This window comes from Symphalangus syndactylus, chromosome 11 (assembly GCF_028878055.3).
Source record: "Symphalangus syndactylus isolate Jambi chromosome 11, NHGRI_mSymSyn1-v2.1_pri, whole genome shotgun sequence".
NCBI lineage: Eukaryota > Metazoa > Chordata > Mammalia > Primates > Hylobatidae > Symphalangus > Symphalangus syndactylus.
This window is the reverse complement of record NC_072433.2, coordinates 113,076,002-113,148,090: the sequence shown is the minus strand read 5'-3', so window position 1 is coordinate 113,148,090 and position 72,089 is coordinate 113,076,002. Positions and strand designations below refer to the sequence as shown.

The 72,089-nt window shown below is 36.9% G+C and overlaps 1 long non-coding RNA gene across 3 annotated transcripts; it reads left to right on the top strand.

Annotated features, from left to right (window-relative positions):
* The first annotated feature begins 34,971 nt into the window (after positions 1 to 34,971).
* LOC129493282 (uncharacterized) lies at positions 34,972 to 62,964 on the top strand. Of its 3 annotated transcripts, none has more exons than XR_010114392.1 (3): positions 34,972 to 35,042; positions 62,467 to 62,554; positions 62,785 to 62,964. It is a non-coding gene; the product is annotated as an uncharacterized lncRNA (long non-coding RNA). The 3 variants fall into 3 exon arrangements; XR_008661100.1 differs by lacking the exon at positions 34,972 to 35,042 and adding an exon at positions 50,723 to 50,796 and having other exon boundaries at positions 62,467 to 62,536; XR_010114393.1 differs by lacking the exon at positions 34,972 to 35,042 and adding an exon at positions 50,767 to 50,796.
* Positions 62,965 to 72,089: the final 9,125 nt, after the last annotated feature.

Sequence of the window (72,089 nt, the reverse complement as noted above, 5' to 3'; positions counted from 1 at the left end):
ACCCAGGTAACAATGCCAATACCAAGGTGATGGTGTGGAGGTTGCTGCAGGTGCTCTCTGAGGAGGACTTCATGAGCATCTCTCATTACCTTGGTGAATGGACCAAATTTCAGGGTCTGACCCTCAGCCTTTGGCTTCAGAGGCTGTTTTTGGAACACCACGAGTGGATTCAGCTTTGAGGATGCACTTTCATGAACTAACAATCAGTTGCAAAAATGAATATTACACAATAGTACATTATTGTACTCTGTATTGAGCCTGAGATTATCTGAAAATAGATGACATGAGCAGCCAAATCATTGTTAGAGTGTTTCCTGATGAGAATAGAACAAGAATCTGGGGAGTTTGGTGAACTGAATGTTTAATTGCATCCTTCTCACCATTGGGGTAGTCTGACCAATGGGTTGGGGATACTGGAAATTTGCTGGCTATAGCCACCAGCATCTGTTTTCACATTAAAGGTATGCTTGCCAATGGGAGCAGGGACTTGAAAGCTATTCATAATCTATTGCTTATCAAACTCTTATTATATACCAGGCATCTGTCCTAAAAGCTTTTCATGCTTTATCTTAGTTATTATTCATCACGTAGATCTCTGGAAGAAAATACAGAAAATATCCCAATTTTACAAATAAGCTTACTCAGGGCCACACAATCCAAGCAGCATTTGTTTTTATTTTTCACCAACCACTTGTGATTTGGCCCACACAAGGACCACTAATTTTAGATTCATTAAAAATCATTATTACAATGTCATAAATGGGACTAATTGTATTTTAAACATTAGCAATTGGTTTTTCCAATCCCTGATTTAGAAGGATAATATCTTCTAAACTTTTTATCAGAGTATGGCTATTGGGCGATACTAATGGTGGACTTAAGCTTTAGGTCACATTCCACATTTAGCTTAGTTTATTTTTAAATTTCTAAATCAGAAAACCTTAATTCATAGACCATTAAGATGATAGCAAGTGTGCGATGGTTATGGCAGATGGTTATGAATATTTGGATTAAACACGGACTCAGGAGTGTCGGGAATGTGTTCTTTCTGAAGCTACCTCTGGAGCTCTCTCAGATGGTCTCATAGGATCATAGGCAAGAGTTGGAAAGTTGAGTTTCTCTCTGTGGAGATCCACTGAGTGGACACCTACTCTCAGCTTTGGTTGCATTCAACTCCGTGATGTATTTCATTACTCTCTGTGTCATTATTTGAATGTGGGTTTAAAATATGGCCCCAAATTCATCATGAATTTCTCTCTCCAGTGAGTGAAAAAAATAATCAAGTGGGAAAATCAAACTCTTGGGGATAAAGCCATTTGCAGACATGTTTGGTCTTGATTTAAAAAAAATCCTGGCATCGTATCTTATTAAAACTTATGCCTTTATTAGCCCTTAAATGTAGGTTAAGCCAGTGCAAGATACTTACAGATTATTGCGATGTGCTACTTGTCTAAGCTGCTTGTCGTAATGGAAATGGTCTTTACTGACATTATCAGTTATATGATAAATGTTACCACATCCTTTATTTAAAACATTAATGTGAGAACCTTTCAGTTGTCAAGGAAAAGTTCACTCAACTTCATTGGGAAAAACAGTCTTATATACGTGGCCTATTTCTTTATATGTCTAAAATCATGTTTTTGATGACTATAGTGTGATTATAGTAATAGATTTTGCTATATCCTTCAACATTAAATCAAGAGGTAAATTGTTTATAAATTTTAATTAAAAATATATAGATAATAGATAAATACATCATCATTTCAAAAATATTAACATTAAAGACAAAAATACCACTTAACTACCGTATAGAATTCAATTATTCTCTCTAGCAGCAATCATTTTATCAGCTTTGTATAGCTTTCTCAACTTTTTACACGAATACCTAGAAATATGTTTTGTGTTGTATGTTTTTACCATAAATGTTGTAATACTATATGTGTATTTTGCAGTTTGCTTTTTCTACTGCAACAGTACAACTCCTATTGTTTAATGCTACCGAATATATGTTCAATAATATGCTTAGTAATTTTGCTATTTAAAAAGTCATTGAGGTTTGAGATTTTTGCTATTCCAAACATTTCTGTAATTAATATTCTTGTTTATATCCCCCTGTGCTTAAGAATCAGTGTTTCACTAGGGCTGATACCATGAAGCAGATTTGCAGGAAGTGCACTCATTTTTAACTTTAATAGACACTATTGATCTGGCCTTCAAAATGTGGAACATACTTATTTATATTATTGTGAGAATGATGTGAGGGGCTCCATGCCCACATCTTTGACATTTTAATTTTTGCAAAGTAGTGAATGAAAACAATATCTTGGTGCTATTTTATTTTATTTTTAAGAAGGTTAAGCATCTTTTATAATATGCTTTCTTAATCATTTGAATTTTTTCATTTCTCTGAAATGCCTTCTCACATATTTTTTCCTATTTTTCTATTGGGATCATTGTTTCTTATGTATTTTATATATTTTCAACATTTTTGATGAAAAATATTTTTGCCAACTGGTACTTCTCTTAACTTGAATGTTACATCAAACTGAAGTTTTAATTTTTTTTTTTTGAATGTTACATAAAACTTACATCAAGCTGAAGTTTTAATTTTTTTTTTTTTTTGAGACACAATCTTGCTGTGTTGCCCAGGTTGGAGTGTAGTGGGGCCATCTCAGCTCACTGCAATTTCAACCTCCCAGGTTCAAGGGATTCTCGTGCCTCAGCCTCCCAAGTAGCTGGGATTACAGGCGGGCGACACCATGCCTGGCTAATTTTTGTATTTTTCATAGAGATGGGGTTTCACCATATTGGCCAGGCTGATCTCAAACTCTTGATCTCAAATGATCTGCCTGCCTTGGCCTCCCAAAGTGCTGGGATTATAGGTCTGAGCCACCACACTGGGCCTGAAGTTTTAATTTTGTTATCAAATGTATCTGTCTTTCCCATTCATTTTTTCTATATGCTCTTTATTTAAGAAGAGCTGTAAAAATATATTTTCTTCTCCCATATAATTTTTAAAATGTATCATCTAGGTAGAATCTTTTTTGTAAGTGGTGTGAAATAGGGATCTAACATTTCTCCAAATTGTTAAATGATTGCCCCAATATCATGTATGTAACATTTATTCTTTTTCATTGACTTGAAGTGATACTCTTATTAAATCCAAACATTCCAATACCTAAGTATTTCAGAATCTGTATTCTGTTCCATTTATTTGCTTGATATTGATTGGCTGGATATTTTTGGTTAATATCATACCACTTTAATTTCCATAGCTTTACAATTATTTTTAGTATTTGGTAATGGTGAGTACCTTGCCACTATTTTATTTTCCAAGATCATTCTGGCTATTCTTGCACATTTCCTTGTGTGGTTGTAGAATCAACTTACTAATGTTAATGGAAAGAACTGTGGATACTTTATTGTGATTTATTTGAATTTAAAGATAAAATTTAATGAGTTTAAGTATTTTTAATACCATTTTTTTCCTCTTCCAAGAACATGGTATATCTCATTTATTCAGATTTTATTTTATGTCCTTCAGTACAATTTTGCGGTTTTTCTTTAAAAAACTATATATTTTTGTCGTATTTATTTCAAAACATTTTATTTTTTATTCTCTACATAATAAAAATTTTGTATATTTTATTTCTGCTTTTTGCTAATGTTAGTCCAAATTTAGCTCTTCATGGCGTGTCAACTTTAAAATATATCTTTGCATTTAAAGAATAATCACTTTGAGTTTTAGAGGGAGACCTGGATATAAGCTTATCTGATTAGATGCTCCCATCTAAGACTTCGACTCTTAAGGGATTCAAATACTCAAGGAAAATTGGGGAGTCATTAAAGGAAGCACAAAGTTCCAGCAACTGTGATGGCGTGTTAAGTGGTGGCTCTGCCAGAGGCATTGTTGTGATTATTCTGTTATGTTGTTTTGTTTGTGTTCTACCATCTTGCCCTCCATAGGCACTGTCCGCCATCTAAGCCTGTATTTTCCAGTTATCCCATTGATCCCATAGCCTACCCTTAGTCCTTATAACAAGTTCATTTTCTATTTAAATTTGCTGGAGTTTATTCTCCTTCATGCAATGAAGAACACTAGCTAAATAGATTTTGGCACAAAGGAATGGGCTTTAGGTGAAAGTCCTTCAGGAAAATGAGGATATGGAGAATCTGGAAATGATCATCTGCTCCTGATGTGGTAAAGGTCATGAAAATCCCATTAACATTCAGCGATGATACTCTGAAAGCTTACTGCTAGTAGTGGCCAAAAAAATTTAATTATTATCAACAATCATCTTGAGTGAAGTGCTTATTGAAGACAACGGTTAAAGGGACTGTGTTGCTGTTGGCATATAACACTGTAAAAGGCAAGCACAATTCAAGGAATGCAGAATAGCTCTGAATAATGTTGCACAACTTAAAAGAGGAAATAATTAAACTCCAATCCGTAAATACTGTCACCAAGGGGTACACAGAAAACAGATTTCCAGAACTCTGTCCACAGGAATTTTATATCGTATTTATGCAACTAAGGTTTCTAAACCAAATCAAACTAAAAATGTGATACAGCATGTTGCTGAAGTACATTGTTCTTTGAATCCACAGCCTCATCATGTCTCTTCTGTGAATGTCAAAGTATTGATTAGGTGAGAATAGTCCTCAACAATTTAGATGGGGATCAATTAGAGTAATTGAAGGACTCTTATCCCCCACTGAGCCTTTATTGATCACTTAAGCACACCTCTCCCCTTTTTTGCTGAGGGGTATTCTCTCTTGCTTGAAGGTATTACACCTGCCTAGTCTGTGGGAGTTATCTTGCAAAATGAGTCCAATTCCCCTTATTTCTATTTCCTTCCAAACAACCAGACACATAGGTAGAGTCAGATCTCAACAGGACCCACAGGGCCAATTGTAAAATCAAATCTGGGGAGAAGTTAAAGACTACCAAAGCAAAAGAACTGCACAACTTTGGTAATGTACATAAACACAAATCTAAGGAATATGTGAGAATGAATTCTGAAATCCAAGAAGAGAGACACATTTTAGATCAGATTGAATTTAACAGTGGATAGACACATAGCAGAATTCTGATTCAAAAGCTAGTTCAAGGGGCCATTTGCTTTGCTGGTTGACAAAACACTGGGTTTAATGGTGTCCCATATGGAAGGAAGTTATGAGAAATCAATTTTTGTAAAATATTAAAATTCTCAGATAATTTTATTCAGACATGGTTAAAATTCTAGTGAAAAGCTTTGAGCACACACTTCAAGAGTACTTAATAAAAAATAGTAAAAGTTACTGGCACAAGTGCTTTTGAGAATGTAAAGCCATTTCTCCAGGTAAGGGGGGCATTGAGAGATTATTTACAAACCAATCATTATAAAAGCTAAGTTTAATCTGCACTTATTAACTAGTCATGATGAGGCAAAATTTCTATACTTGTTTGCTATGAAAAACAAAATTACTTTTCTATAATATTTGTACACTTGTTTTAATAGTTATTTTCTAAGGACCTCTGACTTAATAATTTATAAATAATTTCTGTTTGTCATAGAAAACCACATTGGCTTAAAATGTCTGTTGTAAAGTAATATGTTTCTTCACTTCTCTCTCAGGGTACATTAAATTTGCTCACCAACTTTGTAAAAATCAACCCACTAAATATGACCTCCCTGACTTGTTATAATTAACTGAACTGCTATCCATACTAACAGTGCATTCTTCTATTTTTGAAAATAAAATTGATACATGACTTTAATAGTTTAGTTTTATAACATCATCTAGAATTTTGTTTTTCTTCTCTGGTATATTGCAGAAGAAAGAATTGCTGGTGTGGATTTATCACCTGCCCAATACTGACTGACCTTGCCACATTTTCTCCATCAAAGCCTTGATAAGTAACTGTATATAGGTGAGGAGATCACTGGCATCTTTGCAAAGCATGGTGGTGGCTGCTCTCTCTACTATGGGAATGCTGGTAGGAAGTACTGTGATTTAAATGGCCTCCATAATTTTGATGGAAAGAGAATACCCAGGGGATGGCAAAGGCCAAGAAGCAGTTTAGTTAGCAGTTAATTTAATAGTGCCAACTATTGAAAGCTAAGATGGCCAGTTACCATAATGACAGCAAAATCAATCTGGTAAACTGAATAATCCAAACCACGTGACTCTTTAGTAGTACTTAATTGATCATGGGAACCCTAGATAAAAACAAACAATAAAATGGCCACTGTGGTGTACTATTCAGACTGCCAAATTATATGAGACATGTTTTTGACATGAGTTTACCTCCAGTAGATCCAGTTAGACACCAAACTCATGATATTTCTTGTAGTATTTATCTAGTGTCTGAATATAGACTTGGAATTACTTCTGCAGTGGATGCTTTAGGTGCCTTATATCACATTCTCCAGGCCTACCTCCTATTTCTTAAAACACTATTTTTTCCTCCATCTGTCTTCTCCCTTCCTAAGAGAATGGATGTGACTAATGTTACTTGACAATGGATATATCTTATGGATAAATTAAAAAGTTGATGTTTTGCAGGAGCATTTACAGCCGAAAAAGAAGGTAGTGTTCAAATGCAGGGGTCAGACTGTGATGGAGGGGTCTGTGGAAGCTCACTTTTGATTGTTTCTCTTATCTTGGTATAATAGGAAGCAAGTTCATCAGCTGAAAGAGAGGACAAGGGAGGAGATTTTCAAAATTGAGCATAGGGGAGAATGAATGGAATCATCTAGGTGAATGGAAGAATGAATGGTCTGCGTATGTATAATAAAATTGTTACACAGCATTATGGGCCCATTTGATATAATCACAAGTTTAACATAAGTACATTCAGCATGGTTATACTGATGTGTGTGTGTGTGTGTGTGTGTATGTGTATGTTTTCTGTTTCTACTCTAATTCAATGACTTGGGTACAAGTGTGAAGTAGACAGAAATAAACTTAGTTACTAAGGTTTTGGTTTAGCCTAGTGATATGGTTAGGCTTTGTGTCCCCACCCAAATTTTCTCATCTTGAATTCTAATCCCTATAATCCCTGCATATCAAGAGAGAGACCAGGTGGAGGTAATTGAATCATGGGGGTGGTTTCCCGCATGCTGTTCTTGTGATAGTGAATGAGTTCTCGCGAGATCTGATGGTTTTATAAAGGGCTCTTCCCACTTCACTTGGCACTTCTCCTTCCTGACACCTTGTGAAGAAGATGTCTTGCTTCCCCTTCTCCTTCCACTATGATTGTAAGTTTCCTGAGGCCTTCCCAGCCTTGCTGAACTGTGAGTCAATTAAACTTCTCCTTTGTATGTTGCCCAGTTTAGGGTATTTCCTTATAGCAATGTGAGAACGGACTAATACACCAAGAGAATAAGATGAAGGGCAAGAGGAACTAGGCAAAAGGGGGGTTTTAATGACTGATTTGGAAATTTAAGTGACATGTGTGGAGAAATGGAGACATGAAGGAATGAGGGAAAAGGAGAAGGTGGTAGAAGCAATGAATTATAGGTAACAAGGGAGAAAGGATTGCTATGGCTAGGGTAACAATAGGTGTGACTTGAAAAGATAGGAATGGTCAGAGTGTGGGAAGATTGAAATTAAGATTTTGAGGGCAGGGAGTTTAGTGTTCGGTAATAGGGTAAAAATCTAGGGGGTGGTTCCCAGTGTACCTTGGCAATGAATAACCCAGGTAGGCTCAGGGCAGTATCACTGGATGAGAAGAAATGAGGGATTAGAGTGTGAGAGATGAGAAGGATCATTTATTTGTCTGTTTCAAAGATTAGTTATTATGACCAAGGTGAATACGTAACTTAACTGGAACTGGAATACTTTTGAGAGTGAAATGTAGACCTAGTCAAAATTACCACAGGACAACAAATGAAATTGGGACCATTTTTATGTTAGAAGTAGTAATGGAGAGAGTGCTAGTGAGTGGAAGATAAAATCTTCAGGTACTAAGAGAAGTGTTTTGAGGTTATCAGATGAATGAAAGACAGTGGCAAATCTGAATAGAATGGGTTATAATCTGGTGTTTTTTAGGGAGGAGAGGAAGAGAATGGTTCAAGATGAAAAACAGCAGCAAAAAGGATACCTACCTACTTCCAAGCTCAGTGACATAAATTTTGAAGAAGAGAAAACAGCCACAATTTGAAAGAGTGAAGGGTAGGCAGTGTTCACAGAGAAGAGTGGGGTTTTGTGAAAAGTTGTAGTGAATATTCAGGGAAGAAGTATAAGGTACAGTGGTAATTACTTGTATCAGACAGTTCTTTTCAGAAGGTTCAGTGGAAGGTTCCTGGTGGTGTGGAGAGATGGAACAAGGATAAGAGAAGCTCTACTGGGGTTTGGGTACTGGAGAAGGAGGAATGGCCTGGGCATTTGTTTGTTTCTTTGGTGACTGATGGGAATAGCAATAAAGCATTTGATGAACATAATGGTGAAGAAGGTTTGGTGTTGAGGTGTGAAAGAAGTTTGGTAGGAACCTGCTGAAATCTGAGGCTCCTACTTGCCTTTTGATCATGAAAGTGTGGAATCTGGGAAGATGTACTGTCCATACACTCTGTCTCCTTTTGCCCTGCTAAGGGTAGCCTGCATCCTCTAACTATTAACATCTTTTCTAGATTAGGTGCTTCAAAGTCTCACTGGAAATATATATCAAACATAAGGAGAAAGAAGCAGAAAGAGGAATGATCTAACATTTAGACCCTCTGGAAAACAAATGAGAATAATCTTTCTTGGGTCAAGGATTTGCCCTAAAGTTTTAACCTGCTATGGTTTAAGATGTTTTATTTCAGTTCAGATATATTTTTAAAAAGGTTTAAAAGTATTCATTTAATTGCCTGTGTGAATGTTTGAGGAAGAATTAGAGAAAATATTGGAAAATTGAATGAAAATGTGATTTGTCAATAGTTCTTCTTCAAGACTCAAATGAAGATATGAAAAGAAAGTCAAAATGGGCAAAAAAATATAGACAAGAGACATATCTCACCAAGTAAGTTTTGTATAACTTGTTGTAATCATCAGCTTTCAGGAATGGAAGATGGTGCCTAACTGGCTTCCTTTGTCTCTTCTGTTGTGAACTATGTCAAAGTACTGGGGTGGGTAAAACTTCCAGTTGCATTGTGGGAAATGCCTTGCTGCCTTGAACAATGGCGTGGCTGATGGTATTGTTTGACTCAGAAGGATACCTTGTTCTTTTGAGGAAGAAAAAAGAACTTAGTGCTGATAATGTACTAGAAATCTTGAAGAAAAACCTTTTTTGATATGTAAATAAGCAAAAATCATTTGCTCTTTGTCACTCTCTGTTTCCCCCCCGTCTTTCCTATCAACCCATGAGGTTCCAGACATAGCTACTAAGGTAACTTGAGCTATAATAAGTGTAATTGAAAAAAACCTCCATATCTGTGAAAAGCAGCCTCAAATAGAAGATAAATGTGTTTGTCTAAATTTAAAATCCATTTCAGGCTTTAAGAAGCCTCAAGTTTAGTTATTTTTTGCTCTATGACAGTGTCTTTATGTATTGTAGGAGTCAAATGAAGGAATTGTTCTCTTTGGCCCTTTTATTTTTAAAAGTAAAGCAGGTAAAAAAAGTGAGGTTTGAGGAATAAGGTGTAAGACCTTTTTTTCTTGGAGCTTATTTAACTACTTAGTAGGTCGCATAATGAACACACATTAAAAGTCATTTTGAAACATCACTTCTCCCTCCTTTGCCTGGCTAACCCTTAATTATCCTCCAAACCTCAGGTAGTTGTCATTTCTTCTAGCAGTCCTTTCCAAAGTCCCAGGAATAGATGCTTTTCCTGTCATAGTCCTTAATGTTTCCCTCTTTCAGAGCACTCATCATAATGTTATATTGAAATTAGGTCCTAATTCATTTTTATATACTCAATGCCATCCATTTTATGTGGTCTATAAGGAATTCTCAATAATTGTTGGTTTAATTAAAATGCAGGGAAAGATCTTTTTACTATTTCTCTTCCTGTCTGTCTGGACATATGTCCTCTTGATCTCATAGAAGCAATTATATTTTGGAAAGACATTTTTGAATCTGAAAATCCTGAGAAGCCTTCCAGAAGCATTCTGCTTACAATTAGAAGGTAACAAGTGTTAAAACAGTAAAAGCCCACAATATGGATGTGCTAACATCCAAATTTACCCCAGGTGAAACAAGGAGGCAGAAAGTTTTCAAAGCCCTCTTTCTTTGCAACATTAGAACACTTTCCAATGTTGCTTTCTTCTTTTTACTAAGGGCCTATTATATCCATGTTGCTCCCCCAGAATGACTTTCTATTTCTCCTCCATCAACTTGACTTTATTAACAGAATAGTTGGAAAGAATGAAATTAAAAAAAAACTGTCCAAAATGCTACTGATCATAGGTGTAAGATGTGGCCCACATGTTGTTTACACTAATGCTTTCAACAAAACCCCAACCTTAGATGAAGCAAACAAGTCTCTTTTTCTGTGTTTATACTTGAACAAGAAGGTGCAGTTTAGGATTCACTGCAATAAAGTAGTTTTCCACTCTAAATTTATCATCTGCAGCCCCAAATGTTTCTTCGAATTGCCTGGTGGCTTTCTAGAGTACAGAGACAAGGATTAATATGCTGCTCTTAGTGGAGACAAGCAAGTCCAAATGGTGAGGATGTGGAAAATGAGAGGCGAGGCAGGAACAAACATGAAATGATGTAATGCAATGAGTTATTCTGCTGCCTACCTGCTTCATGATGGGCTGTCAAGTGACAAGTAGGTCACTCAGCAAGCATGTTCATCGCTGGACACTAAAGACCTATATCTGAGTGTAGTTTGTGGAAAGAAGAACAGAAGAAGAAATTAACATCAAGTTCCTTCTTGTTTCTTATTTCCCATGGATTTTTGGAGTGTATTTTTTACCTTTTTGTGGATGTTCAGAAAGCTCTAGGGTGTGGCATTTCGCTTAAGGCCAGAAGAGGAAAAGTGGCTTAGCATGGATAGGCTCAGTGTGTGGGATGGGAGCCATGGAGGAACAGCACTACAAGTCAGACTGCACCCTGGGAAGCTTGCCAAAGGCAACACTGGTGGCTATGGAATGGTCTGAGAGGGAGCCATCCCTTTCTAAAAGTAGTGATTAAGGGTAATATGGTGTTGTACTAAGCTGAACTACATTTCCCAGAATTCTTCTTTCTGTAGGTTTCCTTTTAGGTGGGCCACGAAGGAAGTGAAGCATTTTTTTAAGTGAATATTTTATATGTTTTTATTTATTTATTTTTTATTTTTTAGCTGTTCCCAGTAGGATATTCCCCCCTATAAGTTATTGGGGCACAGGTGGTGTTTGATTACATGAGTAAGTCTTTTAGTGGTGATTTGTGAGATTTTGGTGCATCCATCACCCGAGCAGTATACACTTCACCATATTTGCAGTCTTTCATCCCTCTCCCCCTCCTATTATTTCCCCCAAGTCCTCTAAGTCCATTGTATCATTCTTATGCCTTTGTGTCCTCATAGCTTAGCTCCCACATATCAGTGAGAACATAAGAAGTTTGGTTTTCCATTCCTAAGTTACTTCACTTAGAATAATAGTCTCCAGTCTCATCCAGGTCACTGCAAATGCTATTAATTCATTTCTTTTTATGGCTTTGTAGTATTCCATCATATATATATTGTTGTTAGTACATAGGAATGTTAGTGATTTTTGCACATTGATTTTGTATCCTGAGACGTTGCTGAACTTGTTCATAGCTGAAGGAGCTTTTAGTCTGAGACTATGGGATTTCTAGATATAGGATCATGTTTTCTGCAAACAGGAATAGTTTAACTCCCGCTTCCTATTTGGATGCCCTTTATTTCTTTTTTTTGCCTTATTGCCCTGGCCAGAACTTCCTGTACTATATTGAATAGGAATAGTGAGAGAGGGTATCTTTGTCTTGCGCCGGTTTTCAAAGAGAATGCCTCCACCTTTTGCCTATTCTGTATGATGTTGGCTGTGGCTTTGTCGTAGAGGGCTCTTACTATTTTAAAATATGTTTTTTCAATATCTAGTTTACTGAGAGTTTTGAATACTTTCGATTTTATTGAAAACATTTTATGTATCTATTGATATAATTATGTGGTTTTTGTCTTTAGTTCTGTTTATGTGATGAATCACATTTATTGATTTGTGTATGTTGAAACGACCTCACATCCCAGGGATAAAGCCTACTTAATCATGGTGGATAAGCTTTTTGATGTGCTTCTGGACTCAGTTTGCAAGTATTTTTTTGAGGCTTTTTGCATTTATGTTCATCAAGGATATTGGACTGAAGTTTTCTTTTTTTGTTGTATCTCTGCCAAGTTTTCATGTCAGGATAGTGCTGGCCTCATTTAATCAGTTATGGAGGAGTCCTTCCTCCTCAACTTTTTGGAATAGTTTCAACAGGAATGTTGCCAGTTTTTCTTTGTACATCTGGTAGAATTCAGCTGTGAATCCGTCTGGTTCTGGGCTCTTTTTGGTTGGTAGACTATTTATTACTGCTTCAATTTCAGAGCTCGTTATTGGTCTGTTGAGGGAATTAATTTCTTCCTGGTTCAGTCTTGGGAGGCTAGGTATCCAGGAATTTATCCATTTCCCCTAAATTTTCTAATGTATGTGCCTAGAGGTATTCATAATATTATCTGATGGTTGTTTGTGTTTCTGTGGGGTCAATGTAATATCCCCATTGTTGTTTCTGATTGTGTTTGTTTGAATCTTGTCTCTTTTCTTTGTTATTAGTCTAACTAGTAGTCTTTTATTTATTTATTTTTTTCAAAAAACTAGCTCCTGGATTTGTTGGTCTTTTGAATTTTCTTGTGTGTCTCAATGTCCTTCAGTTCAGCTCTAATTTTGGTTATTTCTTGTCTTCTGCTAACTTTGGGATTGGTTTGCTCTTGGTTCTCTAATTCTTTTAGTTGTGATGTTAGGTTGTTAACTTGAGTTCTTTCTAACTTTTTGATGCGGGCATTCAGTGCTATAAATCTCTCTCTTAACACTGCCTTGGCTGTGTTCCAGAGATTCTGGTATGTTGTATCTTTTCTCACTACTTTCAAAGAACTTCTTGATTCCTGCCTTAATTTCATTATGTACCAAAAAGTCATTCAGAAGCAGATTATTCAATTTCCATGTAACTGTATCATTTTGAGTTAATTTCTTAGTCTTGATTTCTAATTTGATTGTTCTGTGGTCAGAGAGATTGCTATGATTTCAATTATTTTGCATTTAGTGAGGAGTGTTTTATTTTCAATTATGTGATTGATTTTAGAATATGTTCTTTTGGCAGTGAGAATAATGTATATTCTGTTGCTTTTGGGGTGGAGAGTTCTGTAGAATCTATTGGGCCCATTTCATCCAGTGCTGAGTTCAGGTCCTGAATATGTTTGTTAATTTTCTGTCTCAATAATCTGTCTAATAATGTCAGTGGGATGTTAAATTTTCCTGCTATTATTGTGTGAAAGTCTAACTCTCTTTGAAGGTCTCTAAGAACTTGCTTTATGAATCTGGGTGTTCCTGTATTGGGTATGTATATACTTAGGAAAGTTAGATCTTCTTGTTGAATTGAACCCTTTATCATTATTTAATGCCCTTCTTTGTCTTTTTATAATCTTTGTTGGTTTAAAGTCTGTTTTTTTCTGACACTAGGAATGCAACCCCTGCAGTTTTTATTTTCCATTTGCTACCAAGATTTTTCTCCATCCCTGTATTTTGAGCCAATGTAGGTCATTGCATGTCAGATGGGTCTCTTGAAGACAGCATACCGATGGATCTTGGTTCTTTATCTAGCTTTCCACTGTATGCCTTTTAATTGGGGAATTTAGCTCATTTACATTCAAGGTTAATACTGATATGTGTGTATTTGATCCTGTCATCATGATGTTAGCTGATTATTTTGCAGACTTGTTTATGTGGTTGCTTTATAGTGTCACTGGTCTGTGTACTTCAGTGTGTTTTTGTAGTGGCTGGTAATGGTCTTTCCTTTCCATATTTGGTGCTATCTGCTGGGGCTCTTGTAAGGTAGGTCTAGTGGTAGTGAATTCTCTCAGCATTTGCTTGTCTGAAAATAATCTTATTTCTCCTTTGCAAGCTTAGTTTGGCCAGATATGAAATTCTGGGTTGGAATTTCTTTTCTTTAAGAATGTTGAATCTTGGCCCCCAGTCTCTTCTGGCTGGTAGGGTTTCTGCTGAGAGGTCTATTCTTAGCCTGATGGGATTCCCTTTGTAGGTGACCTGAGCTTTCTCTCTACCTGCCTTTAACACTTTTTTCTTTCATTTTGACCTTGGAGAATCTGATGATTATGTGTCTTGGGGATAATCTCATGAAGTAGCTTACTGGGGTTCTCTCCATTTCCTGAATTTGAATGTTGGTCTCTCTAGCTAGGTTGGTGAAGTTCTCAAGGATGATAATACTGAAATATGTTTTCCAAGTTGGTTACATTCTCTCCATCTCCTTCAGGGACACCAGTGAGTTGTAGATTTGGTCTCTTTACATAATCCCATATTTCTCAGAGGTTTTGTTAGTTCTTTTTTCTTCCTTTTTCTCTATTCTTGTCCTACTATCTTATTTTGATCTTCAAGGTGGTCTTCAAGCTCTGAGATTCTTTTCTCCACTTGTACTATTCTGCTATTAATACTTGTGATTGCATTATGAAATTCTTCTAGTGTGTTTTTCAGCTCTATCTGGTCAGTTACAATCCTTTCTGTACTGACTATTTTGTCTGTCAGCTCCTGCATTGTTCTATCATGATTTTTAGCTTCCTTGAATTGGGTTTCAACATATTCCTGTAGCTCAGTGATTTTTGTTTCTATCCATATTCTGAATTCTATTCCTGTCATTTTAGCCATCTCAGCCCAGTTCAGAGCCTTTGCTGGAGAGGTGATGTGGTCATTTGGAGGAAAGAAGGTGCTCTGGCTTTTTGAATTGTGATGATTCTTGTGTTGATTCTTTCTCATCTTTGTGGGTTCAAGTTTTGAGGTTTTTGATCTTTGGATGTTTTTTCTTTTCTCCTATTTGATGGATTTGAGGGTTCAATTGTGGTATAAGGTGGATTCAACCAACTAGCTTCATTTTTTGAAGATTTTAGGGGGCCAGTGCTCAGCTCCCAACTTCTGAACTGTGTGCTCTAACTCAGAGAGACTTGTACTGGGCCCCAACTTCATTATCTCCCTCCTTGAGGTTAGCAATCCACTGTACTGGAGGGGCTGATGTCCCCCTGACCACTGTTCACTATACTTCAATGGGTAGTATCAACCAAAGCATTTCATAGTGTAGTGATAGCAGGATCTGTCCTTGTAGTGGCAGCTGTAGCAGAGTGCTACCAGGTGCTGGGGTGCCTGCCTCCCTGTGGGTGTTCACTACAGTGGCATAGGCAGTCAGCTCCTGATGGCAGGGGCCCCTCCTAGAGACTGTGTGTGGTCATGCTGGAGGTGGTGTTGGCTCAGAGGTAGGGTGCTGGTGGGCACGGGTCTGAGTGCCTTCTTTGTGTCCCACAAGCAGGAGTGGTTGCTCAGGGTGGGGGATGATATGTTGTTCTTTGTGCAGTGTTAGTGCAAGGGTGAGGTGCTGGTGGAGGTGGAGCTGGCTGGCTCGTTGTCTGCCAAGGCTCCATGTGCAATGGTGGTTAACCGGGGCGGGGAGGGGCAGAGTACCCTCCTGTGCACTAATGGGGCAAGGAAAGTAAACCCCACCTGTGCAGACGTGCATTAGCAAAGTAATGTTGGGGGTTGCCATGGCCCTGAAGGAAGCTGCAGTATGAAGAGCGAGGGTGTGGTCTGGTATGTGGCCATAGGGGCTGCCCCACTGGTGCTCTCCACTGATGAGGCAATCTGCCAGTGCAGAAGCTATGGTGCAGGCCCCTAGGGCACCTAAGACTACCCTGCAAGCGTGCGTGGCCAGACTGGGGCCCCAGGAGAGGCCAGCAGACCAAGGGGTGCTCAGGTCAGACCAGTCCTGTCTGATGGGCAAGACTACCCTACAGAGTTCAGATCCAACAGTTCCCCTAGGATCAAAGTCTCCTATGGGAGCAAATTGAGCCTAGGGCAATAGCTGTCCCTGGCCATGCTCTACTACTGACTCTCACACATCAAACCCTCTGGGCTCTGCATCAGCTGGCTTGCTGCCCCTATCACTTTTCTAACAGCTCTCCCTGCCACCTCTAGTGTCTGTGGTGGTTGAGAGGTCTCTTCCTGCCAGGGTTCCAGAGGCCTGTGTTGAGGGTGGTTTGCTTCTTGCCAGTTCAACTCACCCATTCCCCTGGAGCCATCTGGGGCCTGGAATGAGTTGTGATGTGCAAAACCCTGTGCAGGGTTCTCAGCTTTCTCCCCCTTCAGCCCAGTTTCCATGTCCTCCCTCCATCCACTCTCGGTCCCTTCCCTCTGAAAATCGGATAGGAGCATGCCAGTCATCTGAGTTCCTTGGTGGGAGCTGTTCCACCTGGCTACATTTAGCCAGCCATCTTGCCCCCACCACTGCCCCCCGCCCCACCCACATTTTGTTTTTGACACTCAGAAGGTTGGTGCAGGAACTTTTATAACTCACATGTATTCTTGTTTATCTGCCAGTTCAACTTATTGCATGAAAGAATTTTACTTTCCCATGGATTTTCCTTCTTGTTCATTCCTGGGTCAAGTGTGTGTTTAGTTCCATGATAAAAAGTGTCAGCTTCTCCCTGAGAACACCCACTTCATCAAATTGGGTTTTAATTTGTCCTAATGAGTTTCAGTTTTCCTGCCCTCCCCATTTTGCATACATCTTCTTTTCCTATTGACTGCTCTCAAATTCCAACATCAAATATAAAGGCAGAGCTTTATAGAGACTGTTTAACCAGGGTCCAGACTCACATATTTCTATTGATGAGACCGTGATTGATGCAGAGGCTTTTGTACACTATGGCCTGCCATTTGTGCTTCGAAGAGCTTCTCAATTTTCCCTATTATACCTATATCCTTTCTATTTCTTCTTGTTGTTGTTGTTGAGAGGATGTCTCGCTCTGTTGCTCAGGCTGGAGTGCAGTGGCATGATCTTGGCTCTCTGCAAGCTCTGCCTCCCAGGTTCAGGCCATTCTCCTGCCTCAGCCTCCTGAGTAGTTGGGACTACAGGTGCCTGCCACCACGCCCACCTAATTTTTTGTATTTTTAGTAGAGTCGGGGTTTCACCGTGTTAGCCAGGAAGGTCTTGATCTCTTGACCTCGTGATCCACCTGCCTGGGCCTCCCAAAGTGCTAGGATTACAGACATGACCCACTGGGCCAGGCCTGTCCTTTCTATTTTTTATGTGTAAAAATGGACATGCCCTTGCTCTAAATACAAACTACATCTTGAGTAGAATACAAAGGTCTCCTTTAAGGTAGTAGATGAAAGGTAGAATGAAGGGGGTTTATCTGCTTAGCTCCATACCATCTTTTATTTCCTATTGGCCAAAAAAAAAAAAAAAGAAATCTTCACTCCACAGGTGAGAACTATTCCAAACTTTTTGGCTCTGTCTCCTGGCTCCTTGGCTGATGCCCTGGAAGCCAGATCCTGCTACTGCAGGACATAATCTCATCCAAATCCAGAAGAGGAGATGGAAACAGCTCAACTGTTGTATGTGTAGAGTTGAACTAAGTGTTCACCTTAGACTATAGCTAGCTCAGAGTGCTTGGCATTGGTAATAGTGACAGTGAAATAGTGGTTTGGAGGCAGTGGCAAGTTCTGATGGAAGAAAGCAGTTGATGAAATCAAGTTTGTGTCTAATACTGGCAACACTAAGATGTTTCTCTGGTCAGCTCATTTTTTCATCCTCTGCAACCATTATTTCAAACTTTAATCAAATCAGCCTAAAAACCATTTTAGTTCCTCACACTTATCAGAAAACCTTGGCTCCTCTTTTACAGAGAAGATAAGAGTAATGAGAAAGATGCTTTGTTATGTTCTAGGCATTAAAGATGAAAGCTCACCTTTATTTGTATGCTTTATATGCTTGTTTCCTCTTATTTACAGAAGAAAAGCTGTCTTTTCTTTTATTAAGACCAGTTCTTCAGTTTGTATATTGTGTCCCATCCCTCTTATCATCTCAGGAACCTGAAACCTCTGACTGACTTTTTCTTTCTTTTCTCTTACATCAAACCTGTACATTCCCTCTCAGCCAGTCACACAGTAGGCTCTATTTATAGATGTATGTGCATATATAGGGTAAAGGTGATTGTATATACAAATATCCCTGACTTTTATATAATTTTATTTCATTTATAAAAGTGATATATGCCCATTGTTACAAGACAAATATTGTATATAGAAAAGCTGACAATCTTTATCTTCCCACCTCTTTATTACCTCTCCTAAAGAATAATAATATTTAATAATTTGATATGTTTATACTAAGCTACACAAATATATACTGTGGGAGAGAGTGATTTTTTACTAAATATCCTCTGCATTTCCTAGCCCCCTTCTCCTGTGGATAGATTTAGTTCATATGATGAGTGCTGGCCAGTGAAATATGAGTGGAAGATGTGTGTCAATTTGGGGTTGATGCAAGCCTTAACCTTAGAGATTGTGGCAACCTTAGAGGTTACAGACTCTAGGTAGCACAACCATAAAATGGAGAAGGCCCCCTGATGGGCATGGACTTTGTGTAAGAAACATGGAAATCTTTACTGTGTGAATCTTCTAAGCTTTTAAGGGTTTTTCTGTTGAAGTAATTTGTGTTATGCACATATATTTCATTTAAATGATGGGAACACACTAGACATATGATTCTGCAAACTTGTTTCTTTCCCTTAACAGTATTACTAGGATTTATCCATCCTTTTCAAAATATGAATCATATTCTACAGTATGACTATATCATAACTTATTTCAGCATTTTCCTGTGGTTGGATTTTCAGATTGCTCACAACTTTTGCTTTGGATGATTTTTGCCTCTGCAAACCATATTGCCATAAATACCTTAACACAGATAACTTTACATACTGACACTTTCATTTTTGTAGTACAATTTTTCCAAATTGAGATGCATGGGTCAAAAGATTTATGTGTGTTTATTTACATAGAAATTTCCAGACTGCTTTACAGTAATATTTTTAAGCCTTTCATACATACATTAGAAATATGAGTGCCTGTTTTTCTTTCATTAAACAGTGGACGACATAGGTAGCTTATGTTAATAATTTCTCATGTTCAGTCATGCATCACTTAATGAGGAGGATCTGTTCTGAGAAATGCAGCTTTAAGGCAATTTCTTTGTTGTGAAAATACTGTACAGTATATTTACACAAACCTACATTGTATAGCTTATACACACCTAGGCTAGGTATAGCCTATTACTCTTAGGCTACAAACCTTTATGGTATGTTACTGTACTAAATACTGTAGGCAGTTGTAACAAAATAGTATTTGTGTATCCAAACACAACTAAACATAGAAAAGGTACAGTGAAAATATGATATTACAATTTGATGAGGAGTACTGTCATATATGTGGTCTATTGTTGTGGAAACATTGCAATACCTGACTGTATAAATGAGATTTTGCATAATCATGCCAAAATCTTGTGTGTATTTTATATGTATACAAGCAATGTGTGTGTGTGTGTGTGTGTGTGTGTATTCTCTACTCTCCTACGATTTCATGTGCTTTTGTATTTTTTGCTTAATGGAGTGTCTTGGAGATTATTTTATATCAGAAGATAAAGTAAATTCTTATTTCTTCTTACAGTTATTTAGTGTCCTACTGTATGACTATACTGTAATTTACCATATTTAATTAGTATTCCTATGGATGAACATTTAGATTGTTTTTCATCTTTTGCTTGATAAAAAGGGTTACAAGTAATAACCTTATTTGTGTCATTTTACATATGTGCAAGAGTATAAAATAAATTTTTTAAAATTGACTTTCTGGCTTAAAGGGTCTCTGTATTTATCATTTTGATAGATATTACCAGACTGCTTCTGCCGAGGTTACTGTTATTCTTACCATCAATGTATGAGGTTATCTGTTTCCTCAAATACTCTCCCCAAAGTTTGTTATCAAACGTTTTGATCTTTTCAAAGTTTGTTATTCAAACTTGATTGATGAAAGTGATAATACATATCTTTTATTATACATGAGATTTCTTGTTCTACAAAGTCATTTTTATTTTATTTTCTATTAACTGTATCTACCTTTTTTGGTTTGATTTTTGCCTGTTAGCATTGGATTGTTGGTCTTTTTTCAATTGATGTTGAGAGACTGAATATACAAATCAAAAATGGCCAGATTATTTTCAATAGTAAGGTGTTTACCCACAACCTGTAGCAACCAGCCCAGGAAGCCAGTTCCCTATCTATAGTAACCAGTACAGGAAGTCAAACTATTCTTTGTAGCAACTAGTAGAGGAAACCAAATAATAATCCCTAAAATAATTACCCCAAATATCCAAAGACTTGGTTAATAATTGACAGTTTCCTTAATTTTTGTCCTTAGTTCCAACCTAGGATCATCTGGAGAAAGCCAAAAATACATCTCTAGCCAATCACATAGATGCCCTGCTTTCAGTTAGCTACCTACTGCTTCCCCATGCTAACAGCCTCCAATCAGGGCACATCCGAAACAGTCCTTTTTATTTCTATAAAACTTTCACCTCTGCCTGCCTTTGAGGTCTGCCAAATCTAAGTGATGGTGGGTACTCTTTTGCTGTATCAAGCTCTCAATAAGTAGCCTTCGCTTTTGCTTGTTCTTATTTGTGTGGTCTTACAATATTTTGCAGGTCTTTGGTTGTTGTTGTTGTTGTTGTTGTTTTGAGAGACAGGATCTCACACTGTTTCCCAGGCAGGAGTGATGTGGCAGGTTCATAGCTCACTGCTTGAACTCCTGGGATCTAGTGATCTTCCCACCTAAGTTTCTCAAATAGCTGGGACTACAGGCATGTACCACCACACATGGCTAATTAAATAAAATTTGTTTTGTAGAGATAGGGTTTCGGTATGTTGCCCAGGCTGGTCTTGAGCTTCTGGACTCAAATGATCCTCCTACTTCAGTTTCCCAAAGCTCTAGGGTTACAGGTTTGAGCCACTGTGCCCTATCTGCAGTTCTTTTTATATTAGCCCTTATCTGTGAAGTACAAACGTATTTTTTGACCTCGTTAGAGTGTTTTGAAATATAAATTTTAGTTGGTGTTAAAAATACACACAGCAAAGTGCACAAATCCTGAATGCACCTCTCAGTGACTTTTCACAACATAAACACTAACATGTAACACGATCAAGAAACAAGAATATTACCAAAACAATAGAGGCCCCTTTGTGGCCCCTTCCAGTGACTATCTTTCCCCCATAGATGTCACCTCACTCCCTTGAAGTTTAACTACCTAACTTGACCTCTACAATTTTTCCTATAATTTTGCTCTTGAGCTTTACATCAACAGAATCACACGGTATATACTCTTTTGTTTCCAGCTTTCTTTGTCCAAACTCATTTGGATGAGATTCATTCATGTTGTATGCAAGTGAAGTTAATTTATTCCCACTGCCATATTATCCCATATGAATACGCCACCATGTTTTGAGCATAGTTGCTTAATATATCTTAAGCGAATTATCTATATTAGCAGTCCTGAGTGGGCACAAGGATGATTAAGGCATCATTCAGTGAATCTGTTTCTCATGCTTAAACATATTCAAAAACATCATAATGGTATTGATCACTTTATTGTTTACCTTGATTCATATGGATTCTGAAACCTATGTGAACAGTGAACCTGAAGGAAATGGAGAGAGGGGATGATAAGCATGGTTTGAATTTCTGGAGTGGGAGATTGCTGGTGTCTTAGTCTGTTGTGTGGTCCTATAAAGGAATACCTGAGGGTTGGTCATTTATAAAGAAAAGAGGTTTATTTAGCTCATGCTTTTGTAGGCTGTATGAGGAGCATGGTGCCAGCATCTGCTCCATTTCTGCTAAGGGCTTCAGAGTGCTTCCAAATCATGGCAGAAGGTGAAGGGGAGCCAGCATGTGCAGAAATCAAATGGTAAGAGAAGAAGCAAGAGAGAGAGAAGTGGGGAAGAGCCGCGCCCTTTTTTAACAACCAGCTCTCATGAACTAATAGAGCAAAAACTCACACACTCCCCCACTTTAGGGAGAACATTAATCTATGAAGGAGCCATCCCCATGACCCAAACACCTCCCACTGGGCCCTGCCTGTAACATTGGGGATCAAATTTCAACATGATGTTTGGAGCGGTTAAACATCCAAACTATAGCAGCTGGAGGTACTGTTTTTCCAAAGACCGGTTGAGAATCAGCATGTGGTAATGCCGTGAAAACCAACCCTGAGGCCATTCACTATGACATTACATTTTACATACAATGTACTTCAAAGATTGTCAAACCCGGGTGGGATGTGATCTTTGAGTATAATGCTATCATTATGAGAGACAAATAAGTGGGATAATTACTCCTTTTTGTTTTCTTTTGAGACAGGATCTTGCTCAGTCACCCAGGCTAGAGTGCAGTGGTGCTATGACAGCTGACTGCATTCTCGAGCTTGGGGGCTCAGATGACCCTCCTGCCTCAGCCTCCTGAGTAGCTAGAACTGCAGGCATGTGCCACCATTCCTGGCTAATTTGTTGATTTTGTGTAGAGAAGAGGCCTCCCTATGTTGCCCAGGCTGGTCTTGAATTCCTGAGCTCAAACAATCCTCCTGTCTTGGACTCCCAAAAATGCTGAGATGACAACAGGTGATAATAACTTCTTATAATTACTGGGCTCAGAACATGATACCAAAAAGTATGGCACCTTGACATGCTGAGTATTTGTGGAACAGGAGGAAGGAAGCAGGGAGGGTCTCAAAAGCAAGAAGGTCTCTCTGACCTTCTCCTGTCCTCTTACATCTGACCCTCTTTTTTCTTAGAAGTAGGTCATGGAAACTAGAATTCCTCTCTCTTGAAATAAGTCGTACAACCTAGAAAGGTCACTCTCTGACCTTCTCCCTTCTCCTTTAAAAAATCCTCAGTCACAGATGTCGTGCTCCACACCTGCAGGGAAGGAATGTCATACACTGAGACAGAAAAGAATCTGAAGAACCTTGCTGAGCTCGCCTAGTCTAAAACTACTGGATCATACCTCTATCTGTCCAATCATGATTCTCCACTTCTGTCCACTTCTTTCATCAGACTCTCCATAAAAATACACAGTTTTCCCTGGATCTTTGGGTCTTCATTTCTGAAGGCTCCTGTGTCACATAAGACTTCGGTGAAATGAATTTTTTACACTTTTCTCTTGTTAGTCTGTTGTTTGGTATGGGGATGGCAGCATGACCTTTGTGATAGGTGAGGAAAAGATTACTTTTTCTCCCCTACACAATATAGACAAAATGGTTAGGACACAAAATACTGTATTTTGCTTCCTTGTTCAACATTTTTGAATATTTATTTACTATGAGGTCTAGAGTAGTGATTTCCAAACTTTAGCGTGGATCCAAATCACTTGGAGGGCTTGTTAAAAAACCGATCACTGGGCCTCATAAGGATTTGCATTTCTAACTAGTCCCAACGTAATGGGGATGGCTATTCCCAGGACTCACTTGGAAAACTGGCCTGGACAAGAAAAAGAATAATGCGAGTGAAGCAAAGCAATAATAAAAGGTTTAGGTAACTTAATTCTGAATTTATCTCCCTGTGTAGGGCATTCATGAGTTTTCTTTCTCCCCAGGTGCCATTTTCTGGTAAGCCATAATTTTACGCAGTCTTCAAGGAAACTTAAGAAGCTCTTGTGAATTATTTGCAAGAAAAATAGCTTGAGATTATTAGGGTTTGAAGACTATTTTTTTAAAAAAGAAATGACTTTTTTTTTTTTTTTTTTTTAGATGGAGTCTCGCTTTGTCACCCAGGCTGTAGTGCAGTGGTGTGACCTCGGCTTGCTGCAACCTCCATCTCCCGGGTTCAAGCGATTCTCCTGCCTCAGCCTCCCCACAAGGATTTGCTTTTCTAACTAGTCCCAACATAATGCTGAGACACCCACCACCAAGCCCGGCTAATTTTTTTGTATTTTTAGTAGTAGATGGGGTTTCCCCATGTTGGCCAGGCTGGTTTTGAACTCCTGACTTCAAGTGATCTGCCCACCTTGGCCTCCCAAAGTGCTAGGATTACAGGCATGAGCCACTGTGCCTGGCCAAAAGAAATAACTTTAAAGAAATGTTTTGAAGTATAAAATTGATAAAATATATTAGTAGGGTATTTCAGTGGATGTGGTTGGAATGCAGAGACATTTGAGAAAATTTAAGATGTGTTGCTGTTAGACAAGCATTTTTGGTTAACTTTCAATTATGTTGTATGGACTGTATCAAGATTTTATTAGGTCTGGTTATTGATTCATTTCCCCTTTAAAGCAATTAAAATGTTATGTTTTGGCCGGGCGCGGTGGCTCATGCTTGTAATCCCAGCACTTTAGGAGGCCGAGGCGGGCGGATCACGAGGTCAGAAGATCGAGACCACAGTGAAACCCCGTCTCTACTAAAAATACAAAAAATTAGCCGGGCGTGGTGGTGGGCGCCTGTAGTCCCAGCTACTCGGAGAGGCTGAGGCAGGAGAATGGCGTGAACCCGGGAGGCGGAGCTTGCAGTGAGCCGAGATTGCGCCACTGCACTCCAGCCTGGGTGACAGAGCGAGACTCCGTCTCAAAAAAAAAAAAAAAAAAAAAAAATGTTATGTTTCCTTTTGGGAAAAAGTTTTCACTGTTTCCCTGCTGCAAAACATTTAATACATACATTAACATCAGTGACATATTCATAATTCTTTCCAAGATTCTCATAAGAAAGGTTTTGGGAATAAAATCAAATAAAGTGATATTATTAAAGGATTAATCTTGATTCTGCTCTAATACATTTTTTAGAAGCAAATCAATTTCAAGTTAAGAAAATTTATGATGTTACTATTGATTTATAATACTGTTATATAATAACATAACTATATTAATCATTAGTAATTATAATTATTATTTTCAACTACTGTTGCTAAAAAACTTGTAATAATTCTCATTTCTTTACAATATAGCAATGTTTGTACCCCGAAGGTGAGAATTATTATTTTGGGAGATGTTTTATGTTAGAACAGTGAATAGGTCAACCTACAGGTATTCCCAGGACTGAGTCTATTTCATCCATACAAAAAAGGTGTTAAGAAGTACATCCAGGCTTATAAGGGGCCTAGGAGATTCGTCTGGCAGTTGGATGTTGAGAACTTCAAGGTCTGATCCAATTAGGGCTTTGGATTTCATACAGTCAAAGACAATTAGGACTGGAAAGACCATAGTCCCCTCCTCTCACTACCAAAGGAGAAACAGGCCAGAGAGGTTAATGGAACTGCCCACAGAGTTGTTTAGGGACCCAGGCAATCATATAATAACATAGATAAAATATATCAAATGCTTTCTTTGTGACAGGTAGAGTTCTTTAGGTGCAGTATTTCATTTATTTCTTACATTTTGATACTTTAATGACATTCCCCACTCTAAAGATGAGAAAACTTAGAAGCAGGGATGGTGAGAATCTTTTCTTATATCACACAGATAGTTGGGACTGGTAATGAGTCTTCGCCCAGGGCTGAGCTCTCCCTCCCATGTCTTCTCTCCTTATTCCCAGCCTATCACCATCTTGTCTCCAAACTGTCTCCCATGAACCGCTTGAAAGCTACATTACAATGTCAGAAATGGCATTTTATGGTGTATAAAATACTAAATATTTTGATAGATTAAAAAAGAAATCAATCTTTTGAAATCAAAAGATATCCTTAAGAAAGTAGCAGAATTGAAAAAAAAGGTGTACTGATAATAATCCCATATGCCTCCCCACAAAATACACAGACATAACTTAAAATGTATGGTAGGTGTTTGACATTCTTTTTGTTATATTTCCTTCTCTCTTTCCTTTGTATTAGATTCAAGGTTATTTTTTAACTTATTAACCTATCTGAAATTTAATATGTTTGTTCAATGGAAAATAAATCAATATCTTCTCCTACTGGGCCTTAATACAGTGCTCAGATTGTAGTTTATACACTGTACATTTTACCTTCCCTCACCATTTTTACAGGCAGATTATTTTATGGCCTAATGATTCTTTAGTAGGCCATAAGCACTATATACACTTGATAACTCCTTTATAACAAAGCAAAAGGAGCACGTCAGTTCTAAAAGTCTCAAAACTGGGCGTTTTATTAAAATTGTAATAAAAACTGTAAACCATTAAAAAAGAGTTAAATTTTGTTGCTGTCATTGAGAAATGTTATTCTGGGCTAATATTATATGCAAATGTAATGAATTTCTTCAATAATCACTCTGTGAAAACAAGCCTGTCTGGAAATTTTGCCCAAATAGACCAATGGGAGTTTGCACACGTTTTGGGGGAAAATTCTTGCGTAGATTTTTCTTTGCTTTACTCTGGCTGACTACTGACTTTGTTTTAAGAAAAATCATCCTTATGGGACGTTTTATAATAAGTTGATTTTACTTATAGTTACCATACCACCTTCATTTTTACTTTCAAATGACCTCTGATTTCATTTCTTCATTTTCAATAGTAAAATATGAACTAGATGTAGAGAATGGTGAGGTGGAATTTCTCATAGTTCATTTAGAACCTCTATTAATTAATTCCCCATTGTGTGGCAGTGTTAACAGCAGGTGTTTTAGAGTTTGAATAGGTACAGTGGGAAACCCCGCCCCCCCTTCTAGCATCTTATTGTTTGCCAGAGAGTTTTGAAATCATGCCTTTAGAAATTTGCATGTTTTTTTGTGTGTGTGTGCACGCGTGTGCGCACGCGTGTGCATATGTATGTATGTATGTGTGTTCTTAAAAAACCTTTAAATCTATAGATTTCTTGGAGATGGAGGTAGATGAGAGGTTGGCAATTTAAATATCTTTGTGAAAATAATGCCATGTTTTTTTTTTTGTTTTCCCTGTAAGCGAACGTTGTAGAAATGAGTGTGTTGAATTGCAAAAAAAAAATTTTGGAAAAACTGCTTCCACATTAATCTTACTTTATTAGAATCTGCAAAGCATTTCTATAGGACTAATAGTAAGTCCTACAAACCTGTATCTCTCCTGGAGGAATTAGATCACAAGTGTAGCCTACAGGGTGATTCCATGTTGCAGTAAGTGCTGCTTGCCTGGGCAGGCTGCAGTCTGCTCTATGGCTGTCTGCTGGGGCTTGTGCCAGCTGGAACATGAAAACATGGATCTGCTTGCTCTTCTGGCCAATAGACCCAAAGCACTCCCTTATTCCTTTTTAAAACATTATTAAAAAAAATGAAATAATACTTGCTCAATCCTCTCTCTTTGTAAATAGCAATGATATTTCAAATGATGCTGCTTCATTGATGCTCTGAAAAAAGTACATTCATGAATTTAGAACTAAATTGACATTTTAATTTTGTCCCTTCCTGTTGTTTAGAATTCAGTCACTGCAAGGACCTTGCATAACACACATATGGAACATTCATATGTGCCTCTTGATTCTGTATGCCACCTTCATATTTTGAGATTTGTCCATACAAGTCAGCTTGAATTTGATAATATCCTGTCAATTAAACTAAACCTTGTTTTCAAAGCCAAATAGCACAAGTGCCTCAGGCACCTGGAAAAAAACCCAGCACACAGGCTCAAGTGGATAGTTAGGTGTGCAATTACTTGATTTATACACGTGTGTGTTTCTGAAATTACAGCTGCAGGGTTTTGTGGTCTCTGTGGGGGTGTGAACAGTTTTGCTGGCAAGTCTGTTATGCCTTGCTTTGGAAATTTGGCTCCCAACATAAATTCCCCTCCCATCACTGATGGGAGAACAAAGTCTCTTTGTCACTTTTCCATTGCCTGCCACAATGATTCAGAAAGAAAACAGTCTTATTTTGCTGCTGTAATTGGGAATTGCTGATTCATCTCACAAGTCCAATCATCTTCACTTTTCACTATCCAAACGTGAGTTGTGGATGTGGTATAAGCTGGCAGGAAAGGGCAGGCTTCCCACCCTTGTTACTGACCCGACTACTTGTAAATTTGCTTGAGGGAACACACTTCTTTCCACAAAACTCTCCTTTTTCAATGGAAGGTTTTGAAACCAAGACATTCATTCAAAAGAAGTTTGTGTTGTTCTTTTGGCTTTGCAGCTATTTAAAAACAATGCTTGCCTTGAAGTTCTACGTATACTTTTAACCTTTTGGCTTAGCTGTAGAAAAGCTTATTACTGCAAGCATACTCAATCACTCATGATAGTACAACACTCTGGAGACCTTATCATCACACCATCTAGTTGAGTAATTAAATGCAGGGGAGATTTACAGTTCAGTGGATTTGCTCATGGTGGGGTGGCAGCCATCTCCTCTTTCCCTTTTGAATCTTTCAACTTCACACTGCTGCTTTGCATCGGGGTGACTGGAAAATGTGAAATCAAATATTAAAGAGCAAATATAGACTAGAAAGGGGGTGGCACATTGGGAAAAGAAAGACAAGGGCACTGAAGGATTTTGCTGTTCAAGCAAAGGAAAATTATTCTAACTTTGTGTAACTTTCGCAGCTTTGTTAATATTAGAAGATGTAGCTATTATTAGATTGACTTTTTTTATAAGGAAATTAAACAAGATCATTTCAGTAACACTGAGAACTCACACTTTCTGCAAAACTACTATTTCCTCAAGGGGCTAATAGGAGCTCAACATGGATAGAAAAACCACTCCTTTCATATATTCTCAGAATAGTTACCTAACTCATAATTGCTGGAGATTGAAAAGGCCTATTCAGTTCTTGGCTGCAGCCTCCAGGGATCAGGGCAGCATTTTTCTTTATTCTGTAGTACATTTTCCCCTGTTTTGAATGGTTTTATTTTAATGGCCTCAAGGCTTTCTCTTCTTCCATGGAAAACTTATTCCAGGCTCTAGCCAATCTCATCATAAAAATTACTTTCTTACCAGAAATTAAAAGATGTCTCTCTTTATGTGTGTGTGTGTGTGTAAAATGAGAGTGTAGGCTCATTTGACATCTTCACTCTTCAAATCAAGAATCTTCTTACTTTCTCTTACCTCAAGTATACCCTAATCTTGACATTGCCCTCCGGTATTTTTTAAAATATCTATCTATCTATCTATCTATCTATCTATCTATCTATCTATCTATCTATCATCTATCTATACAAATTTCTGGTCAGTTATTAAATAAATACTTTTTAGCCTGTTCCCCCTCCTCAGTTTTCGAATGGTTACTCTTATGAAAGAAATTAGCATTTATCTCCTTCATAAGTGACAGCATATTCTGCACACAGGGTATAAATAGTAATACCATATACATGTCATCTGCCTCAAATCATTTTTTGGAACAGGTAAGGTATAAATACTACAAATGAATAAATACATGTATGCAGTATTCATATTATGGCTTGTTAGCATGTTTGATTTGTCATTGCTAATTAAATGACTATTTTTATCTTCCGGGAAATTTGGTAAATTTAAACATTGGTTTCACTTATTTATTTGCTTGTTCAAACAAAACTTGTTGAATACCTACTATATTTGAATACTTGTAGGTGCTGGGAATTTAGTGGTGAATAAAACAAACTCCCTGTCTTTGTGAAACTTACATTCTAATGGTGGGAGACAGAATATAACCAAACAAGTAAATAGTCTGTCAAATGGTGATGTGTGCTATAAAAAATCAAGTAGGATGAGGGAGATAGGATCTCCCTTATGAGTGTGTGTATGCACACTTGTATAGATTCATGTGGCAGTGTTTATGCGTGTGAGTGTGTCTATGTTGGAGGGAGGAGGTTGTTTCCTACAGGTGGACAGTGTGACACAGTGACCTTAAGAGAACTTAAGGCAGGACTAAGCCTAAACTTTCCAGGTTGTCAAAATTACTAAATATAAAAGTCTAAAATGCTGCTGATATGGTTAAGTAACACGAGAACTGACTATTGGATTTAGCAAAATAGAGATCATAGGTGAACTGGATAAGAACTTGAAGTTGAAATAGTAGTGGAGGGCAGAAGTCTAAGGATTCTAAGGAAAGTGGAAAAAGAGAAATTGGAGACATTATATTAAATACTGTTCCTAGGAGTTTTCTTCCAGGAGAAGGAATGACATAGGGCAGTAGCTGGAACTGTTGTGGGATTATGAGTTTTTCTTCTTTTAGCAGTGTAAGAAATAATAGAATGTTTATAAACTTATTGGAAAAATTGGTGTGTATGTGAGTGTGTGTGTGTGTGTGTGTGTGAGAGAGAGAGAGAGAGAAAGAGAGAGAGGTAAATTCCTAGAACAATGCCCTAATGTGGGGGAGTGGAGAAACCAGATAGAGTCTGTAGGATAATATGCAGTTGAGGGATTTTAGAATGACTGTATGCTGATAGTAATGATCTAGTCGAGTGTGAAAAAGTCATGATAAAGGAGGAGAAAGAGCAAGATAGGATAATAAAGAAGCAGCTTGTGATGTTTTGGAGTATCAGAGGGTTGGGATCCAGTGCACAAATGGAGAAACTGGCTTTAATTTGGAAAGTGTTCATCCACAGTGACAAGAGGGGATGCAGCAGGTATGGGTAGAGATAGGTGTAGGTGGGAGGTGGGACTTTTAGAGTCTGTAAAAGTTATCTTCTGCTTTTTTCCACTTCCTCAGTCACATTGGAAGGAAGTTGAGGATAAGGAAAGGGGAAGTACTGAAATTTGGAAAAGAGGATAAACCAAGATACTAGTAGTCTAGAAGAATGGGAAAGGAAAATAGCCTGGGGAAATGCAGTGGGAATGAATAAATGCTATGTAATAGTTATTTCTATTTTAAAATTTGTATTATTTTTAATTGTTTTTTCAAAATACTCTGATCTGCAGTTGGTTGAATCTGTGCGGCAGATGCCAAACTCGCTGGCGCAGAACCTGCAGGTGATGGGGCCTGACTGTATTTGAGGACCAGTGTGCCTGTGCTTCTGTTCCTGTCCTAAACTCCTAACCATCTGAATGAGTTGTTGAGCACAGGTGTTTTCCCACCCTGGTGCCCTTATTTTTCTTTTTATCACAGTTTTCCTTATATTGTAGTATATAGTACAAAAAGAACCCATTCAGAATAAAGTCTGGCCTTCTTTGTTTTAGATACTGTATTTGCACTAAAAAAAGTGTGAGATCTCATTTGTTGTTTGTGTGTTAGTTATATCGGTCCACATTTTTTGAGGGAAACAGGGTCTCACTCAGTCGCCCAGGCTGGAGTACAGTGGCATGGTCTGGGCTTACTAAAACTGCCTCCTAGGTTCAAGTGATCCTCCCACCTCAGCCTCCCAAGTAGCTGGGACCATAGGTGTACACCACGACACCCAGATAATTTTTGTATTTTTTGTAGAAATGGGGTTTCCCCATGTTTCCCAGGCTGGTCTTGAACTCCTGGCTTCAACTGATCCACCTGCCTCAGCCTCCCAAAGTGCTGGGATTACAGGCGTGAACCATTGCAACAGGCCCCGGCATAGCTTTTAATTTGTGTCATATGGGTGATTGAATTTTGAAATATAGTATTCCTACTATTTTTCTGCTGTAAGACTGTAGAGCATAATAGTGGAAATAGCTGTTAGGAAGACCACCAACAGTATCTACTACAATCAGGTTGAAAAGAGGTTCCCAAAGATATTAAGAAGAGATAAAGTGATGGGAAGAATGAAAGAGATATTATAAGAATATTGAGACTAGGCTGGTGGCAATGGCTCAAGCCTGTAATCCCAGCACTTTGGGAGGCTGAGGCATGCAGATCACAAGGTCAGGAGATCAAGACCATCCTGGCTAATACAATGAAACCCCGTCTCTACTAAAAATACAAAAAAAAGTAGCCAGGTGTGGTGGCACGTGCCCGTAGTCCCACCTACTCAGGAGGCTAAGGCAGGAGAATGGCATGAACCTCGGAGGTGGAGGTTGCAGTGAGCTGAGATTGCGCCACTGCACTCCAGCCTGGGTGACAGAGAGAGACTCTGTCTCAAAGAAAAAAAAAATTGAGGCTAGCAAAGTCAACATAAGTTAATATATTAATTTCCTAGGGAAAGAATAAATAGACTCTAATTTTTCTTTTAAATATCCTTTCTTGAATCCAAGCGTTATTGAGAAATATTTCCTTATAGATACTAGTTGTTTAGCTATCTTTTTGTTATTGATTTATACTTTTATTTCTTTATAAAGTCTGTATAATATTGGTTCTTATGAATTCTTTGAGCCCTTCTTTGTAGCCTTGTACGAGGTTAATTTTTCTACATTTTCTAATTTTGCTTGAAGTGAATGTCTAGTGTCTGTTGATGTAATGTTTATTAGAGCTTATTATATTTTAATGTATAGAAAATAACACTTGCTTTTTTGGGTCTGCTTGATTTATTCGTAGTGATTCATAGTTAATAATCTCCAACTATAATTGTGGTTTTATGCATTTTCATTGTAGTTCTGTCAGTAGTTGTTATATAACATTTTTCAGTTGTGTTGTTATGTGGATATAGATTCATGATAATGGCACATAACCAAAATAAAATATCTCAAATTGTTTTTCTCATGATCATTTTTACTTTAAATTATTTTGTCTGTTCTGTTTTAGATTTATATTTATATGAAGTAATTTTTTTCTATCCCTCTATTTTTGAGCTTCACATGTTTTGCTGCTTAATATTTCTAGATCTTTCAAAAATCCATTAGATGATTAATCACAGTCATTTCCATTTCTTTAAATTACTATTAGATTGTGATTTACTTCTGTTTTTAGTTATTTTTACATTTGGATTACATTCTGTTTTTTTTAATCAATTTATGAAGAGTATTTCTTTAATTTTTCTTTTTGTATACCTCTAATATCCACTGAATATAGTGAATTTTCTTCTGCTGATTTAAAAAGTGATTCTTCTTTATTAAAATTAATACTAAAGATTAGTTTTTTAATCAGTTTTTTAAGCTTATAAATATCTATAAATTCTATTTCAGTAAGTTAAACTCTTCATGTAAACTAGAATTCTAATTCTTAAATATTATGGGCGTTTAATTTTTTAAGATTGTTTTCCTATGATTATTGCTTTTTTAGACAACAAATATTTCCCTAAGATATTTATGCGCCCTTAATTCCCATGTGTCTGCAGCGTTTTCCTGGATGTATTTCTTGACTTGCTGGAGAACATGTCGAAGAGGTTTTTATGCGATAAGGATTTGAAGGATTGTGTGCCTGATAATAGTTTCATTTTACACTCAGAGTTAAATAAAACATTTAGTTGGATATAGAATTCTAGTTTAATGTGCTTTTCTTTCAACACTTTGAAAATGTAACTCCATTGTTTCCTGAATATAATATAGTTCTTGAGAATTTCAATGTCAATCTGATTATCACTCCTGTATATGTAATTGGATTTTCCTTTCTAGAAACTTAAAGAACTTTTTATTCTTACTTGATGTTCTCAATTTTTGCTATAACTTGTCTTACTGTATGTTTGTTTTAATTTATTCAGTTTTCCATTATACATTCGTTTAATCTGAGCTCTTACATTTTTCTTTAATTTTGAGAATTTTAAGTCATCGCTTCTTCTAAAGTGTCTTTCTCCCTATTTATTTATTCTTTCCCTATGAAATTAATACATTAACTTACGTTGACATTTCTAGTCTCAGTATTTTCATAATGTCTCTTTCATTCTTCCCATCACTTTGTCTCTTGTTGATATTTTTGGTAATCTCTTTTCAACCTGATTGTAGTAGATACTGTAGGTGGCCTTCCCAACAGCTATTTCCATTTCTTCTTTGTTGACTTTGTTTGTGTGACAATGTGCCGAGACCCAGGGAATGTATCAATATTGATTTAAGGCTATCAAGAAAGTCCAATTAGCATTGAACATCTAGGAATGGTCATGTGACCTTAGGAGTGTTCACATGCATTAAGGCTGAGGGCACTCAGCCATTTTCCTGAGACTGGAGAAAGCAAGGGAGAGAGGAACCAATGTGACTGATGGGGCCCTTTTACCAACACTGGACAACGTAGTCTTGGAGTCCAGATGAAATTTGTTTTAAGAAAATTAGGAAATATAATTTTTAATCTTATGTATCACTGTGCATTTGATGCTTATAAGCAACATATTTGAGTGCATTATTTTATTTAGTTCTGGATAATATTAGATTAGTGCAAAAGTAATTGCGGTTTTGCACTAAATTAATAGCATATGAAGGAAAGTATTTTGAGGACTTTGGGGATGTTTTTCTGTATTACTATAGCTGCTATTCATGATAATATTATAGTAATGATCACTCCTGTGAACTAGCATTGCAGGACTTTTCCTTAGTTCAGCTAAAAACAGAGTTCTTTGACCCACAGCCATGAAAATTCAGGCTCACAGACAATTTAAATGGTGAGTAAGACAGGGCTTTATTGGGTATAAAGGCAGAAAAGGGGGAAACAGGGACTTTTGTAAGGCCAGAGTGCCTGCTAGAGGGCCTCCCACCCAGCACTTCGAATCTCAGTTTCCACGCAGGAAGAGGGAGGGCCTGCTACAAACGTCATGAACTTTCTAAGGCTCCACCTCAGTGGGGAGGCTGGTTGAAGCTCCTCCAGGGACCCCCTCCCACCTGGCTGTCTTACTAGTACTACCATACTGATGATATTATTGTAAAGAAAAGTAAAGGAAAAACCTCTTTAGGCCATATGGCTGATCTCTTTCCTTGATTCTCCCCTGCTCTGGTCTCTAGTTTACCTGACTGGGACACTCACTGTTTTCATTACTCGTCAGCCTCTACACTACATATCACAGACTAGTATATAGATTCAACTTATGAGAATTCCTTGTATGTAAATACTACACCAGCCTGATGCAAAGTTTCACCACTACCCAATCATTCCTGCTGAGAGGACTCCTTCCACTGAATTGAATTGCTTGGATGATTAGCCAGTATTCTTGAGGATTGGCTCGTCTTGATCTGGGCCCACCTATAGTCTTGATTTTGGCTATTTTTTTTTTTTTTTTGCCTTAACATCCATCCCCTTTTTACCATTATGATGTCATTTTAGGTGTTCCAAAGCTGAGACTGAGACTGAATGCTAATAGGGGACACAATTATGAATTGAAAATAGTGCTGGTCCTCAAAGAGATAATTCAGTAAGAGACAGATAAGTAAACACATAATTATAACCTCAAATATACTATGACAGAGATATTAAAATGCTGTAGAAGTGAAGGAATGCGTAGGAAGTTTCTTTGCTTACAGAAGTTCGGAATTAATTTATAGAAATGGTGACATATGAACTGAGCCTTGAAAATTCAGTGTTTTTCATTTCAGGAGAGAAAATGTCTGTACAAATATGAAAATGGAATTGTGAAAAATCATGGTATAGTTGAAGGAATTAGCAATTCATTTGCACCCCCTTTGAGCTCTTGTGTTATACGTGTAATATTGGGTAAGATACTAAGAATTTAAGAGTAGGATGCACCAAATCAATGATATTATTTATTTTTTGCTGCCTATAAAAGAATGGGCTTTGTGCATGGGAAAAGGAGACACTGGTACTGCATTTCTTTGTATTGACTTAAAAAAATTCTTTTTTTTTTTTTTTTTGCCTCAGAATAAACAAGTTATTCATAGTTTAAGGCTCTGGAATCTGACTCCCTGAGTCATTTGGTGCTTCTGTATACATGACATTCAACTGTTAAAGAAGTGATCTAGGGAGAAATATTGGGTCTTTCACATGGCTAGAAAGAAAGAACTGCTAGGCCCAATGACAGAATGATTCTCAATGGAGAAGAAAGGGTGGCACAAACAAGTAGTGTTTTAGATTTTTGGGGGAGATAGAGCATGAAAACACTGGCACTAAATGCTTGGTTGGTCCCTGGAAGCCTAGAGAGAGATCAAAGGATGAGGGGCACAAACAATGGGGACCCAGCTCTAAGGGGCAGTGCTTGATTGGCACTAGATTTGATTTCAGAAAATTAAGAAAAAATATATATTTGCATCTTTTGTGTCACTAAGTTCGTCATCCTATTATCAACATATCTGAGTTCATTATTTTATTTAATTTTATTTTTTACAAAGGTGTGGACACTTTGAGGATAGGCACTGAATTTTAATCACCTTGTCACTTTAGCAGCTCACATTATGCTGCATATGGTGTAGGTTGTCAACAGATATGAGCTGATTGAACAAATGAAATAAGTGTTAGGAATTCAGAGAGGTTGATATCACTGTCTGTTCTAGATTGTATCAGCGTAATTAGGAAAATGTGTAACTTTCACTTTTGCACGACTGAACATCTGTGTGCTTCAGATTCATGATTAGTTCTTCCTAAGGGATGAAATAATGCACACTTGGTTGTAATGACAATTTTCTTCATCTTCTCTGATGCCAAGGCTATTTTTGACACAGAAAATGGCATGGCTTTATTGAGGGTTTTATCACCATAAACAATACACTAGTGAGGATTGTGTTTTCTTACTGAAGCCCCATCACCATACATACAAAGGATATTTGTTAGGTGCCCACATTATCCTCTGTGTAAGTTTCAAGCTTACAATTCCTGAGCCATTAAAAAAATGTGTCTTTTTTCCCTTTCTGATTTAAATATATTTTCATTGAATATTTCTAAATATGGCAGGGCTGCTTTTTTAGTTCATATTTTTCACATGTATAGCTCATCGACATTTTATTATTACTGAATGTCATATGAAATGTGCACATCATTCATTAATCAGGTAACCTAAAATTACCATTCATGGATAGCAATTACATATTAGTATGCTAAATGCTCTTCAGGATTTGAAGCATTATCTTTGGTAAGATATTATAAGTAGAAAACAAAACAAAATCACAACAAAAACTGGGCTACCTTTAATGGTGTGGTGTTCAAGGTCAATTGACCAGGATTCACGAATGGCAGTACCTTTTGCTAACTGGCTGACTACGGTCAAGTTAGCAAGTTGTTTATTTTTGACATGGACATGAAAGCTGTACTTACCTTACTGGGATATTATGAGGTTTAAATGAAATAGCATATGTGAAATTACTTCTAATTACTTACTAATATTTTAAAAAACCTGTTTGCTTATATTTTCTTTATTATGGGAAATATGTTGATTTCAGTACTTCTGTGTGTGTGTGTGTGTGTGTGTGTGTGTGTGTATGGGTGGATGGGGTAAGTCAAGGTATGTATTTTATGATTTTCAGAGACTGGTCAGGTGTAGCATAAAATGGCACTTTAACAGCAATTTTATAACTGTATTTAAGGTATACAGCAACAATAGTACATTTATGTTTACATACTGCCAGAAGGACTTCATACCAGTGCCCAACGAGTAAGTTGCTTTTACTCAGTATTCAGTGTTTTTTTTTTTTTTATAGGAGTGCACCTTATTTAATTATTAAAGGCCATAAATAGTTCAAAATAAGTTTCCTTGACTCTGAACAACAAGGATCGGTAATATTCCAATCAAAAGTCAAAAAAGTTGCTTCTGCTTTCTGAGTTCAGTCATTTAGTTAATGCTGGTGTTGCTTGATATTCGTCTTCATGATTTCTGTACATTTTGCTTTATTCCAATGTCACAATCTCCAAAGTTATCAGAAATAAATTAGGTATTGATGGGACATATCTCAAAATAATAAGAGCTATCTATGACAAACCCATAGCCAATATCATACTGAATGGGCAAAAACTGGAAGCATTCCCTTTGAAAACTGGCACAAGACAGGGATGCCCTCTGTCACCACTCCTATTCAACATAGTGTTGGAAGTTCCGGCCAGGGCAATCAGGCAAGAGAAAGAAATAAAGGTATTCAGTTAGTAAAAGAGGAAGTCATATTGTCCCTGTTTGCAGATGACATGATTGTATATCTAGAAAACCCCATTGTCTCAGCCCAAAATCTCCTTAAGCTGATAAGCAACTTCAGCAAAGTCTCAGGATACAAAATCAATGTACAAAAATCACAAGCATTCCTATATACCAATCACAGACAAACAGAGAGCCAAATCATGAGTGAACTCCCATTCACAATTGCTTCAAAGAGAATAAAATACCTAGGAATCCAACTTACAAGGGATGTGAAGGACCTCTTCAAGGAGAACTACAAACCACTGCTCAATGAAATAAAAGAGGATACAAACAAATGGAAGAACATTCCATGCTCATGGGTAGGAAGAATCAATATCGTGAAAATGGCCATACTGCCCAAGGTAATTTATAGATGCAATGCCATCCCCATCAAGCTACCAATGACTTTCTTCACAGAATTGGAAAAAACTACTTTAAAGTTCATATGGAACCAAAAAAGAGCCCGCGTCACCAAGTCAATCCTAAGCCAAAAGAACAAAGCTGGAGGCATCACACTGCCTGACTTCAAACTATACTATTCAATGTTTATATGTGATTATTTATGTGTGAGTTGGGGGTTCATGCTCTTCCAAAATAGATATTAGAAATAAGCACCTTGATTTTACATCAGATTTAGCACTTTAAAATGCAAGCCTAATGAAAATACTCTATTGTATGACAGTATTGTAGATTATTTTCTTAGTTAATTTTCTATTACTCAGAATGTGTGCATATTCCTAATGATTCCATTAGAGTTTAAATAACAGAATTCAGCACAAATGTATTTTACTGAGCAGAAGAAACATAATTTCTCTGGAACTGCAGCTGCCGTAGTTGAAGATGAGGCTCTTACTATCCCTTAGGGAGATTACTGTCTCTGCCAGCTGACTTAGTTTTTATACAGCCAGCGATATATTAGATTGCTTTGCTCTTAAGTGTGATAATAGGCCTTATGCTTAGCAAGGTTTAGAGACTTCCAGTGCATTAATATTTTATGGCAATGACAGGCAAGACACATTTTGTTTACCTAATAAGCCAAGCCAGGGCTGATGTGTATTGGAGATTAGCACTTTTAACTTGGAGGAACTCAGCCAATTATATATTTAGGACTTTGCCATGCCTCTTATAATTGTAATCCAATCAACTCCTTACTTGGTATGTAGCCACTGCATGCAAAGAAACCAGCATACCCATATAATCTGGCCTAAATCAGAGGTAATCTCACTATTAACTCACTAACATTAACCATGTAACGACCATGAATTTTCTAGTGATTTGTTTTCTTCTACTAAAGATCTTACTTCACTTGGAATTTGCTGAGCTTTGAGCCAAAGCTTCCATAGACGCGTGTATGCTACAGTCCCATTCAGAAGATCCACTCAATTGATCTGAGTCACCTAGTAGGAAAGTTGTGTCATGGTGCTCTTGATTTTGGGGATTTCATTCCTGTTGTTCTGTCTTGTTTTTTTACAAGCTATTTAAAACAATGTGATTCCTGGGCCTTCTACAGATCAGAAGTACAAATAAAACATAATTATTGAAATAGACCAAGTGGGTTACTGCAGTACTATTTTAATTTGTTTCTTTTCTCTATTAAGCAAAGTTGACAGTTGCATCAGTTTTTATATTGAACAAAAAGCATAAGTCTCAATGAATAGTAAATATTGGAATACTGATACTCTCTAATTTCAAATTATCTTAGTATATCTAGCTTATAAGTTTTTGAACATAAAATTATATGTGCAACATTTCTTCAATGTTATTAAGGACTATGAGTGTTTCAACCAAATCATTAGGTACTTATTATTTGTAACATTAAGCTGCATTTTATACATTAATTAATAAACCTGTAGGATGGATTCTAAATGTTATAACCATAATTTAAATATGCAATGGAATTTGAAACTTCTCAAGTTGTCTACATGACCTTAGGATATGACATGAAGTATCATCTGCTCCAAAGATGACAGGGACCTCATTGAGAAAGGAGCTTAAAAGTTCTATCAAATTGGTTATAGTACAGGTTTTGGGGGAGGAGGAGGGAGAGGGGGATAGCAGACATAGATTTAGAGTATGGGAATTGGACAATTAAAATGGAAAGGAGGTTCAAATATGTTGAGAAGCGAGTCAGTACATGTGCGAAAACAGAAAACACCATGCACATGTAGATTTAGAATTGCTAATACCCGCAGCGTTCCAATGAGGCATAAACACAAACCATGGTGTGCCCTGCAGGGTCTCTCTGTGTGTTCATTACTTTTAATACCATTCTGTGCAAGCCTCAGAGGAACACAGCCAACTCCCACATCTTGGGGTTAGCATAATCTTGCTGTGGCTGGCACTCAGCCTGTGCTTGACTAAGTCTGCTGACGTTTCTGAGAGGAGAAAAAAAATGGAAAGCATTTGGTTTGGTTGTACAGATTGCTTTCTTTTATAAAGTGGGGGTGGGCTGGTTGAAGTGGCTGGCAATGTATGTTTTCAACTGGGCTAAGTCTTGAAAATTACAAAATACAACAAAATGAAATTAATTCTTTTTGTTAATCATCAGGATTTATTGTTGTCCTTTTGGGGGGTGAGAACTTGATGTGGAAACACCGATCATACAAAAGAATTACAATCAAGTTATGACATCTCTCCCATCTTTTCCAGAGCTTTTTTTGATTCCCTATAATTGCCTGGATAGTGTTTATTTAAATGCTAGTTAATTAGATTTTGGTAAGGACCAATGCAACCAGATTTATCTTAGTCTCTTCATCTTCTGTTCCTAATTTATCCTTTAAGGAACTCTGATTGCAAATCCCATAGAAGAAAAATCAGAGGGTGATGAGAGGAAGGAACAGAGATTGTGCTAAGCTTCATCAACTAGGAAATAAAGCGAAAATGAATTTTCAAAGTGCTGGAAAGGGGCAGAGACAGACAGGCTTATCCCCTGTGCTTGAGCATGATAGTTTCACTATAGTCCCTACTTTGTTCATGTGTTCAAGGTATGTTTTTTTCTCTCTCTCCCTCCCGTTTCCAGAGCTCTAAGGCTCTCAAATTGAGAGAAGCTCAAAATATCACACTGTTGGGAAAGAGCTGACTCTAGCTTTCTTCAGGGAATTGAGAGGCCCAGTGACTTGGAGCAAATCACATGGCCGCTGACTGGCTTTGTCTCTGTTTTTATAAGTGATTTAAAAGAAAACCACGTCAGTAATCCTCAGACCTCTGCTCTCGACTGCGGTCTCTTCCAACCAGGCCTGCTCAGCAGAACCCCTGGGAGGAGGAAAGCACACGAGCTCTCAGCCAAAAAATTAGAAAAAGCAACAAAGCCATTGGAACCGGAAACTTCAGTGTGGGCCAGAATTCAAGGGCAATGCCTTTTTCCCTCCTGGTTTGAGACTAACGTTCAATACTCCCATTTCATCTTTAGTTCCTCCTCTCTCAGCTTTCAGGGCCTTCACCAAACCTTGGAGCATGATTTGATAAACATTTGCTTTGAACACAGAGACAGTGTGGCTCTGAGTTGCCAGTGGACAATGGAGTGACAATAGTAACAATGAGTTGTTACAATAGTAACAATGAGATTTAAATCGCGTATGATTCTAAAGACAAGTAATGTGTTACTGGGGACAGAGGACTTTGCTCTATCCTGGGGGGTACTCTTAAATGAAGGAATTTCAGAACAGATTTCCCAAATGAATGCATTTCTTAGTCCCTAAACAAACCATTAACAAAACTTAAATCTATTTTGTATTCTTTAGATTGACCTGTATTAGTTTTCATTCTAACATCCACATGTAGGTTTTTGAAATCTAAATCTAAGTGAGGAAGGCCCTGTGTTCCAGGTCCTGAAGTCTGAATGCCTGTGTAAGAAACCTAGCTCCGCTATCTATTTGCTAAATGATCTTCAGTGAACATATGACCTTTCTGGCTCCTCATTCCTCATTTATAAAATGGAGTAATATAAGGAACCTGCCCCCTGGGGTTGCTTGAAGAAGTAAAGGAAATAATATGTGTAAGCTATTTTACACAGTACCCGCAACATAGGGAGTATTTAAGAAAAATTACTATGTTACCTTTAGAACAGGAAAGTTGCTTTTATGCTTTTCTGTATTCCTATATTATGTAGCTTTTTAAAAAGGGAAGAATGAATAAAGAATAGTAGTTCTGGAAGACAGTCATTTAGTCATTTTCTCTAATTCTTTTTTCACCTTACAGGCAGATGATAAAATTACTGAGTCTTTTTCTTAAAAGGTGGTATTGACAGAATATTTCGTTTAGAATATTGTAGTGTGGTTTTGCCTTCTAAAATTACTAAAATGCCAGGAAATTATCCATTCTGGAGTCATAGTGGGTTTAGTATGCTTGAGAACTTGAGTATTTTCTTGTGTTTATTTATGGTCATATAAATGTAGACACACGAAAACAAGGTTATATAAAGTAACATCTGTACCTTGAATCGTATTCATTTAATAATAATGTTTTATATTGCTTAAAAATACATTGTATTGCTATTTTTGTTTCACCCAGAAATATCTCGATGAAAGAAAGTCCAGAAGTAATTATGATTTCTGCACATGACTTGTTTTTTTAATTTTATGCTATTAGCTATTTAATACTGCAAGTATTTGTACAGTGGTCAAAACATTAGAAGTAATTAGTCTGAATGTGTTTAAACCTTAACAGAAAACACTTGTGTTCTAACAGATCTAAATATTTAATGAGATTTTGAAAACCACAATTATAGCTTTTTATAGAAAAGGAACTTTACCTCTGAGACCTGAAAAAAGACTGTTTATTATATAAAGAAAGGGACTTTTTATATTTTTAATATATAATTTAATAAGAATTCTACCATTCCAATCTTAAAATCTACAGTTTGAGAAGAAAAACAGAAAAGTCATGTAGAAAAATATTTTAGAAGGATAGCACCTATTTATTTTTTAGGAAAATGTCCAAAGTATACAGAAGGCAGAAATCTAACTCAGGCTGTTTTAGTTTATTGAATTTTCTATTCCTTGAAAATCACAGCACAATTCTCTAGAGATACGTATAAGGATGTATTACATCATAAAGTACACCAAGGATACTAACCCATGTTATTAAACTGTCAGCATACATTATACTACAATTTGTCCTCAATCCAACGCAACTAAAAGCCGCATTGTTGGCAGGAAGTTTAAAACATAAGACTATTCTCTAATCATCTAAAGCCTAAGGTACTTTGGGGAAAAATGCTGTAATAATTGCTCCACTACTCCTTAGTGGCATGTGTGAATTTCATTGGTTTTGTACAGCAAATGTTCAGCTATTACAAGAAAGGATTCAGAAGGATTACCACTTAAAGGCTTTTACTAGTGATGCTGTCGATGTCTCATTTCACAGCATATTAATAGTGGTTTTGTATAACACAAGCAGGGAGAAATAAATGTTAGAAACTAGAGTTTAAATAATGTTTAATTTTCACACAAATATTTAGCAGAAGATCTGACACTGTAATATTGTCAATAACAAAACCTCACAATTATAGAAAGTTTCTGCATCTTTTTAAAATCTAAAATTTAGGTAATTCCACAGAAATGTGGACAGGCTACATGCTAACCAGGATTTCCTATAAAACTTTATCTCAGAAATAGACAAAATGTTCATGAAATGGAGGGTTTGACAATGGAGGTAAAAGTTCCTGTTCAAAGATTATTAAAGGCTTGATTTCACATGTGTGATATGTGTCATGTCATGACAAATTTCAGATGCTTACTTCCTGGGAAGCTTTCAAAGTTGAGGCAACAGAAGACATAAGCTAATAGCACAAAATAAATTATATTAAATTTTCCTTAAACTTGAGTAGAAAGGCAGGGGAGCAGTGGAACAGGAGACTTCTTTTCTTTTTTTGTTTTGAGCCACCTTGCCTCACCTCTTGTCTACTTCTAAAGGGAGTACCTGGCTAGTGACACAGTATTTTTCAGCTTTACTCTTTTATTTTATTTTATTTTATTTTATTTATTTATTTTATTTTATTTTATTTTATTTTATTTTATTTTATTTTACTTCACATTCTGGGATACAAGTGCAGAAAGTATAGGTTTGTTACATAGGTATACCTATGCCATGGTGGTTTGCTGCACCTATCAACCCTTCATCTAGGTTTTAAGCCCCATATTCATTGGCTCTATGTCCTAATGCTCTCCCTACCCTGGGTCCCGGTGTGTGATGTTCCCCTCCTTGTGTCTATGTGTTCTAATTGTTCAACTCTCACTTATGAGTGAGAACATATGGTGTTTGGTTTTCTGTTCCTGTGTTAGTTTGCTGAGGATGATGGCTTCCAGCTTCATCCGTGTCCCTGCAAAGGACATGATCTCATTTCTTTTTTAGGCTGTGTAGTATTCCATGGTGTATATGTACCACATTTTCTTTATCCAGTCTATGATTGATGGGCATTTGGGTTGGTTCCATGTCTTCACTATTGTAAATAGTGCTGCAGTAAACGTACATGTGCATGTGTCTTTATAGTAGAATGATTTATATTCCTTTAGGTATATCCCCAGTAATGGGATTGCTGGGTCAAATGGTATTTCTGGTTCTAGATCCTTGAGGAATCACCACACTGTCTTCCACAATGGTTGAACTAATTTACAGTCCCACCAATGGTGTAAAAGTGTTCCTATTTCTCCACATCCTCGTCAGCATCTATTTTTTTATATCTCTTCAGAATAATTTTGTTTTTTAATTTTACTTTAAGTACTCAGATACATGTGCAGAATGTGTAGGTTTGTTACATAGGTGTATATGTGCCATGGTGGTTTGATACATCTATCAACCCATCATCTAGGTTTAAGCCCCACATGCATTAGGTATTTGTCCTAATGCTCTCCCTCCCCTTGCCCCCCATCCCCTGACAGGCCCCTGTGTGTGATGTTCCCTTCCCTGTGTCCATGTGTTCTCATTGTTCAACTCCCACTTATAACTGAGAACATGCGGTGTATTTTGTTTTCTGTTCCTGTGTTAGTTTGCTGAGAACGATGGTTTCCAGCTTCATCTATGTCCCTGCAAAGGACATTAAGTCATCCTTTTTTATGGCTGCATAGTGTTCCATGGTGTATATGTGCCACATTGTCTTTATCCAGTCTATCATTAATGGGAATTTGGGTTGGTTCCAAGTCTTTGCTATTATAAATAGAGCTGCAGTAAACATACGTGTACATGTATCTTCATAATAGAATGATTCATATTTCTTTGGGTATGTACACAGTAATGGGATTGCTGGGTCAAATGGTATTTCTGGTTCTAGATCCTTGAGGAATCACCACACTGTCTTCCACAATGGTTGAACTAATTTACTCTCCCACCAACAGTGTAAAAGCATTCCTATTTCTCCACATCCTCGCCAGCATCTGTTGTTTCCTGATTTTTTAGTAATCGCCATTCTAACTGGTGTGAGATAGTATCTCATTGTGGTTTTCATTTGCGTTTCTCTAATGATCAGATATGTTGAGTTTGTTTTTCGTAAGTTTTTTGGCCACATAAATGTCTTCTTTTGAGAAGTGTCTGTTCATACCTTTGCCCACTTTTTGATGGGGTTATTCTTTCTTGTAAGTTTGTTTAAGTTTCTTGTAGATTCTGGATATTAGACCTTTATCAGATAGGTAGATTGTAAAAATTTTCTCACATTCTGTAGGTTGCCTGTCCACTGTGATGATAGTTCTTTTGCTGTACAGCAGCTCTTTAGTTTAATTAGATCCCATTGTCAATTTTGGTTTTTGTTGCCATTGCTTTTGGTGTTTTTGTCATGAAGTCTTTGACCATGCCTGTTTCCTGAATGTTAGTGCTTAGGTTTTCTTCTAGGGTTTTTGTGATTTTGGTTTTACATTTAAGTCTTTAATTCACCTTGAGTTAATTTTTTTTTTTTTTTTTTTGAGAAAGTCTCTGTGTTGCCCAGGCTGGAGTGCAGTGGTGCTATCTCAGCTCACTGCAAGCTCCACCTCCCAGGTTCACACCATTCTCCTGACTCAGCCTCCCAAGTAGCTGGGACTACAGGCACCCACCACCACACCTGGCTAATTTTTTGTATATTTAGTAGAGACTGGGTTTCACTGTGTTAGCCAAGATGGTCTCAATCTCTTGACCTCGTGATCCACCCGCCTCCGCCTCCCAAAGTGCTGGGACTACAGGTGTGAGCCACCATGCCCAGCCTTGAGTTAATTTTTGTATGAGATGTAAGGAATATGCAGTTTTCTGCATATGGCTAGCCGGTTCTCCCAGCACCATTTATTAAATAAGAATCCTTTCCCCATTGCTTGTTTTTGTCAGGTTTGTTGAAGATCAGATGGTTGTAGATGTGTGGTGTTATTTATGAGGTCTCTGTTCTGTTCCATTGGTCTATATGTCTGTTTTGGAATGAGCAATATGCTGTTTTGGTTACCATAGCCTTGTAGTATAGTTTGAAGTCAGGTAGCATGATGCCTCCAGCTTTGTTCTTTTTGCTTAGGATTGTCTTGGCTATACGGGCTCTTTTTCGACTCCATATGAAATTTAAAGTAGTTTTTTTTTCTAATTCTGTATAGAATGTTAATGGTAGTTTGATGGGAATAGCATTGAATCTATAAATTACTTTGGGCAGTATGGCCATTTTCACGGTATTGATTTTTTTTTTTTTTTTTTTTTTTGAGACGGAGTCTCGCTGTTGCTCAGGCTGGAGTGCAGTGGCGCGATCTCGGCTCACTGCAGGCTCCGACCCCCAGGGTTCACGCCATTCTCCTGCCTCAGCCTCCCGAGCAGCTGGGACCACCGGCGCCCGCCACCTCGCCCGGCCAATTTTTTGTATTTTTAGTAGAGACAGGGTTTCACTGTGTTAGCTAGGATGGTCTCGATCTCCTGACCTCGTGATCTGCCTGCCTCGGCCTCCCAAATTGCTGGGATTACAGGCGTGAGCCACCGCGCTCGGCCGGTATTGATTCTTCTTATGCATGAGGATGGAATGTATTTCCATTTGTGTCCTCTCTTATTTCCTTGAGCAGTGGTTTGTAGTTCTCTTCAAAGAGGTCCTTCACTTTCCTTGTTAGCTGTATTCCTAGTTATAATTTTGTAACAATTCTAAATCAGAATTCACTCATAATTTGTCTCTCTGCTTGTCTATTATTGGTATATAGGAATGCTTGTGATTTTTTTTGTTTGTTTTGAGATAGAGTCTCGCTCTGTTACCCAGGCTGGAGTGCAGTGGCATGATCTCAGCTCACTGCAACCTTCCACCTCCGGGGTTCAAGCAATTCTCTTCCCTTAGCCTCCTGAGTAGCTGGGATTAGAGGTGCATGCAACCACGCCTGGCTAGTTTTTGTATTTGTAGTAGAGATGGGGTTTTACCACGTTGGTCAGGCTGGTCTTGAACTCCTGACCTTGTGACCCACCCGCCTCGGCCTCCCAAAGTGGTGGGATTACAGGTGTAAGCCACCGTGCCCGGCCTGCTTGTGATTTTTGCACATTGATTTTTTATCCTGAGACTTCACTGAAGTTGCTTATCCACTTAAGGAGTTTTTGTGTTGAGATGATGGGGTTTTCTAAATACAGAATCATGTCATCTGCAAACAGAGACAATTTGACTTCCTCTCTTTCTATTTGAATACCCTTTATTTCTTTCTTTTGCCTGATTGCCCTGGCCAGAACTTCCAATACTATGTTGAATAGGAGTGGTGAGAGAGGGCATCCTTGTCTTGTGCCGGTTTTCAAAGGGAATGCTATCAGTTTTTGCCATTCAGTATGATACCGGCTGTGGGTTTGTCATAAATAGTTCTCTTCCTTATATTTGAACACATAGAGGCCATTGTAGGATTATTAATTCACCTAATTTCAATATTATTGCATCTCAAAGAATAGGGAAGCCTTGGGATGAGGGAGAGAGGAGGGGGAATGGCTGGTCCATGGAGCAGTCAGAACACACCCAACATTTATTGATTAAGTTCATTGTCTTATAAGGACATGGTTTATGGTGCCCCTAAATAGTTACAATAGTAACATCAAAGATCATAGATCATTATAACAGATATAATAATAATACAAAAGTTTGAAATATTGAAAGAATAACCAAATGTAACACAGGGACACAAAGTAAGCACATGGTGTTGAGAAAATGGCACCAATAGACTTGCTCAACATATTGTTGCCACAAACCTTCAATTTGTATTAAAAAAGGCAGTTATCTGTGAAGCACAGATAAAGGGAAGCACAATAAAATAAGGCATGACTCTATGGTTACACGTTTATAGCATAATCTACCCAACATCTATTATTACATTTATAAGAATTCCTTTTGCTCTGTTAAAATTGTCTCTAACACTTGTCCTATGTTTAATTTTACCATGTTTTCCTGGAGTACTCCATTGACTGCTATATTAGTCCATTTTCACACTGCTATAAAGATGCTACCCAAGATTCGGTAACTGATAGAGGAAAGAGGTTTAATTTATTTACAGTTCCTCATTGTTGGGGAAGCCTCAGGAAACTTAAAATCATGGCAGAAGATGAAGGAGAAGCAAGTACCTTCTTCACAAGGCACCAGAAAAGAGAAGAAAGAAGAAGGGACTTCCAAACACTTAAAAAACCATCAGAACTTGTGAGAAGTCACGCACTACCATGAGACCAGCAAGGGGGAAACCACCCCCATGATCCCGTCACCTCCCTCCCTCGACAAGTGGGGATTACAAGGTCTCTCCCTCCGCACGTGGAAATGACAATTAGAGATGAGATTTGGGTGGTGACACAGCCAAATCAGATCAAGTACAGAACTGTGACTTTCTAGACTCTTCTATAATTTATTGTGCATGAAAGTTCTCTCACTACATTTTTCTAGTGATTCCGCTTCTTGACTGTCTCAGGACCTAGAAGGAATCCTCTGAAGTCCAGTGTGTGCATACTCATGACTTGAGTTTTCCCTGAAGAGTCAAGATTTAGTGAAAACACAATTTCTATGGAAGAGACGGCTACCTGTCTGCCAGAGATTCATAGACTCTCTATGTCATAGATTTGTTGAATCCCTAAATCACCTCTGGTGGAGAGACACCACTGAACAAGGAAAGTGTTTAGAATTTTCAGGAGCAAAAATTAAACCATTGTTAAGCCACTGAGATTTGCATTAAGCTACTGAGATTTCAGGGTTTATCTATTAGAAAGGCTTTTTTAATTTTACTAATATAATTCTTTGGAATAAAAACAATTGAGCTTAGATAGATTATAGAATTTTATAGAACAGAATGACTTCCTTAGCTGACAGGTCATAACTGGACAGTCCCTGACCATCCTGGGTAATGATTTCTTGAACAAAGAAAAACACTAACTGATTCTTTTTTTCTTCCTAAATCTGTTTCCAACCTCTTATGTTTTCAGGCTCAAAACTCTTTTTTATTTAACATATAGTTTATATGCTTTTCTTCCTATGAGAAATTTTACCAAAAATGGGGAAAGTTCATAATGAGCAAATGTGTATTTTACTAATTCATCCAGGGCCTGGTAATATCCCATAATCTTTCTGTTATTCTGTAATTAAAGATATAAGACAGAGGAATAAAAATGATGATGAGAATTCATGAGACAATCATATCCTAAAATATTCATGAACGTAATTTCATGATCTACAAACAGCCAAAGTCTATAGCTCTTTGCACAGTTTTTTCCCATCTAGTTGGCTATGAATCGCAGACAATCAAATTTATGTAGGATTATGGACTCATGGTATAAAAGAAATTAGGTTGCTCCCTAAATTTTAGCTGGAGCCATGTTTTTCAATTCAAATAAATGTGTATGTGCTTGTATGTGTGTGTTTATTAACACACTTATTTCCTTCAGACATCTTCCAATTTAGATTCGAGAAGAATATTTATGGAATGAGATTTTAAAGCCTGTCTTACACACTCATATGTAATAATTTCATTATTAGATATAATATTAGATGTTATATTTTTGTTTCTACCTTTGCACCCTTATAGTATATCAATACATTTTGGATACAGCTTGGTTTCACAGAACTTTTTAGCACGCATGTTCTTTTAGGCAGTAAACATTTTGTGTGTATACAGGCATATATGTTTGTTAACCTTTTCATACCTATACACAGATTTGTGAGCAATGAAATTGCCAGTGAGTTGCTATATAGACAGTATGACCAACAGGTAACAGTGGGCCACCCTTTGTGTAGGGTGAAGCTGATTTGATTGAGTTAAGCTAGTCATAGCAGTCACTAGTACGTTAGACTTCATTTTATTTTCTCTGGATAAAAGGGTTATATTAGGTGTACATCTTGCTATTTGTAGTAAACTGGCATTAGTAATTCACTTACACTTACATTGTCCTTGTTAAGACTTGAATTTTTCTTAAGAAAATAAAGTTTTAGCATGAGTTCATTTCCATACTTTTCCTAGGTCATTGACTAAGAATTAGTGAAACATAAGAATTCATTTTTTTGGTCTGCATGATGCCAAAATACATTGTTTGGCAAATGCTCCTAGCACCTAGACTAACTGATTGAAGTGTGTTTTGGGATAGTGCAGATATAGCCACAGAGTAATTATGACTGGCATACTGTTGTTGACTTACTTTATAACATTCAAAAATAATATTTTAAAAATCATGAAATACGATCCACATATAAAAGTTTATAAAATGTAAACATGTAGCAAGATGAATAAAACGCAAACCCTTGTAACTACCCAAGCCCAGAAATAGAATATTATTTATGGCCTCTATATTGCGATACTTATGTATTTCTTTCATAGATTCCTATTTTGTTTTGTCCAACATAAATTAGGTTTTAATATTGATGCAGGCCATTTTGAAATAAATTATAAAGGTTTCATTAATTGTAGAATAATGTTATATTATGTCCCACTTTCTCAAGTAATACATCAGAGAAATTTTCATTTAACTCTTGTCTTTAAAAATATAAATCTTTATGTATTTATTTGTTTTTGAGACAGTCTCACTTTGTCTCCCAGGCTGGAGTGCAGTGGCACAACCTCAGCTCACTGCAACCTCCACCACCCGGGTTCAAGCGATTCTCGTGCCTCAGCCTCCCAAGCAGCTAGAATTACAGGTGTGTGACACCACTTCCAGCTAATTGTATTTTTAGTAGAGATGGGGCTTCACCACGTTGGCCAGGCTGGTCTTGAACTCCTGACCTCAAGTGATCTGCCTGCCTCAGCCTCCCAAAGTGCTGGGATTACAGGCATGAGTCACTGTGCTCAGCCAAAAATATAAACTTTTTAATTTATATGTGCATTGATTTTCTTATCCTTTTAAATTTGTGTCCTAGTATAAGCATCTAACCCCTAATATTCTGAAGTTAGGGAATATTTAAGGCAGAAAAATAACATGACATTCTACTCCGCTGTGGTTCAGGGCCTGAACCACTGTAGGAGACTGTGTCTGTTTTTCTTCTCTTTCTTTACAGTGTTCACAGTTGGCTCAGAACACTGCTATCTGTCTAATTGTTTTTGCCACTTGATAGGAACGTCACCTTTTTTCCTCACAGAACTATACTTGTTGCCTATTAGCCTGAGGATTAGATTTAAGCTGCTCATTTTTATACCCAAAATGAATCATTGGTGTCATTATAAACTAAGTTAATCTCTTGCTGCCCTTAGAAGGTAATAGAAATGTTCTTATCTGTTAATTATGTCACACTTATCACAGCATTTCATAACCACTGTCTCCTTCTGGTGCTATTTGGACTTTGCAAATGTGGTATACAACTTTCTGTCGGTGACTTCCTCTCAGTGGAGGGTAAGTTGATTTGACTTAGTTAAGCATGTCACATCAGTCTTTAGAAAGTGGATTTCACTTTATTTTATCTTTTTCAAATGTAAGCATTATATTGGATGTTCAATTTGTGGCAAAGTGGCATTAGTATATTCATTTACAATTGTATTAATCCTGGTCAAGGCTTGAATTTTAGGAGATAAGTAAAGTTTTATTATTAATTCATTTTCATATCTGCATCAGGCCATTTACTAAGATTTAGTGAAATATACAAATTATTTTATTTCTCCTTAAGTATTATATATAGTTCTACAGAAAGTTTTTATAAACTACTTAAGAAATATACTTAAAAAGTAAATAAAAACTCCGACCAAGGTGTTTAAATGCAAAATGGATGTATCTGATTTGGGACATACAAGTTTGAGATGCACAGCAGACGGGAAAAAATGTTAGTCTGAAGCTCTAAATGAAGTTTGGGGCTAGAATTCCATGTTTGGGACTTACTTACAGAATAAGAATGAATGCCATGATTTGCCTGTGTGTTTTGCGTTTATAGGTGCTGGGCCTACCTTGGCCTCTAACCCCCAACAAATTATTCTATTCTAATAACAGACGTTCTAACAAAATAATGTATTTAATAGAATATACCTATTATTGTAGATCCTTGGCTTGGTATGGCTAATGGAATGAGATTGAGTTGTTTGGAACTTACTGCACTCAGATGAACCATGCAGTTTATCCTTATCACAGGTCACTGGAATCATGTACATGAGACTTGATTTAGTTTACAGTGTTCCACTCAGGTTCATATTATTTTGGTTATTTAAAAAGATGTAGTGATAAATTCAGAATTCCAGAAGACAGAAAACGTACCATGGTCTTTGAAATGTATTTGTCCCTTCTATTCATCATCTTATAAATGTCATTTGAAAATCTTTGGACTCTTCTTATTTTATGCTCACAAATGCCCTGTGAGTAAAGCACAGTATATAATATCATTTTTGATATTTGCAGAAATGGGCACTCAAAACATAAAATGACCTGGCCAAGGTAACCCAGTTTATAAGTGGCGGAGTCAGTGCTTGAATTCAGGTGTTCTGAACTCAGGACCTTTCCTACAAAATTATTATTTTTTATAGCACATTGAGAGATGTAACAAGTTAGATTAGTTGACAATTACAGTTTTTTATTTTTATCAATATTTTAAAACACATATTTCAAGATATTATCAATCTGTTTTACAGCTGAGGAAGTTAAAGCAGAAAAAAATGTCTGACTAGCATGACATCAATATATTCAGTGAGATTGGTTGTTGCTACCCTACATTTTTTACTTTTAGGCCACAGAAAATAAAGTGATAATCTTTCATACCTGCAAATATGCTATGTATTGCAGTTCATTATAAAATGGATGTTGGCACAAGTTGAAAGAGAAATTTATGTGTGGAAACATTCTTTTTATTTTTAGAAATGCATATTAATCTTTTACTAAAATATGACCAAACTTATAGAGTCAAATTGTAGTCTTGTATTTTAAATATTGCAATGTGAAAAATATCAAGTGGTTAGGTCATCAAACATAAGCTTTAAAAAGATGCAGTGTAATCTGAAGTCCCACAGGAGCCTTAAATTTGGGCTTGTTGTAAAGTGTGCCATTTGGTTATAGAGAAATTAAACAAAAAAATCGATTGTCATTATTAGTAGAGAGCTTACTCTAAATTAATGGTGTATGTTGTTAATGAACCATTCCTACAAAGCTAATAGAGCCAGAGAAGTAAATGCTATTTCCAACACTATACATATTCCCCTAACATAATCAAGTAAGCCAGTACCCAACCATGAAAGTTATACTGATTTGGACAGTTTTTTAAACAGTAAGTTAAAAAAAAAAGTAGTGTCTTCCCGAAAGAAAAATTGATATGATTACCAAAAAGTCGTTTGATTTTCAATTAAAAAAGAAACATATCTCTGACTGCAGAGAGCATGAAAAATACATCTTAAAATAATTGCATGGCTCAGGAAAGCAGCCAAGGAAACATTTTATGTGCAGGTAGCAAAATAAACATCATAATTATTTGTTGTGTAGAATACGTTGATCATAACTTCATTTGGATTTTAAAACTTCCAATTACTTGTATCTAATTTTCCTACATAGCACACATTTGCCACTGAAACTAAGTTTTTGCTATTTCTTTATAAGTAAAGATCATTCATGTTACAAAAGTAAATTCCTTTTGAACCTGTGGCATAGATAATATTCAGGAGAATTTTCAAGTATAAGTAGAAACTGCAGTTTTCCTCTTTAATCAAAAGTGTTTTGAACTACATCTTGTCTATATGTTAGTAGGTAAAGCAGAGATAACTCTGTGTACATGATGGTGGTACTAGTAGCAGGTTGGAGGCAACAGTGAGTTTTTGACTGTAGAAAAATTTAAAGCTGTATAAATTACATAACCAAATATAGCTTTTATGGCTCCTTTTGAAATCAATCCAAGATATCACCCTTCTCCAAAAAATGCCAACAGAAAAGGAGATAGAGCAGGCTGGCCAGGCAGGACCTTCCACTGATTGTTCAATTTGTTGTTGCTGCAGAAGGAACAATTATCTGCACAAGAAAACACCTTCATAAGAACCAAAAATCGGCCAGGCACGGTGGCTCATGCCTGTAATCCCAGCACTTTGGGAGGCCGAGGTGGGCAGATCACATGAGGTCAGGAGTTCCAGGTCAGCCTGGCCAACATGTTAAAACCCCATCTCTAATAAAAATACAAAAATTAGCCAGGCACAGTGGCACATGCCTGTAATTCCAGCTACTTGGGAGGCTGAGGTAGGAGAATGCTTGAACCCTGGAGGTGGAGGTTGCAGTGAGGCGAGATCATGCCACTGCACTCCAGCCTGGGCAATAAGAGCAAAACTCCTCAAAAAAAAAAAAAGAAAGAACCAAAATAAGATAATGATCATAGTACATAGTATCCGGTTTTAACATCGTATCAAGGAAAGTGGCACTGAAGAGGGTAGGAAAGACAGTCTTGCACTGCCCATACCTCCCCTCACCCAGGCCCCAGCAGCACAGAGAGAGAATCTGTGTGTTTCGGGGAGGGACAGCAAAGTGATTGTGGGTCTTTGCATGGAAATTCAGTGCTGCCCTGTCACAAATGGAACACAACACAGGGCAGAATTTGGCTGGTGCCCATGGAGAGAGCATTTAAATCAGCCTCAATCACCCCAGCAATAGGAACCTGAGTTTTGGCTAGCTTCAGTGCACTAAAGTGCGGTGGGGTCCTGAACAAATTTGAGAGGTAGTCAGGCCACAAGAACAGCAGTACTTGGGCAAGTGTTGGTGCTATGCTGGACTCAGAGCCAGTGGACTTGGGGTGCACATGACCCAGGGAGACACCAGCTGAGACAGCCAAGGGAGTACCTATGGCACCCCTCTTCTAACTCCAGGCAGTGAAGCTTAACGAGAGACTCTTTTCCCGTACGGAAAGAAGAAGGAAGAGTAAAGAGGACTTTCTCCTCCAACTTGGATACGAACTCAGCCACAGTAAAATAAAGCATCAGGCAGAATCCTGAAGCTTCTGATTCCAGGTCCTAGGTCCCAGATGATATTCCTAGACCCACCCTGGGGCAGAAAAGCACCTGCTTCCCTGAAGGACAGGACCCAGTCCTTGCAGGATTTGCTGCCAACTGAATGAAGAGCCCTTGGGCATTGCATAAACACCAACAGTAGCCAGGCGGTAGTCACCACGGGCCTCGTATGAGACCTAAGTACCATTCAGGCCTCAGGTGTGACCCAGTCCCAGCTATAGTGGCCACAGGAGTGCTTGCTTCACCCCTCCCTCAACTTAAGGCAATGCAGCATGGAGACAGATACTCCATTTATTTGAGAGGAAGTGAGCGAAGTGAACAAGAGACCCTGCTTGGTATTCCTGGGAATTCTTCTGGCTCTTACTCAAGCTCTGCAAATCTGCAAAAGTTACAACGTTACGGTGCTTGGGGCACCCTCCAGTGCTATACAGCTGTAGTGGCCAAATACCTAGATAAAAACAATTCCTTTTGAATACCTGGAAAGCCTTCTCAAGAAGGATGAATGCAAGCAAGCCCAGACTGTGAAGACTGGAATAAATACCTAACTCTTCAATGCCTAGATATCAGTAAACATCCACAAGTATCAAGAACATCTAGAAAAACATGACCTCATCGAACAAACTAAATAAGGCACCAGTGATCTAGAGATGTGTGACCTTTCAGACAGCATTCAAAAAAGCTAATTTTAGGAAGCTCAGCTAACTTCAGGATAACACAGAGAAGAAATTCGGAGTACTATCAGATACATTTAACAAAGGGATTGAAATTTTAAAAAATCCAGTGGAATTTATGGAGCTGAAAGATTCAATTGACAAACTGAAGAATGCATTGGAATCTCTCAACAGCAGGATTGACCAAACAGAAGAAAGTATTAGTGAGCTTGAAGAGAGGCTATACGAAAATACACAGTCAGAGAGAAAAATATAGAAGAATGAAGCACGACTGTACTATCTAGAAATAGCCTCACAAAGGTAAATCTAAGAGATATTGGCTTTAAAGAGGAGGCAGAGAAGGAGATCAGTGTAGAAATTTAATTCAAATAAATAATAACACAGAATTTTCAAAACTTGGAGAAAGATGTCAACATTTAAGTACAAGAAGGTCGTAGAACACCAACCAGGCTTAACCCAAATAAGACTACCTCAAGACATCTAATAATCAAACTCCCAAAAATGAAGATACGATTTTAAAAGCAGCAAGATAAAAGAAACAAACAATATATAAAGGAGATCCCATATGTCTGGCAGCAGACTTCTCAGTGAAAACCTTACCATCCAGGAAAGAGCGGAATGACACATTCAAAGTGCTACAGGAAAAAAAAAAAAAAAAAAGAAAAGAGAAAAAACCTTTTATCCTAGAATATGATATCCAGTGAAATATCCTTTAAATACAAAGGAGAAAAAATGCTTTCTCAGGGAAGTAAAAGCTATTGAATTTTGTCAACATTAGACCTGTCTTACAAGAAATGCTAAAGGGAGTTCTTTAATCTGTAAAAAGGATGTTAATAAGCAATAAGAAGTATGAAGATACAAAACTCACTGGTAACAGTAAGTACACAGACAAATACAGAATATACTAACACTGTAGCTGTGGTATGTAAATCACTGACATGTTCAGTAGGAAGACTCAAAGGCAAACCTGTTAAAAATAACTACAATAACTTTTAAGAAGTAGACAATATAAAAAATAAAAACAACAAAAAGTTAAAAAGCAGGATGTATCGACTTAAGATATGGAGTTTTTAGTTATCTCCTTGCTTGTTTGTTGAGTCATGGTTATTTTTTTGCAATCAGAGCTATCATCAGTTGAAAATATTATTTGCAAGCATCATAGTTACTTTAAATTAAAAAACCTACAACAGATATACAAAAATAATAAATTAAAACATACCACTAGAGAAAATCATTTTTACATGAAGGAAGACAGGAAAGAAAGAATAAAGGCCCACAAAACAACCAGAAAATAAATAACAACATGGCGGTAATAAGTCCTTACTTATCAATAATAACCCTGAATATAAACAGACTAAACTTTCCAATAAAGAAATATACAATGACTGAATGGATTAAAAAAAAAGACCCAATTATATAGTGTCTATAAGAAACTAACTTCACCTATAAAGATACGCACAGACTGAAAACAAAGGGCTGGATGAAACAGGCAAATGGAAACCAAATAAAGAACAGTAGTAGTTATATCAGAAAAAATACATTTCGATTCAAAAATATCAAAAGAGACAAGGTTATTATATAATCATAAAAGGATCAGTTCAACAAGAGGATATAATAATTGTAAATATATATACACCCAACACTGGAGCACCCAGATATAAAGCAAATATTATTAGAGCTAAAGGGAGATATACTCCCGGTACTATAATAGCTGGCAACCTCAACACCCCACTTTCAACACTGAACATCCAGACAGAAAATTAACAACAACAATAAAGTCAGACTTAACCTGCACTATAAACTAAATCGACCAAATAGATATTTACACATTTCATTCAAGACTTGGAAAATACATATTCTTCTCCTCGGCACATGGATTATTCTCAGAAATAGACCATACAATAGGCCACAAAACAAGTCTTAAGAAAATTCAAAGAACTGAAATCATATCAAGTATGTTCACTGACCACAATGGAATAAAACTAGAAATCAATAACAAGAGGAACTTTAAAAACCATACAAACACATGGAAATTAAATAATATGCTCCTTAATGACTCGTGGGTCAATGAAGAAATTAATCAGGAAATTAAAAATTTATTGGAAAAGATGATAATGGAAACACAAATACTAAAACCTATGGGATGCAGCAAAAACAATACTAACAGGAAAGTTTAGAGCAATAAGTGGCTACATCAAAAAAGAAAAAATTCAAATAAATATCCTAATGATACATCCTAACTAGAAAAGCAAGTGCAAACCAAACCCAAATTGGTAGAAGGAAAGAAATAATTAATTAGAGCAGAAATGAAATTGAAATCAAACTATAATACAAAAGATCAATAAATCAAAATGTTTTTTGAAATGGTAAAATATGAATAAACAAGACTAAGAAAAAAAGAAAATCAGAGATGAAAAAGGAGACGTTACAATTGATACCACAGAATTTCAAAGCATCATTAGAGATTACTATGAGCAACTATATGCCAATAAATTAAAATCACAGAAGAAATGGATAAATTCCTAGACACACGTCTAAGTTCCTAAACAACCTAACAAGACTGAACCATTAAGAAATCCAAAACCTGAACAGATGAATAACAAGTAATGAGAGCAAAGTCATAATAAAAAGTCCCCCATCAAAGAAAAGCTTGGGACCTGAGAGCTGACTGCTGAATCTTACCAAACATTTAAAGAAGAACTAATACCAACCCTGCTCAAACTATTGCAAAAAATTGAGAAGGCAATACTTTCAAACTTATTCTACAAGGTCACTGTTACTCTGATACTAAAACCAGACAAAAGCACAAGGAAAACAAACTATAGACCAGTATCTCTGATGCATAATGATATAAAAAATCCTCAACAAAATACCAGCAAACCAAATTCAACAACACATTAAAAAGAACATTCATCATGACCAACTGGAATTTAACCTGGGATGCAAGGATGGTTCAACATACACAAATCAATCAATATGATGTACCATATCAATGGGATGAAGGATGAAAACCACATGGTAATTTCAATTGCTGCTGTAAAAGCCCTTGATAAAATTCAACATCCCTTTATGATAAAAACCCTCAAAAACTAGAGGTAGAAGGAACATACCTCAACACAATAAAAGGTATACATGACAGACACCCAGCTAGCATCATTCCGAATGGGGAAAAACAGAAAGCCTTTCCTGTAAGATCTGGAACAAGGCAAAGATGCCCACTTTCACCACTGTTCTTCAACATAGTATTGGAACTCTTAGCAAGAGCAGTTAGACAAGAGAAATAAATAAAGGGTATCCAAATTGGAAAGATTTCAAATTATCCTTGTTTGCTGCAGATGATATGATCTTATATTTTGAAAAACCTAAAGACTCTATCGAAAGACTATTAGAACTGATAAATTCAGTAAAGTTGGAGTAAACAAAATCAACATACAAAAATCACTTGAATTTCTAGATGCCAACAGTGAACAATCTGAAAAAGAAATCATTAATGTAATCCCATTTATAATTGCTACGAATAAAATAAAATACCTAGGAATAACCTTAATCAAAGAAGTAAAAGATCTCTAAAATGGAAGTATAAAACATTGGTGAAAAAAATTGAAGAGGACACAAAAATTGAAAGATATTTCATGTTCATGAATTAGAAGAATCAATATTATTAAAATGTCCATACTACTGAAAGCAATCTATAGATTCAACGCAATTCCTATCAAAATACCAATGGCATTCGTCACAGAAATAGAAAAGGTCATCACGAAACTTATATGGAATCACAAAAGACCCAGAAGAGTCAAATCTATCTTTAGCAAAAAGAGTAAGGCTGGAATAATCACATTACCTGACTTCAAATTATATTATAGAGCTATAGTAACAAAACCAGCATGGTACTAGCATAAAAACAGACATGTAGACCAATGGACCAGAATGGAGAACCTAGAAATAAATCCATACATCTACAGTGAAGTCTTTGGACAATGGTGCGCAAGAATATACATTGGGTAGAAGGCAGTATCTTCAATAAATGGTGCAGGGAAAACAGGCTATCCATATGCAGAAGAAAAACTAGATCCCTATCTCTTGCCATATAAAAAATAAATATGGTTTAAAGACTTGCATCTAAGATCTCAAACTATGAAACTACTCAAAGAAAATGCTGGAAATACTCTCCAGACATTGATCCAGGTAAAGATGTCTTGAATAATACCTCATTAGTACAGGCAACCAATGCAAAAATGGACAAATGGGATCACATCAAGTTAAAAACCTTCTGCACAGCAAAGGAAACAATCAATAAATAGCATGCAGAATGGAGAAAATATTTTCAAGCTATCTATCCAAGAAGGGATTAATAACCAGAATATGTAAAGAGCTCAAACAACTCAGTAGCAAATAAACAATCCAGTTCAAAAATGGGCAAAAGACCTGAATAGACATTTCTCAAAATTAGACATATTGATGGCAAAGAGGTATATGAAAAGGTGTTCAACACCATTGACCATCAGAGAAATGCAATTCAAAGTTACAATGAGATATCATCTCACACCAGTTAAAATGGCTTTTATACAAAAGACAAGCAAAAATCACTGCTGGCAAAGTGGGTAAAGGGGAACCCTCATACATTGTTGGTAGGAATGTAAATTAGTACAGCCAGTATGAAGAATAGTATAGCGATTTCTTGAAACACTAAAAATAGAACTACCATATGATCCAGCAATCCAACTGCTGGGTATACACCTAAAAGAAAGGAAATCAGTATATTGAAGAGATATCTGCACTTCCATGTTTATTGCAGTACTATTCACAATAGCCAAGATTTGGAAGCAACCTAAGTGTCTGTCAACAGATGAATGGATAAAGAAAGTGTGATACATATAAACAATGGAATATTATTCAGCCATAAAAATAATGAAATCCTGTTATTTGCAACAACATGGATAGAACTGGAGGACATTTTATTAAGTGATAAAAGCTAGGCACAGAAAGACCAATTTCACATGTTCTCATTCTTATGTGAAAGCTGACAAAACAACTGAAAAAAAAGGGAAGTCAGGGAGGAGGCGGGGAGTGGCACTAAAACATTGTAAGAATGAATAATATCTAGTATTTGATAGCATAACAGGGTGACTATAATCAATAGTTCAATGTATAATTGAAAATAACTAAAAATGTGTAATTGGAATGTTTATAACCCAAAAGAATGAAAAACGCTTAAGGTGATGGGTACCCCAATTACACTGATGGATTATTATTGCCCATCGTATACCTGTATCAAGACTTTATATGTACCTCATAAATATGTACGCCAATTATGTACCCATACAAATTACAAATAAAGCCCAGCATACCAAACCCTGTGGTCAGATACATTTTAAACTATTTTCACCCTGTTTTATTTACACAAAGGAGGCACCACAAATAATTTTTCAGTAGGGATTGAAATTTGAAAAATGTCTATTAATGCTGACCTTAAAGCTAATCTTTTGAGAAATAAAAATTTGGTGTCTGGGGGAAATTAAGCCAATATGTATATATTGGGAATGTCTATTATTCTGTAATAATAGCGAAGATAACCTACTTACCTATACACACAAACACACAATATTGATAAATCATAACTGTAATATGAAGGAGGAATAATGGGAAGTGATTATAGTCAAATATTTCAATATAAATGTAAATGCTTGTGTATCTCTATACTAGAAGATCTATTCAAGTAGCTGGATGCTCATACCAAGGTATAGAATTGCCACGAATATTACAGCTATGAATATGAACTGATATAGAAACATCAATACCACAATGTTATTTTCTGACTCAATGGGCCATTCTTGCTAAACTTCCAGACAAAAAGCACAATCTTCCTTTACTTTACAGGGTGGCTACATTAAAAAAAAAAAAGAATCCATATTAAAACTCCAAAAAGATACATTACATTTATATGTTAAACACAGCTAGTATCCGGCTATAAATTATGAATAAAATTTTCCCCTATGTGGCTGTCTAGCAAGACATTTTAAACTTGTTTGGGGACATTGGACAAGGCCTTACTGTGCAGTATTCTCTGTAATATCATAGAATGTTAAGCCTTTCTGGTCCCTGCCTTAAAAAAAGTCATCTTTTGTGATTGAGCAAACCCACAGTGCCCTGACATATTTGCCCAGTAGGAGGGCACTGTTTTTTTAATTGTAGATTTGATATGCCTTGTTTTATTAGTTATTAAGATATTGTTATTTCTGAAGCCTTTATTGATATTTTGATCCACACTTTACGTGTAAGAAGAATTAAGACTAGAAGAAGTAATTATGCATTTTCAAAATATTAAAATGAACGTTTAGCAGAATAATATCAAAACATGAACCACATACTTACCAAAATAACTATTTGGCAGGGTGAAGACTTACAAGGAACAAATCAGGCAATAAGACACCCCAGCAATAATTTTCTTCAATCGTATTTTGGCACACTGTGTTAGCCTAGTTATAAGCCCAAAGCAGCACTGGACTGGATCCAGTCGCAGCTCTCTCATGGATTAGTTATGGCACTTGGATAAGTCACTTACCCCATCTCTCTGTACTTTTCTCATTTACAAAATGGAATAATGCTCACTCTGTCTACCTCATTATTAGGACATGATAGTACCACATGTGAGAATATAATATTTAGCATTCACAGTCAGAAATGCATCTCATTAGATCTCCATTTAGTATGAGACTTATTAATCTTTGTTGCCATTCTGGCTTGCAGCTGTGTCCTGCAGTTTTCCTACAGTTGAAAGAAATGAACAGTTCAGAAAGTCTGAAACTTGCAGTATGAAGTTAGTACCTATGGGTTAGTAAGTAGTTAACCTGAGTAGTCTATATCTATATGCAGTATGTCAATACATAGTAAGGATATATAAACATATTAGACACCATAATGTTCTTAACTCAGTGGTTCTCAAAGTACCAGGCACTCCTCTGGATCCCTGACACTTTTGCAGGGTGCTTGCAAGGTCAAAGTTTTCTAATAGTAATGCTGAAATCTTGTTTATCATTTTCACTCTCTTTCTCTCTGATTGTATAGTGATGTTTACCAGAGGCCACAACACATGTGGCATTGCAGGCGATTGCATACAGAAGCAGATCTGAGGATCCAGCTGTCTACTACTACTATATATGAGTTGTAAAATGTAAAATAATGTAACTCTTCTCACTAAATCTGTGTGTGTTTCTGCACAGTGTACAGAAAACATCAATAAATAAAGCCTACACAAACAAAAGTGTTCTGGAGTCCTTAATTTTAAGAAGTGAAGAGTTGCTGAGACTAAAAAGTTGGAGAACCACTGATTTAGGTTATATTCTAATTCTGTCCTCATTAAAGAACTGGCAGAAATCCTACAAGAAAACCTAGGCAATACCATTCAGGACATTGGCGTGGGCAAGGACTTCATGTCTAAAACACCAAAAGCAATGGCAACAAAAGCCAAAATTGACAAATGGGATCTAATAAAACGAAAGAGCTTCTGCACAGCAAAAGAAACTACCATCAGAGTGAACAGGCAACCCACAGAATGGGAGAAAATTTTTGCAACCTACTCATCTGACAAAGGGCTAATATCCAGAATCTACAATGAGCTCAAACAAATTTACAAGAAAAAAACAAACAACCCCATCAAAAAGTGGGCAAAGGACATGAACAGACACTTCTCAAAAGAAGACATTTATGCAGCCAAAAAACACATGAAGAAATGCTCATCGTTACTGGCCATCAGAGAAATGCAAATCAAAACCACAATGAGATACCATCTCACACCAGTTAGAATGGCCATCATTAAAAAATCAGGAAACAACAGGTGCTGGAGAGGATGTGGAGAAATAGGAACACTTTTACACTGTTGGTGGGACTGTAAACTAGTTCAACCATTGTGGAAGTCAGTGTGGCGATTCCTCAGGGATCTAGAACTAGAAATACCATTTGACCCAGCCATCCCATTACTGGGTATATACCCAAAGGACTATAAATCATGCTGCTATAAAGACACATGCACACGTATGTTTATTGCGGCACTATTCACAATAGCAAAGAGTTGGAACCAACCCAAATGTCCAACAACGATAGACTGGATTAAGATAATGTGGCACATATACACCATGGAATACTATGCAGCCATAAAAAATGACGAGTTCATCTCCTTTGTAGGGACATGGATGAAACTGGAAAACATCATTCTCAGTAAACTATCGCAAGGCCAAAAAACCAAACACCGCATGTTCTCACTCATAGGTGGGAATTGAACAATGAGAACTCATGGACACAGGAAGGGGAACATCACACTCTGGGGACTGTTGTGGGGTTGGGGGAGGGGGGAGGGACAGCATTAGGAGATATACCTAATGCTAAATGACGAGTTAATGGGTGCAGGAAATCAACATGGCACATGGATACATATGTAACAAACCTGCACATTGTGCACATGTACCCTAAAACCTAAAGTATAAAAAAAAAAAAAGAACTGGCAGAATTGGGTTTCCTATAAGAAGTGTTTATTTTTTGGTCCTGTTTGGAGCTTCTTTACTGTAGTCCTCATTCTGCATTATCTTTAGGTTCTTCGCATATCCTTTTGATCTGGGTTGAAGCAGTTACTTCCTTATAACAGATGCAAAATATTTTATCACAAATGCAAAAATATTTCAGTCTCTTTATCTGTAAATGCTCTCTTGTCCAGCTACATTTCCAAGGTGGTGATCCGCATTCTGCTAGTCTGTGTAATCTTTACAATGCCCAGCGTATGCCTCCTTTCCATCTGCACTGTGAGGTAACTCACACAATTCATGCTGTCTCCTTAAGAACTGCACAAGGTAATGGATGGGTTTTATGATCACTGACTTTTTGGAAGAAAGGAAATCACTTCCCAGGATATATGAACTGCAATAATAGCACCGCTCTGCAGAAATGATTGACTCCATAGGTTTCTCTACGTAAGTCCCTAACACATTCCTGGCTGCTGCAATCCACAGCCTGGGATTTCACTCTGTGACCACACCTCATAGTTTGTAACGTCTAGTATGAAATATGTAAAGCACCTAAGGAATACAAAGATATACTATTATAAACTAGGTTGGTTTTCTCTTTTTGCTTACGTATTTTTTTTTCTTTAAACAGTGTTAGTATTTACAGGTTGATTGCTTTGGTATGTTTTCATCAAGTCTCTTGGTAGCTGCTATATATTTTGAATAATATTAATATCTACTTACTGAACAGCAGATAATAATCTCTGCAATGGATCTTGTCCCACTTTTAACCAAACAGAACTGTGTCAGCCAGATTATGTAAAAGTTATTTCCCTCACAAACACCTTATTTGTTTATGTTTTGGCATAACCACATAGGGCTTTGCATTAGGAGATGCTAATATATTTTAATGAAATATTTTGTCCAATAAAAGAGAATCTAGTAAGATCCCAATTTATGAATGATTTATGTGCACAAACAGATGGCAGAGATCTGTTGGGAGGCAGTAGCCCAGGACTCTGTGGAGGGAACCCCTCTTGGTTTTCCAGCTGAGGATACTTAAACAGAGAGTAACCAGAATATTTCCTGTGTGCTGTTTTGAGGGGACCTGGGGTCCTGTAAAGCCTTAACCAGAGGCTCTGAAAGCTCATAAGTGAAGGGAGTGATGCATACTACAGCCTCCAACTTGGAGATTTCACAAGGAATGTATCACAATAAAAATCCTGAAGATCCCAGAGGACAGAAACCAGCTTAACTTTGTTTAGTCTAATATTGCTTCAATTTCATTAGCCACAGACACATTTATGAAAGGACATATTTGAATATATCCATCTATTATATCAGGGCATTGTTTGGGAAATATAGACTTTGAGAAAATCCGTCTCTTTAGGAGTTAGAAATATCACATTTCTGATGCCCGCAAATGTCCACCTTGTCCGCCTGGAGCAAGGATCCAGGTATCACCAAGCATGGGTTGATCTTGTATCCTTAGCTGGATAGATTTTCTGAGGGGAAATGTGTTATCCACATGGGTATGATTGGCTGAATTAGTGTCATTAGTACTGTACTGCAATCGTGCGATGCGTTCTGTGAACTGCTATGGGAGAAAATGTTCTGAGTTGCAAATCTGTCTACTTCATATTATATGCTTAAAATATAATCAGCAAACTTAGAGCTGACTGTCTTTATTTTTTACCTTACAGTTTGGAGATACACTATAGTTTTGAAGTGTATTGAAGAACAAAGGAAATACTTTAGCGAAAGGAAGGGGCAGTTTAGAATGAAAAATAAATAAAAGCCTGAGAACATTTTTAGTTTAATATATGATTAAATTTGCATTACAAATGGCAAGCTCCTTATATATACCATGCAGAGGAGTAATTCTCATCAACTGAAAATTACCTGGCTGTGTAACACTGCATTCATTTGCTGAGTCAAGTCTGTATGATGGAATAACACACACAGCCTCTAGCACCCAGGAGAATAAACATTCGTTCATTGCTAACTCTCTCTTCCAAGTCTCCCACGAACAAAACTGGAACTTTAGAGCAGTGAAATGCAAAGAAAATAGATGTGTGAAAATGCTGACTGTGTACAGAACTGATATTACATCTTAAATATAGCTGAGCTGCCAAGTGTCCCCAGGCATGCAGCAAGCGAAACATGTTAGCGAAAGAAATGAAACTTCAAAATCAACTTCAAAAGGTAGACTTAAAAAAAATGAACAAAACTTTTGATGCCTTTTCTATCCGAGTGACCCCAGGGAATTGACTTATCCCAAATAGTTCAGCTGTGGTAGTAATGACTCTTTTCTTGGGCAGCCTTATCAATTATTTGAATCTTGATTGCATAGTTTCTTTTTATAAAACCAACCTTGGAATTCTTCAGAAGTTTACCATCATTAGGGGAAAGATCTAAATTTCTAAGGACCTTGAGAGAAAAACTGATAAAGAAGATTTGTTATAGTAAATTGGAAATATGAATAAACATCCTCATAGGAGGGAAGAATTGAGCAGTTTGGAGTAGTCGAGCTTGGTTACTTCTCCTAGATGAGCCTGGTAGTTTCTTCAGATTCTTTATCTCTGTGTGCTCATTTCTCAAAAGGACATTCTAATTTTAGCCAATTGGAAAAATAAGAGAGAATAAGTCACTTAGAAAAATATATAAAGGGTAGTGTTTTATGCTAAGTTATTTTTTCTCTCTTTTTCCATTGCTTCTTTCTTTTCCTTTAGGGGTAGGTTTGAAGATATTTATTCTGGGAATTCTAATGGCATTAATTTTCAGTTCCATCTAGCCAAGTGATTTACAATAAGTATTTGTTAATACTAACATTTTAAAATACATTCTCTAGTGATGGCAGTAGGGAACTACCTTCTGCATTCATTTCCACAATGAGTCATTTATTTTTATTTATTTGACCAGTTGCAGTTCCCTGTAAAGTGGATATACACACTTGATGGGCATATAACTAGATTACCTGGACCATATTTTTATAATCCAGTATTATTCATGGGACTGCATAAAAATGCTACACCTGGACAAGCGTGTGCAGTCACAGCACATCAGTGCCTCCATTCATAAAAGCTCTTCTACTCCATCTTTGATATAGGATAGCTTTGCAGTGAGCATGTCTTAATGCCATTTTACCTATGTTTTTCCTTTCAGAAACACTACAAGGCTTGAAAGTCATTTATAATGACTTACTCGCCTTCTTTGCAGGGAAGTATCTTCTTTTAAGTATACTTGGTTAACTCAAAATGGAGTACATACTTGAGTCCCAAAGTCCTTTAATAGCAGTTCATTAGATGTTTGTGAGCAAAAATCACTGGAAGAAAACAAACATCTTTGTTTCATAGAAACATCTTGAACTACTTTACTGTGCTTTTGGGTCATCAAGACTCCAAACATATTGTGTCAAACACTCTTTCTTCAACTTTGAAACCCATGTGGATAGCCAGGGAAAAGCAATCTGTATGTTTCTAATTAATTTACACTTAACTCCATCAGAATGTTGTTTTCCAAGAGCTATTTGATGTGTAAGACCCCTTATGGGTCTTCTAATACGGCTTCTAAGCATTTTTCCTTTGAACCAGAAAGTCACTTTTTTTTTTTCCTGAAGCAAATGGAATTCAATTCTCAGAAGGCTTAGTTTGGTTCAAAAAATTATCAGACTCACACAATCTGACAAAACATGTTCTCCCACTTAAATGGATTAACTCTTGCAGCAGACACTAGGAATTACAGGGCATTTCATATCATTAGGCATAGATTTATTTAAAATGGCCACAGTGTTAATGAAATTCTTGTTTATTTAGCAATGCTCCTAGATAAAGTGACATTAAGTGCACTTGTGTGAGTGAGTATAGGTACTGCTGCAAGAAAATGCAAAGGAATTAAGAACATTTTATCTGAAAAGTGCACATTGGTCTTTGCAGTGTATAGGCAAAGGACTTATTCTAGTATTATCTCCCTGGTTTCAGTACAAAAGTCAGTGTTGTACACAGGAGACTCGTAGATTGGTATCATCCAATACTATTTCTCTCACCATTTTATACAGAAGAGAGAAAAAAGCAGTGATTACTATGGTGAAATATAATGATAGACCCAGAGCATAACTAATGTCACAGGCATGTCATGTTTCATTACGTTTGCATAGTCCAACTGTGTTTTGAGTATTACATTTTTAATCTAAATTCCTTCCTTGATATTGGTCTTGCAAGCACATTTTTGCTTTCTTTCTAGTAGCCACTTGGTTTGAAATATTCACGTTGATTTTCAAATTCATTGCATCATAATTACCTGACTTTTTTCTATTCACTGTAGCAAATTTTTTTTAGAGGCTTCCTGTCAACCCTCATACTATGGAAAAATATTCCTAGAGCTTGCTTTAGCTATCTTCTCTATCTCCAATATACAAGTATCTGTAGAAACTTAGATATGTCCATGTGATTTCTTCCATCATTTATATCCAAATTTCTCCCTTAATTCAGGTCCACATTAATTCATCATCCTCTCTATCTTCTGGTTAATCATTACCTATTTCAATTTTTTTAGTATCTTAACATTCAACTTTAGATGTCAGACATGAGCTGTCTATTATTGAATTTTTGAGATGTATACTCTTATGACACTAGAGCCAAATGAAAAATCCCATGTAGTGCATATAAAACCATCTAAATATTACAAATTTCTATTGCCAAGACAGTTTTCTTTGTCTTTTTTCCAGACCAATTTTTGTTGTAAATAGCGTGAAAGCCAAGGCAATTTGAGCATAATGTAAAGACAAACATAAAGTCCGTAGAATTCAAAATACTTTTGTGTAAAAGCAGGTATTGTATGTATAACTTCTGAAAGTTTTTGATACGCTAGTTAGAACAGAGTTCAAATTTCCATTTCTTAGGTTCAGAAACATTTTCATAGAGGCCATATCCCTGATTTCAGTATACACATGAATATTTTAAAGTGAAAAAGCCACTGAGCCCATTATTGCCCCTGTCACTGAATCACTGGATGCTTGCTGTATCCATGTATTTCTTCGTGGGGAAGTTTGGAAAGTTTGGGCCATATGTGCATTCCACCTTCCGTGAGTTTATAATCCAAACTCCAGAATCCAATTTTCTTCCTGCAAAGGACTAGAGAGTCATATTTCCCAATTTTATTTTTAGGTTTCAGTGCCCGGCTTTTGAAACGAAGTTTAAAATGTTGTTGCAGCAACCTTCAAAATAAGTGTACTTCTTTGATTTCTGATGTCCTTTCATACCTCTTGATGAGAGCTTGCTCTGAGAGAGCACTTTTAAAGACATTACTATTCTTCCCCACTCTCCCACCCAGGAGAATTTAATTTTCAGGCAGCATCAGTAGTGAAAGATGAAGTGGCTCTGGCAGTTTCCTCTCAAGCCAGGACATTTAAATAGAGCAGTGCATGTGTAGTTTGTAGCCGTATTCCCTGATGAGAGCCATAACAAACAGCCACAGCATATTTTCCACCGGTGGCAAGTTGCTATTGGGAACCACTCCATTCACTTGTGAATTATAAACACATTAGTTAGGATCAATTCTCCTATGGGGTAAAATTCAAAGTATTACCAAAGAACAAGGAGGTACTAGGTGATTACTTTCCAGCAGATCCAGTTTGACTATAGTTAGAATTCAGATGAATGGGACTTTTAGTGAAATAGAGAAGAGAGAGAGAGGAAGAAAAGAAAGTAAATTCCCAACACTTGATAATAAAGAAAAAACAATTTTTATTAGCTTTCAAATGGTTTCGATCTATGGTTACCTATTTATTTGGGTTGTCATTCTGTTTACATGGCGTGAGAAATTTGCCAAAATAAGATTTTAAACCATTCATCCCTGATGCAAATATTAACTCAGTAACTATATTTAAGCATACCAGAAATTGAATTGTTTTATGAAGTGATTAGAATCCCTTTCCACAGGTTAACAATCTTGTTTATTAATAGGAACAATTAATCTAGACCAGAATTCTGTCCTCTAATTTGGCTATAGAAAGTATAAGTAAAATTTTATAAGATCAAAACTGTCACATAAACTGGTTTGAATTATCTGAGAGCCACGTTTGCCAAATGTACATTTAGTGAACGGGGTGCCATGAATTTCTGATGTCCTTTCCTTGAAGTCAAGGGCAGGGTGAGGACATGTTGCTGGAATCGCATACTTTCATTCAGGTCATAGCGGTCTTCAGAAGGTCTTATAGGGTTTATGCGATTTTTCTCAGGTAGCAGGAAAGCTTCCCTATTGTGAAGGATCACCCACATGTTTTAGTGGGATATGGTGTTATACTTCCATAAGACAACCATTCATTGAGGTTTAAAAACCCTCTTGAGATATTAGTTTGTTAGTGTTTTAGGCATAAAAGCATTATATCCCCAAACATGGTATACTAAAGTTTGCTTTAAATTGGAAATATATTCAAATACAAGTAGGTTGTTGGAGTTCCACAGCATGATAATTTTCATTTTTAAAATGGAAAATATCAAATATTTTAAATAGTTTTGTGTTTATTTTTACCAAGGGAAAACTACTATTAAAGTGAGGGGGCAGTTTGATGTCTAAAATAGAAAGGGTAAATTGCTGCTTTATCACATAAGTGTCTTTTGTAGGCTGGAAGTGAAAAATATTTTTAATTTAGAAGTAAATTTGGAGATCTGGGCATGCTCACTGTACATCACTTTAAAATTATTAAAGTAGTTTGATTTAATAGAGTGAATCATCTCAGGCTGAGAAGTACTTCACTTTGCACTGCATAAGCTCAGATGTTAGAACCTGATCACTTCCCAGCTGAAGAGCTTATGAAAAATGTGAAGTACTCTAATAATTTTAAATTACTCTATATTGCACATTTTCAGGTCTCTGATCACCTCCAAATTCAAGTGCTTATAAAACTGCTTCCATAATTTTAAATTGCTATGTGCACAGTGATTTCAAATTGTGAGAGTGCTTCAAAGTTTTTTAATAAGTGCTTTAATTTAGAAGCAAGTTGAGCAATACTCCAGTATAACTTCAAGAAATTATCAAACTGATATAAAAATTTATCCTCTGGAAAGAAAATTACATTATGTATAAAAGGGTGTGGGCTCCAAATGAATATATATGGGGATGAAGGTACCCAGTGCTTGGGAACAATCGGTGAATGGAATGCAATAATAGGGTCCTGGAAGTTTGTTTTGCTAACTTTGCTGATTGCTGGCGTGAGGCTACCGTTCTTTTAACTCTAACAAGAATTTCCATTCCTTTAAGGTGAAAAGATCATATGTAGAGGACTTCACTCTCAATTCTCAACATCCTCAAGGATATTGTCACATTTCTGTTGAAACTATGGGAAAATGGGAAAATGTTATTGGTAGATGAGAGGAATCTTAGAAAAGGTGAAGGAAGGAGGGAGATGGAGGGTAAGAAAAGGAGGAGAGAAAGGTGAAGCAGGAAAAAGGGAGACTGGCAGGATAGGAAAGAGTTTGTTGTTGAAGAGGTCTTTTCCCCACTTAGGGTGAGTAAGATAGCTTCTGGACCTCCCTGACTCATTCTTTAATTTCTCATTTTTCAAAGGAAAAAATGGCATGTTTTAAAGTGCACTGATGGATGAATGAAATTGTTTTTCTTTTTTTTTTTTTTTTTTTTTTTTTTTTTTTTTTTTTTTTTGAGACGGAGTCTTGCTCTATCACCCAGGCTGGAGTGCAGTGGCCCGATCTCGGCTCACTGCAAGCTCCGCCTCCCGGGTTCACGCCATTCTGCCTCAGCCTCTCCGAGTAGCTGGGACTACAGGCGCCCGCCACCACGCCCAGCTAATTTTTTTTGTATTTTTAGTAGAGACGGGGTTTCACTGTGGTCTCGATCTCCTGACCTCGTGATCCACCCGCC